We start from the raw sequence: 72,089 nt of genomic DNA, 5'->3' as shown, positions 1-72,089 counted from the left end.
GACTTAGTATTCGACACCTTAGAGAAAGTTCAGTTGATTAGAGAGGGACTCCGGGCTACTTAGAGCTGACAGAAGTCCTATACAGATGTTCATAGAAAGGATCTCAAGTTCGAGGTCAATGACTATGTCTATCTTAAGATCTCTCCTATGAAGGGAGTGAAGAGGTTCGGCAAGAAAGGGAAACTCAGTCCCCGGTATATCGTTCCCTTCAGGATTCTTTGTTGCTTCGGAAAGGTAGCTTATGAGCTTGAGTTTCCTTCAGATCTAGCCTCAGTCCATACAGTCTTCCATATCTCTTTGCTAAAGAAGTGCATAGGTGACCCACCAGTTGTTGTCATTATTCAAAGCATCGACATTCAGAACAACCTCTCCTATGAAGAGATTCCAGTCAAAATCTTAGATTATCAGACTCGTAGATTGAGGAACAAAGAATTCCCTCTAGTCAAGGTTCTTTGGCAAAATCAGTCTTATGAGGGAGCTACTTGGGAAGCAGAAACAGATATGTGTACCAAGTATCCTCACCTCTTCCCCGCCAATTCAGATCAAGCTCAAGGTAATAGTTCTCCTTAATCTTATTCAGTTTCACTTTCATGTTTTCAGTATAAACTTGGTACCTATTAACCATTTCATACTCAATTATGCATTCATGTGTCAGTTGTCCGTGCATCATATATGCACGAGTTAGCATGTCATTCATGAGATCAATTTTCAGTTCTTCATGTTCAATTTAGGTTCTATTGTCTTGTATCCCTTCTCAGTAAATTTTCATTCGAGGACGAATGTTCCCAAGGGGGAGATATTGTAATACCCCGCATGTTTCTAAGCTAGGAAGTGAATAAGTATTCCTACGTATGAAAACTCCTATCCTGTGTTTCATACTTGAGTACATGACTTACAATGAATATCCTAGTGATAGGATAGCTTATGATGCATTAAGCATGTTCATATGAGTCACTTAAGGTAATACAAGCTAAGAGGTTTTGAACCCATCAAGTTTTAGTGTTCCATTTTGCAAGGGTCATCTTTGAATGAGTATAACTCGATGTTAATGTCGTATTTTGGCTGATTTAGACCCACTAAATTGTAAAGAATCGAACTAGCTTTCCAACAATACCAATTTTGCCTTAATCCAATACCTGAGCGAAAAGTTATGCCTATTTTTATGAGAGACAATAAGGATAGGTGATTCGTTAGGCGCCGCCCAACCCAAGCATAGGCGATTAGTTAGGTGCCACCCAACCTAGCTTAGGCAATCACTTGGGCGCCGCCTAAGTCAGTTCCAGTGCTAAAAACACACTATTTTGAGTTGTTTTAAGGGTAATTAAGTCTTCTAACACTACTTACACGTCCCTAAACTTAACCCTACGAAATATATATCTTCTAAACATATTACAACCCTATTATCATCTCAAAGCTCATCATCCAAGAGCACTAAAAGAGAAAAACAAATAGGGTTGCGTAACTAAGCTTGAAGATCCGATTTTAAGGAAATTCCTCCGTCAATCATCAAGAATCTTCCTTCTAAGGTATGCATGAATTTATTTATGGATCCCTTTCATGCATAAATCTCAAAAACCTTCTTTTTTATTATAAAGTATGATTTCTATATTGTTGGGTGTTGATGATCATGTTGTTGATATTGGGTGATTCTGAAGATGGAATCTTCATATATTTTTTTGAATTTCATGATATCATATGAGTTGGAAACATATAAATTTGGTTGTTCATGATGTATAATTTGATGATTTCACCTATGCTTAAGATGTGCATGTAAGGTGTTTGATAAAATGACTAAGAAACTAAAAATCATGCAATATAGCTAAATTCTGACTAAGTGAAGGATTCATGATACGCCCTTACGTTCCAATGACTTCTATGTTGATAATGTGCCTTGTAAATGTTGTTGGAATACTCATGAACTATTCTTATGAGATTATGCTATGTTTACTTGCAAATCCTACTTATGAACAAGATGTATGATAACCATGCAATCCACATGAACTTCCATGCTATTGGTGTGTTGCCAATATGATTATGCAATGAACATGATATTAAGATTGTGCAAGTACTTCTATGTGATATGAAATCCTTTCCATGCAATACATTGTTGATAACCATGCTTAGTATGAGATCCCTACTTATGATTTTGTAAATTATGGACTCTACTCTTATGATAAAGTCTGTCATGTGTGTCAGTTTCCTTCATCGAGTCCTGGGGGTACTTGTACCCAAAAACTATAGCTGTGTTCCTAGATCTATGTTATATTTCACGATATCCGAACTCAAGCTATGATTCCATAGACGTCAGTCAGTCATGTGACTCAGGAAAACCTCATGATATTAGTCAGTTGTCAGATATTAGTTACATTCCGCCAGCCAACAGAATTTAGTAAGATTAAGTCATGCACAGTCAGTTATTCATGTCCAGTCCCTCCAGATGGCAGTAGAGGTTAGCACCGAGTGAACCCAAGGATGGGAACTCACCAGCCAGTTCAGGGTGTGATTCTTAGTAGTCATCCTTGTGTTCCAGAACTATGTAGCCAGCGTAGGTTAAGACATCTTAACCCATCAGATTAGGGTTGATGAGGAGGGTTAACCCATCAGTTTAGGGTTCCCCCCATTCCCATTGAGTACCTGACTGATAAGGGTCACTCACAGGTTGTCCGTACCCATGACACGGTATTGACACCCCTCCAGTCGGGGCAGAGATTGGACCCGAGTTTAGCCATAATGGTATACATGGGGCATGTCGGTTAAACACTACTTCCCACAGTTTAAGTGTCAGTCTCAGTAAAAGAACTCAGGGCGTTCTTCAGATTTCAGTATATACAGGACTGTTAGATACTGTCGTCCATGTTATCAGTTTTAGTATCAGTCATGAAAGTTATTAGTAAACCATGTATTATCTTATAGGTCATGCTATCACGTATTCATGGTCCTAGTGTCTATATATGTGTGTTTGCACTCCCACGTTCATATTAGTCAGTCAGTGTTGTTCATGCATGAACCTTTTATGTTTAGCCTACCTTCCTCGTATACTCAGTACTCGAGTTGTACTAATTCATTTGCACTATGGTGCTTTTTTTTATGATACACCATAGGTTCCGAGACACGAGCTCCAGTCCAGCAGTAGCGGTAGCATTCCAGTCGCAGAGACACAGTAAGTCCTGATTGATTGGAGGACAATATGATTTGATTCATTTATTTATTTCTTCAATTCAGTTTTATGGAGTTAATTGGAGACATGTTCCTTCAACTCCTTATTCATATAGTTTAGAGAATTTTTTATTTATGTTTAGATTTTTGTTCAAATTTACGTTCAGATTGAGTTGTTTTGGGTATTTTCACCCACATGATTGCATTCAGTTGAACCTTATGGCCTTATAGTTCTATGTATTCCATATTATTATATCATGATTTGCAGTATACAGGTACAGATATCAGTCATGGGTTAGCTTGTGGTCCCTCGGGGTCATGAGCACCGTGTAGCATTCCTATTCAGCGAATCGGGGTGTTACAAAAAGTCATGGATCGAAGATTTAGGATGAGCTCCTAATGTTTGGAGTTATTCCTTCTCTCCATATTATTGTTAGACTTATCTTTTTTTTTTTGGAATTTAACAGATGGCTTTGTGTATTTACTTTGTGTTCCATTTGGTACTCCGATTTTATTAGAAGTTCTTGTACAAACTTTACCAGGTTTAAGGGATGTACTTACTTCCTTATTTTCTTGGTTCTCTTTATTTAGTTTTGCTTTTGCTTTTCTCATTAGTATATTTCTAGTTGATTTTGACTATGGGTTGTCTTGCTACTGACGGGTTATGGTAGGTGCCATCATGACCTGAGAAATCAGGTCATGAAAGCTACCCCTTTCAAACTAACCCTCGCTTGAAGAAAAATTTAACTAATCTAAGATGGATTTATGCAGCTCGGTGTTGTTATCTGGGCTTATTTAGCCTTTTTTTTAGACTTTTTGTATGCTTGATCTGTTGTTAATGGTATAATTGATCATCTAAGTTTTAAAGTACTTGGTTACAATGATTAAGGTGTGTTTCAAACAAGTTTAGATTCAATTTGGTCACTTAGAGTTTAGATGAGAAAACTAGTGTGACTAGCTTTAGCTATGTGTTTTGCTAGTTGATCTCGATGTATTCTAGTGTGTGTAATGAGTTCATAAGGGTATTATTTTGTAATTATGAGTGTAATAACTTATTTAAAGTATTTAAGGTTCAAGTGAAACTAGCCAAGAGTCAAAACTAAGTTAAAGATCAAAAGGACAAAACTAGTATTCTTAGCTAAAGTTTCTAGTTCACCATCTTGAATTGTATGTCGTTTTGAGCTCTAATACATAGTATTTGATGAATTAGGATATTTTGGGAGTTTATAATGAGGATACATGGATGATATACAAGCTGGAAATTAATTGGAAACATCACCACAAGGCCTGGAATGGATGGACAAAAGCACGGGACAAGACTTGACAAAAAATGGATGTTTTGGGGTCATTGGCATACCACGGACCTTAGCCACCACGTTAGGGTCCATGCCACACAATTTAGGGAATCCTAATATTACAATTCCAGTGTTTAATAGTGATATTGTCATGCCATGGATCTTAGGCACCGCGTTAAGGTCTGAGATATGTTGGTGTGTCAAAATCGGCAACTTTGGCCCTCCTATCAATAAGACCCTTAAACATTTTGCTACACACCTTGGAAGACCATGAAACTTTGAGGGGGGGTGGATAACACATAAATTAGGGGTTTTATTAGATTAATTTGGTTTGTCTATGGATTTTAATACGTATTCAATCATTGCGATTATGGTTATGTCCATGAGCTGCTAAACGCCTTTTTTCGGGGTTAAGGCCAAGAACATGATTACTCTTTTCATAAATTGACTTGGTTTTGATTATTTATAATATTTAGTTATTTATTTATCATTTTTATCACTATTTTAAGGATTTGTGACCCTTAGATACAAACATTGTCCAAAATCAAGGAACAAGAGGATAGAACAAGGGGTAGATAGAATAGGATTATAATATTCAATAGAATGAAGTTATAATTTGCATTTAGGATAGAGATATACCTAATTTACCTATTTGGTTAACTTATGGGATCAAATATGAATGCATTTGAATTATTTCTCACATCGCCGCTCAACGATGTAGTTATGGGTCTAATTAGTTAAGTGATTAGAGGCTCAAAAACCATAATCACAATATCAATCCTGTGAATCAACAACCAAGATAAGTAACATGACTAATGAAGTTCAATAGCATAGTATGATTATTTTCAGAGCCTTAACACCTAGATTTCTCCCTATTTATTTTCCTAAGATCTTTCTTTTACCGCATTGTTAAGCTTACGTTAGTTTTAAACTTCCAACTCATATGGTTACCTTTGCACCAATTTAATCTCAATAGTTAAACCTGAATTAGATAATTGTTAACTTAAGTCCCTTTGGTATTGATACTTGTCTTGTAAATGGCCACTTTACTACTTGGTAGGACCATGTACACTTGCGTATGCACATGGGCGTAACAAATTTTTGGCGTCATTGCCGGAGACTTGTAAATAGGAAATTGTCTTATTTTTAGTTTAGCTATATTGAATTGTACATAGTTTAGTATTTTTTTTATTTTTAGTTTATTTTGCTTTTTTTTTCACACTTCTTGATATGTCGCCTTGGATATAAATGGTTTTCGAGTGATGATGATTCATGTTGTTTTTGTTGAGTACCCCATCGAGAGGCCTTTTGTCTAGATTTTGATAAAAATGATTGGTTGGGACCTTCACTAGATGAGGTGGATACTAGCTAGTCTGTGAAGCAAACACAAGAATTTTAGCCATCCAATGCTCATCTTTTTCTTGAGAATGACATTAAAAAGCTGAATAAGAGTGAGTGCGTTGTGGATAGTATAAATTTGAAAGTGGGATTGGTTGGGTCTCATTCAAAGAACTTTTATACATTATGTTTAGATGATGACATGTCTTTGGAGTCATCAAAAATAGTTGAAGAGTGTGAATATAAGGAACATGAATCCTATATTCTTAAATTTGCACCAGAAAAACAACACAAAAACATGCCTCACTTCAAGGTTGAGTGATTTACCATGCACCATCCATTACTCATCTCATTCATTTTTATACCACCAACCTATGAGTGAAGCAAAATGATGGTTGTGATGTGGAGGGTGAAATTTATATCCTTAAAGTGGAGGAAAAAGTTGATGTGGGTCGTGCCACGATGCAACCCAATTTAAGGTAGGTTTTATTTTTAGTATTTTAGTTTTTATTTTACGTAATTTTTATTTTTGTTGAGTCACAAGTTGATGGAAAGTCTGAGTACCGTAAATCTAAGCTAAAGAGCATGGTGAAGACTAAGTATGGGGTTCCCAGACCCTCGTGATGTATGGAGATGCTACTACCTAGTCCTAGAGGCCTTAAGGAGTATTTCTATATCTACTTTTAAGTATACTCTGAGGACAAATTAGATTTTTAATTGTGGGGTGGGGAAATTTCCATTGTTCCGGGTAAAATGATGTTGTAGGGTCTTGAGTCTTGGTTGATTTTCTAGATAAATTTGAAAAAAATTACAAAAATATTTTTTCTATTTAGCTTTGAGTTGTTTCGGTTAGTCTAGTGGGTGCACATTTCACCCACCCATCGTTTTTCTTTTTGGTTCTTTTCCATGAGGTTACCCCTTGAACTCAGTAGTATTTTTTCTTTTTAGGAGTAAATTTAATTTTTTGTGTAGGATAAGTGAGATGTTCTTGTTGGTGCTATGTGTGATTGCATGATGCAAGTTTTTTGAATGTAAAGAGCATGTTTTTTGTGAGAATTATTACTTTTGAGACTCCTAGGCTCATGATTATGACTCTTGTACTTGTTGGCTTAATGTTGAATTCATGCTATTGTTTGGTTAAGAGTCTATGATTATCCTATTTGAGTTGAGCAAGTGTCATATTTGTGTGAGGTTGTTGTGTATTCCTTGTTGCATGTAATGTCTAGAACTTGGGTGGTGTGTGTATGCTAAGAGAAATAAAGAGTTTGGGTTTAGGAGATAATATATGCACTTCTTTGATAGTCATGTTTCATACCCCTTTTGACCTACCATTGTGCATAATCCTAGTTAGCCCCATTGAGCCTTTAGCATGTTCTCTTTGATAGCATGTTCTCTTTGATTGACCTTATTTTTATCCAAATATCCTAAGCACTTTAGTATAAAATTAAGTTAGTTATGGTGTTGGAAATCGAGGAAGGAGAAATGTGAAATTAGAGCCCCAAAGTAATAGTTATTAGTGTGTACAATTGATGTATTGTGGTTGGGAGTGAAAAATACTTTTGCTAAAAGTTTAATCATGAATTAATAGACAATACTCCATTCCATATTGTATATGAGTGAGCCGAATGATATGGGGAAAACAAAGGGTATGGGCAGATAAAAATGGTGGAAATTGATTATTAGCGGTGAATCAAATAAAAAGTCTGATGTATTAAACTGCTTAGGGAATATAGTTACTATTCTTGGATAAAATAGTTCCTACCCGTTCCTTAGCCTAAATTACAATCCTTAAAGACCTATTTGAACCTAAGATTTATCATTTTCATATTAGTGGAGTATTACACTAAGGGAAAGCCTATGGTTCATCGTCTGTAACTTGTGAATTCTTTATGGGAGTGAGCGTAATTTGATTCTTATACTCATTTTGTGATAAATTACATCTATGTGAGTGAGTATGGGTAACTCTCTTGTGTAGAGGAAATATGTTTGATGATGTAATGCCCCGAATCTGGTACCCAAAATGCTACATGGTGCTCATGACCCTGAAGGACCACAAGCTAACCCATGACTGATATCTGTACCTATATAATGCATAACATACCGTATAATATGGAAACATGAACTGAAAGGCCATAAGGTTCACAACTGTAACATAAGATCTAATAAATCATAACATATGGATAGGGTATGGAATACCCAAAACAAAGCTAAAAAAAAGCTATCTGAACGTACTGTGGTCTGGAAAGCATTGAAACATGACTGTCTGAATAAGGAGTTGATGGTACATGTCCCTAACTAACTCCAACTAATAAATTAATTAATGAGATATTAAAATAATGATCGTGTCCTCAAAAGATTACGACTCACTTCTAACTCTGATTGTTGAGACTGGAATCTACTAATGCTCTGGAGCTCATGTGTAATACCCCGATCATTTCCTAAGCCTAAATTCATCTTTTGAGTGGATATATATGACTTCCAAAAGTAATTGATGTTTATAACATATTGTAGTTCTCATGTATAGAATTGAATAAACTTTCCATCGATACCATTATCATCAAAATCCGACATTGGATGTGTGAGTTATGGCTGTTTTACTAAATGCTATCGGATCGCCCAGGTTTGATGGTCGACCTGGTGGACCGTTAGGTCCTTGGTAGACTGTCAAGTGTCCCGTCAAGCCAAGGCATTAGCTCCTTTTTTGGGATATCATATGATGGTCAAAGTGGTGGACCGTCACAAAGTTGACAGACCGTCAAGGTATCCGTCAGACCGAGATAGAATGTCTCATTTCTGGCCCTCGAGTGACGGACAACTTGGTGGACCGTCACTTTTCTAATAGACCATCAGTTCAACCTTCACGTCGAGGCGGAATATTTCAGTTTTGGTGTTCGAGTGATGGAAGACTTGGTGGACCGTCAGTCTCTCTGACGGACCGTCAAGTCGACCGTCACAAGCCCCGATCAGCAAATTTCAACTTTTTTTCAAAGGGGCATCTTGGTCATTTCCGCTCCTTGTGGCCTTATATATATATATATATATATATATATATATATATATATATGTAGAGAAGATAAGATCATTTCTCTCAATTTCTCTCCAAATTTCTTTCAAAACTTCTCTAGAAACCTAGGGTTTCTTTCAAATCCAAAAATTAAATCATCTCCAAGAAAGTCAAGAAATCTCCCATAAATTTCTTCAAGTGGTTAAAGAACTAAGTTCCTCAAGTCAAAGGTAGCAAGGTCTTGGTCTAAAAGTGTGAGAAAAAAGTTTCAAGCAAGTTTCTATATCTTCAAAATCAAAATCTAAGGTACGTGGGGTTTGAACAAGAACACATCTTTCGTTCTTGTGCCTAAAGATTCACTTTCTACTATTGATTTACATGATTTTGCAAGTGGGTTTACATCCAAATTTCTTTATGTATGATTTATGATACTTGAGTTGAATAAGCTTGATATTTATGGTTATTTCACCATCATGCTTCTTAAATTGAGTATTTATTCCATGAGTTGTATATTGTCATTATATATATTGATGATTTCTAAGTGATTTATGATAAGTTTCAGGAATTGTGTTTTTCTATGAGAGATTCGACTATTCAATACATATCGATACTTGATATTGAAAGTTAAGAATGAGTCTGATGATGTTTCCTTGAAGCTTTGGTATTTGAAATAATTTGATAAGTAAGGATGCATTGTTTGATTTTGAGTCGAGTTAGGAATCCACAGTTGTATATGATTTACCGATAAGATATACAGTTGTTTTGGTCATCATGATAGACCCATGAGTTGATATTGATTGAGGTGGATTTCCTAACGCGTTCTGAGCTGAGTCTGGAAGGAGTATTTAGCACCGAGCGGCAAATTTGGTATTTATCCAGAACTACGTGCCATCGTAGGATTGATGTTGATAATTGTGGGCCTAAGTCCGAGTATGAGATTGTGATGATAATATTGAGGTTGTACTCGCTGGCAAGAGTATGACACCTCTACCAATGTGGGGTTCTCTCCTTAGGAGGGCAAAACATTGGACTATAGACGGCTCACACGGAGTAGTTATGTCGTTTATAAGAAACTCCAAAACCTATAATGATTTGAATACCTTGAGTTACCGAGTCACTCTAAGTCATGAGTAGAAGCTTTTGAGTTGATTTGAATGATTTATGAGATTTATGAAGTATGTGTTATTACTAATGATTTATGGAAATAGTGTTTTAGATAATACAAGGGAAGAGAGTTATTACTGTCAGTGTGCATGATTTTCTTATACACTTATGATATTATTTAAAATATTGCATCCACTCCCGCATACTCAGTACATTCCCAAGTTCTGACTCTCATACTCTTTTGTATTTTATATTTCCTCGCGATATAGATTCAGGTGCTCAGTCTCAGCCGTGACAGTGATCTATGAGTACCTTCATCTACATTCCTGCAGTTGGTGAGTCCTCATGGTTTGACGACCTATGTTCATGATTTTTGTCTTGCTAATTGATGGTTATTTATTTTTATGTTCAATATGAGTCAATTGGGGATCTGTCCCAATGGCTCTTTAGTCTTATGTAGTAGAGGCTTTGTCAGACTAGAGTACCAGTATATATAGAACATTAGTATTTTGATTGTGCAAGACAGTATTACTTTGTATCTCAGCATGTTCATGGCATAATTATTCTTCCTTATTACTACTCGATTATTGTCATGGTAATTGATGGTTGTTTATATTTACGTTCAGTATGAGTCAGTTGGGGATCTATCCCAATGGCTCTTTAGTCTTATGTAGTAGAGGCTTTATCAGACTCGAGTACCAGTATGTACAGAACGTTAGTATTTTGATTGTACGGGATAGTATTACTTTGTATCTCAGCATGTTCATGGCATGATTATTCTTCCTTATTACCGCTCGATTATTTTCATGGTAATTGATGGTAGTTTATTTTTACATTCAGTATGAGTCAATTGGGGATCTGTCCCAATGGCTCTTCAGTCTTATGTAGTAGAGGCTTTGTCAGACTAGAGTACCAGTATGTACAGAACGTTAGTATTTTGATTGTACGGGACAGTATTACTTTGTATCTCAGTATGTTCATGGCATAATTATTCTTTCTTATTACCGCTCAATTATTGTCATGGTGAATTATAGGAGTAAAGACAGGCTCAGAGGGTTAGCTTAAGGCTGTGTGTGGCCTTAAGCACCGTGTGATGTATCGGGATAGGTTCTTGGGGCGTTACATCATGTCTCTGAACTTATGGTATAAGACACCATAGCACAAATATGTCAATACTTTGAATATATTGGTATGCATGTGAGGTAGACTAAATTCATGGGGTTCATATACATGAACAATACTAACCAACTGACTAATATGAGCGTGAGAATACATGCATACATACATAGTAACTATAACTGAAATCATGATAATGTGAGTTTATTGATAACTAACATGACTAATGAATGAGTTCTGATAACTGATATAACTAATAACATGAGTGACTATATCTGACATTCCTGAATCTGATACTGAATCTGAGTTGACTGTATCTGATAGTCCTGAATTCTGTAGAACTAGCTGAGTTTTGTACTGAATCTGAGTTGACTGTATCTGATAGTCCTGAATTCTGTAGAACTATCTGAATTCTATTACTGAGACTGATTAACTACATCTGACAATCCTAGTTCTGTAACATGAAACTGTGGGGAGTAGTTATCTAACCAATATGCCCCAAATGATGCATTATAGCTGAATTGGGGTCCAATCTGTGCCCTGATTGGAAGGGTTTCAATACCGCGCCACTGGTAAGGACAACATGTGAGTGACCCTCAACTAGTAGGTTTCTCTAATGAGAACGGTGTGAACTAGTAGGTTAAGCCACCTCATCTACCCTTAACTAGCAGGTACGATGTCTCAACCTATGCTTGCCACGTAGTTGTGGAACGCAAGGATTGCTCCTACGAATCACACCCTCTACTGGCAGGTGAGTTCCCATCCTTCGGTTCACTCGGTGCTAAATTCTACTCCCATCTGAATAGACACTGAACATGGGTTACTAAACCAAACTGGACTGAGTTAACTAAGTTTCATTGACTGACATAATATTACTGAGAATACTGAGTTTTCCTGAATCATGAGACTGACTAAATTCTACTGAACATGGCTTGACTGATAGTATCTTGAAAACATGACATTGGCACTAGGCATATAGCTAAATTGTCAGGTAAAGTACCCCCAGGACTCGATGGAAGGAAACTAACAATGCCTTTCTTGAATACATGACCAACATCAACAATCCATAATATAATAAGTTGGGGATTTGGCAAAGTACATGGTTATCATACTATCTAACTTGGACAGGAATGCTTATAATTATATCATAATCTCATTTTCTAATATCATAGGCATTCCAACAACATACACATTTCACAATGATAGCATGGAGACCATATGAACATAAGAGGATGACAAGCATGTCACATTTAGTTTATGTTTTAGGCTATAAGGCATGATTTCTACTCTTCCAAGAATTTATCAAACACCTTGCATGCACAATTTAGGGCATAGGTGAAATCATCAGATTACACATTATAGAGGTGGGAAATTATCCCTTTTAACCCTGGATGCGTCTTTTAATTTCAGTGAAAATTTCCCGAATTGAACCCGTGGCGCGATGTGGCACGATGCAGCGCTATCGCGTCATGTCACTGGAATTTGACAATTAGGAAATTGAGGGATGGCGCTACGTGGAGCCATCGCGTTGCCACTTTCTTTGTGACCTAGAAGTTTGGGGTGACGCAGGGAAAATCGCGTTGAGACACTGGAAAAGGATAATTGCCATTTTAGCTTGTGGCGCGGCATGCCACTGACCAATATGGCGTTGTTTACAAAGGGAATTTGATATAGTTATAACTTCTTACCGGTTATCAGATTTTAGCAAATATTATATCGGTGGAAAGCTTGTTTAATTTCCTAGGTGACAAAAAGTGAAAATCTTAAAAATACCACATGTACAAAGGCAGATTCGTCTTTCAAAAAAAGCTTCTAACAATTTTTTGAGACGATTTCAAGCTAGGAAAGAGTACGGGGTATTACAATATCTCCCCCTTAAGAACATTCATCCTCAAATGAAAATGAGAGTAAGGGAAAGAACATAAACCGACGTACATACTAAACATGGATAACTGGAACATGACCTCATGGCTGACATGACTGATAACTGAACATATCATACTGGACATGCATATCTGATGCATGTGTAACTGATTCATGAATGCATGACTGAGTGTTCTGAAGAACTAAGTTTCTCACAATGAGAATGCATATCTGATGCATAATTATATAACTGAACTGATACATGAATGCATGACTGAATATGCAATGGTACTTGATACCAAGTTTGTGATGAATACCGAACATGAAATGGAGTAAGCTTAAGGAGAACTGTTACCTTGAGCTTGATCTGAGTTAGCGGAGAAGTGGTAAGGTTACTTGGTATGCATGTCTGCTTCTGTTTCCCAAGTATCTCCCTCGACGGACTGATTTTGCCAAAGAACTTTAACTAGAGGGACTTTTTTGTTCCTCAGTCTACGAGTTTGATAGTCTAGGATTTTGACTGGAATCTCCTTATAAGAGAGACTGTTCTGAACATCAATGCTCTGAAAAGGGAATACAACTGCTAGGTCACCTATACACTTCTTGAGCAAAGAGACATAGAAGACTAGATGAACTGAAGCTAGATCTGAAGGAAACTCAAGCTCATAAGCTACTTTTCTAAAGTGACTGAGAATTTTGAAGGGACCGACATATCGGGGACTAAGCTTTCCTTTCTTGCCGAACCTCTTCACTCCCTTCATAGTAGAGATCTTTAGGTAGACATAATCACCAATCTTGAACTCGAGATCATTTCTATACACGTCCACATAAGACTTCTACCAGCTCTAAGCATCCTAGAGTCTTTCTCTGATCAACTGGACTTTTTCTAAGTCATCGAATAATAAGTCAGGCCCTATAACTGAGGCCTCACTAACTTTGAACCAACCGATTGGAGATCTACACCTCCTACCATAGAGAACTTTGAATGAAGACATCTGAATACTGTAATGATAGCTATTATTGTATGCAAACTTAATTAAAGGCAAATGGTCATCCCAACTACCCTTGAAATCAATTGCAAACGCCCTTAGCATATCTTCTAGGGTCTGAATGGCCCTTTTTTCTTGACCATTTGTCTGAGGATGGAAGGTTGTACTGAGATAAACTTGGATACCAAGACCCTTTTGGAATGCTTTCTAGAATTGAGAGGTAAACTAGGTACCTCTATCTGAAACAATGGATAATGGAACACCGTGCAATCTAACCAACTCTTTGATGTAGAGTTTGGCAAAATCCTCGGCTAAATAAGAGGTATGGACTGGATGGAAATGAGCTGATTTGGTCATCCTATCTATAATGACCCAAACTGAATCATGTTGATGACGAGTTCTAGGCAAACCCGTAATGAAGTCCATGTTCACATCTTCCTACTTCTAAGTAGGAATACTAAACTCCTGCATAGGACCACTAGGATTCTGATGCTCTATTTTTACCATTTGAGATATAGAGCACTTAGCCACAAACTTTGCAATATCTCTCTTCATCCCACTCCCCCGATAGATCTCCCTCAAGTCCCAGTACATCATTATGGCCCCTAGATGAATAGAATAGCGCTCACCATATGCTTCTGTAAGAACTCACTGACTCAAGTCATATACAGCTGGAACACATAGATGACCCTGACAACAAAGGACACCATCTCCCCCTTGGGAGAAAACCTCTACTTTCTGATCCTTCATCTATCTTGCTTTTCTTACAATTTGGAAACTAGAGATGATTCTAAACTACCCTCAACCTATATATCGCCTTCTTCTATATCGACCAAGAGAACTCCTAGTCTGGAAAGATTATGGACTTCTTGGGCTAGCTTTTTCATACTGTCCTCAACATGAGCAATACTACCCATAGACAGTCTACTAAGAGCGTCGGTCACTACATTGGCCTTGCCCGGATGATAAAGGGGACTCATGTCATAATCTTTCAAGAGCTCTAACCACCTTCTCTGACGAAGATTTAGATCTTTCTAAGAAAAGACATACAAAAGGATCTTATGATCTATGAACACATCTACATGAACACCGTATAGATAATGCCTTCAAATCTTCAAGGCATTCAAATCTTCAAGGCATATACTACGGCTGCTTACTCAATATCATGATTAGGATAATTCTTATCATGAGGTTTAAGCTATCTGGAGGTATAGGCTATGACCTTACCATGTTGCATGAGGACACAAACCAAACCTACTCAGGATGCATGACAATACACTACGAATCCATCTGAACCATCTGGAAGATCCAAAACTGGAGCTGAGGAGAGTCGAGTCTTCAATTCTTGAACTTTATGGAAGGGTCTAACCACTGAAACTTGACTTTCTTCTGAGTCAATCTATACATACGGGATGAAATATAAGAAAATCCTTCAACAAACCATTTGTAATAGCCGGCCAAACCCAAGAAACTCTTGATGTCTTATGAAGAGACAGGTCTGGGCCAATTTCTTACCGCTTCAATCTTTTAAGGATTTACTCTAATGCCATCACCTGAAATGATATGACCAAGGAATGATACTGAACTTAGCCAAAATTCACACTTACTGAATTTGGTGAACAACTGATAATTTCTGAGAGTCTAAAGTACAATTCTGAGTTGGTCTACATGATCACACTCACTGCGAGAATAGACTAGAATATCATCTATGAAGACTATGATGAACATGTCTGAGTACTGCTTGAACATACGGTTCATCAAGTCCATGAAAGCTGTTGGGGCCTCTGTGAGACCAAAGGACATGACTAGGAATTCGAAATGACCATACCGGGTACGAAAGGCTATTTTTAGAATGTCTCATCCTCTGACTCTAAGCTAATAGTAGCCTGATCTAAGGTCTATCTTAGAGAAATAGCTGGCACCCTGAAGTTGGTCAAATAAGTCATCGATTCTGGGATGTGGATACATGTTCTTGACCATGACTTTATTGAGTTAACGATAATCTATGCACATTCTAAGAGAACCGTCTTTCTTGCACATAAATAAGACTGGTGCACCCCATGAAGAAACATTGGGTCTAATGAACCCCTTATCTAAGAGATCCTTCAACTACTCTTTCAATTCCCTAAGTTGTGCTAGTCCCATTCTGTATGGCAGAATAGATATAGGTTGAGTATCTGGAAGAAGATCAATACCGAAGTATATTTTCCTTTCGATAGGAATTACAGGAAGATCTTTGAGAAAAACATCTGAATACTCATTCACTACAGGGACTGATTCAAGACTGGGAGTTTCAGAACCTGTGTCCTTAACTTGAACAAGACAATATACACATCTCTTGGATATTATTTTTCGTGCCCGAAGGTAGGAAACAAGATGACCTCTAAAAATAGATACACTCCCTTCCACTCTAGGACGGGTTTATTTGGAAACTAAAATTGGACTATTCTATTTCTAAAGTTGACTATGGCATAGGAGGAATAAAGCCAATCCATGTTGAGAATGACATCAAAATCAGTCATCTCTAATTCAACTAAGTCTGTTGAAGTGACCTTCTGAAATATCATAACTAGGTAGCTCCTATATACCCATCGGGCTATGATGGTTTTACCCATTAGGGTAGAGACTGAAAAAGGCTCCACTAGAATTTTTGGACTGGTTTCGGAATCGCCTGCTATATAGGGAGTAACAAAAGACAAAGAAGCTCCTAGGTGTTGCAAAGTGTAAATATACACATAAAAGATCTGTAATGTACCCGTAACCACATCAGTAGAATTTTTCTAATATTACCGAGATTGGAGAGCATAGGGTCTATTTGGTCGTTGCCCATTAGTAGCACTGGAGGTGGCGCCCTGCTTATTCGAGCGACCAGACTGAGCTGAGGAACGGTTCTGTTAACCCCCCGAACCTGACTGCGGACAATCTATAACTTTGTGTCCTGGTTTGCCATACCTGAAAAATGTATCACTGCCAGCTCTGTAGGTACCCTGATTGTTCTTACCGTAAGTTCAACACAGAGGATAGGTGGACGCCCTGCTAACATTGCCCTTCCTGGCACTCTATCTTTGTTACCCTCTCTGAACTTAGGAACTGGAGCACTGGCTGAAGAAGAAGCTTGAACTGATAACTTAGAAGAAAACTTAGAATGGTTTTATCCTTCTGATTTGGGTTGAGAAAAGTTAAAACTACCTGTCCTTGCTCACTTATTTTGCCTCTCTCCCATCTTAATCTTTTGCTCCTCTATCTACTTAGCATGAGTCATGAGCCTGGATAAAGTTATGTCACTATTTACCATGGTGGATCTACACTCATTAACCATACTATCATTCACCCCTGAAATGAGCTTACTCATCTTGGCCCTGCTATCTGCAACCACATGAGGGGCATACCTGGTTGATTGAGTAAACCTAAGATAATACTATTTCACTGCCATATTGCCCTACCTGAGGTTGATGAATTATAGTATCTTAGATTATCTAAGCTCTAAAGGAAAGAATCTATCAAGAAAAGCAGAAGAAAACTCCTCCCACTCAACAGGCCGTGCATCATCTGGCTTTTCTGACATCTACTGTTTAAACCAAGTGTGAGCAACATCCTGGAACTAATATGTAGCTAGCTCAGCACTCTCAATAAGAGTAACCCCCATGATGTATGTAACCTTCTAAACTTGATCTAGGAATTCTTGAGGGTCCTCATCTGACTTAGACCCGAGAAAAGATGGTGAAGTCCTAAATTCTGGCTGTAGCTGAATTGGCAGCTGGGTTGGACTGACCGACATTTGGTCATTCATTCTGAGTAGTAACTTACTGAGAAAGAGTAGTGAATGCAACTCTGAACTCTTCATGAGAAATATGTTTGCCCAAAGATTCTTTAGGCTGAGGGGCTGACTGATTCCCATTTTTTCTTTTGGGAGGCATGTTCTGTAGAAGAAAGGGAGAAATGGATTATACTGAGAAATTGACTTGAGATTATGCTTATTGGTATGACATAAATATTAGAAAAAGGGAAACTGTTTCTAAACATCTTATAGCGTCCTACAATAAATGTGACATGCAACACACCCATGTACAAGACTCTACTAAATGCAGCTTTCAGACCTCCTAGGACTCTATTGAACCTTAGGCTCTGATACCAAGTTTGTAATGCCATAAATTTGGTACCCAAAATACTGCATGGTTCTCATGACACTGAAGGACCACAAGCTAACCCATGGCTGATATCTGTACCTATATACTGTATAACATATAGTATAATTCAGAAACATGAACTGAAAGGCCATAAGGTTCAAAATTGTAACATAAGATCTAATAAATCGTAACACATGGATGGGGTATGGAATACCCAAAACAAAGCTAAAATAAGCTATCTGAACATACTGTAGTCTGAAAAGCCTCTAAACATGACTGTTTGAATAAAGAGTTAATGGGATGTGTCCCCAACTAACTCCAACTAATAGATTAATTAATGAGATATTAAAATAATGATCGTGTCCTCGAAAGATAAGGAATCACTTCTAACTCTAACTGCTGAGACTAGAATCTACAGATGATCTGGAGCTCGTGTCTCTAAACCTATGGTATAAGATACCATGGTATAAATGCTTTAGTACTTTGAATATACTGGTATGCATGTCAGGTAGGCTAAATTCTTGGGGTTCATAAGCATGAACAATACTGACTAACCGACTAATATAAGCATGAGAATACATGCATACATACATAGTAACTATAACTAAAATCATGATAATGTGAGTTTACTGATAACTAACATGACTAATGAATGAGTTCTGATAACTGATATATAACTGATAACATGAGTGACTATATCTGACAGTCCTTAATCTGAAGGAACCAGTTGAGTTCCATACTAAATCTAAATTGACTGTATCTGACAGTTTTGAATTTTGTAAAACTATCTGAATTTTATTACTGAGACGAATTAGCTGTATGTGACAGTCCTGGTTTTATAACATGAAATTATGGGAAGTAGTTATCTAACCAACATGCCTTAAATAATGCATTTTAGTTGAATTAGGGTCCAATCTGTGACCTGATTGGAAGGTGTCAATACCACGCCACTGGTAAGGAAAACATGTGAGTGACCCTTAACTAGCAGATTACTCTAATGAGAATGGTGGGAACCCTCAACTAAAAGGTTAATCCACCTCATCTACCCTCAACTAGAAGGTATGATGTCATAACCAACGCTGGCTACATAGTTTTGGAACGCAAGGATTGCTCCTAAGAATCACACACTCTACTGGCAGGTGAGTTCCCATCCTTGGGTTCATTCAGTGCTAATTTCTACTCCCATCTGAATAGACACTAAACATGGGTTACTGAACCGAGCTGGACTGAGTTAACTAAGTTTTATTGACTGATAAAATATTACTGAGATTACTGAGTTTCCGGAGTCATGAGACTGACTGAATTCTACTGAACATAGCTTGACTGATACTCTCTTGAAAACATGACATTGGCTATAGGCATACAGCTAAATTGTCGGGTACAAGTACCCCCAAGACTTGATGGAAAGAAACTGACAAAACCTGACATTCTTGAATACATGACCAACATCAGCAATCCATAATGTAATAAGTTGGGGATTTCACGAAGTACATGGTTATCATAATATTTAACTTTGATGGAAACGCTTATAATCATATCATAATCTCATGTTCTAATATCATGGGCATTCCAATAGTATACACATTTCATAATGATAGCACGGAAACCATATAAACATAAGAGGATGACAAGCATGTCACATTTAGTTTACGTTTTGGGCTATAAGGCATGATTTCTAATATTCAAGCATTTTATCAAACACCTTGCATGCACAATTTAGGGCATAGGTGAAATCATCAGATTACACATCATAAGTGACTAAATTCATGGATTTTATCTTGAATGTTAACATAATATCATAATAAAAAACACACAAAGATTCCAACTTTGAAATAAATCAACGTCAACAACATGATTACAAATAACCTAGAACATAAATACCATAATTTATAGATAAAATAAGGTTTTTAAGCTTCAAAGAGAAAGGAATCCATGAATGAACACTGTGCATACCTTGGTTCGTAAATACATGAAGATTGATGAAGGAAATTCTTGATTTTGAATCTTCTATGAAAAGCCATAGGTTGTTCATGGGAGGTTTTTGAGAGAAGAGAGTATAATTTAGGTTCCCAATAGCTGAATCTCATGTTAAAAGGATTAAATAGGGGTGGGAAATTGACCCTTTTAACCCTGAACACGTCTTTTAATTTCAGTAAAAATTTTCTGAATTAGACCCCTAGCCCAAAGCGGTGCTATCACGCTGTGTCACTGGAATTTGACAACTGGGAAATTGAGGGATGGCACAACGCGGAGCCATCGCGTTGCCACTTTCTTTGTGACCTGGAAGTTTGGGACGACACGGGAAAAATCACGTTGAGCCACTAGAAAAGGACAATTTCCATTTTAGCTTGTGGCGCGGTGTGCCACTGACCAATATAGCATTGTTTTACGACAGGAATTGAATTAGTGATAACTTCTTACTGATTATCAGATTTAAGTGAATATTATATCGATGGAAAACTTGTTGAATTTCACACATGAAAAAAAGTGGAAATCTTAAAAATACCACATGTACAAAGGCAGATTCATCATTCAAAGAAAGCTTCTAACATATTTTTAGACGATTTCAAGCTAGGAAAGAGTACGGGGTATTACAGATGATAGTTGGATGATTTGTATGATGTATCTAATTTATAAATATGTGTTATTTTTCCAACTTGGTGAGTCAATTTTTAAGGCTAGGATGTTTTGGGTTAGTGTTCTTGAGTTTTCAATTGTGTGAATAACATGCTTAGTGTAAAAACTTGCATTCTGGGTAGTCATTATAGTACTAGATTGAGGGTCTACGTGTTATAGAAGTGTGGAGTCTTCTCTGATTATGATGATTATAGTAAAGAGCTATTCGAGGATGAATAAGGCCTTAAGTGATGATCTGAGGTGGATTTATGCACCTCAGCGTTGTTATCCGGGCTTATTTAGCGGTGTTTTGAGGACTTTTTGTGTGCTTAATGTGTTGTTAATGGTATAATTGACCATATAAGTGTTAAATTACTTTATTACAATGTGTAAGTGTTTATTTCAAACAATTTTGGATTCAATTTGGTCATCTAGAGTTTAGACGAGAAAACTAGTGTTACTAGCTTAAGATATGTGTCATTTTAGTTGATCTCGATGAATTCTAGTGTGTGTAAGGATTTTCCAAGGTTATTATTATTTAATTATGAATTTAATAACATTTTTATAGTGTTTAAGTTTCAATTGAAACAATCCAAGAGTCAAAACTATGTTAAAGATCAAAAGGACAAAACTAGTATTCTTAGCTTAAGTTTCTAGTTCAGCGTCTTGAGCTCTATTACATGGAGTTTGATGATATAGGATAATTTGTGAGTTGATAATGATGATATAAGAATTATACAAAAGATTTAAATCAATTGAAAAAATCACCACAAGGCTTAAAAAGGATAGACAAAAGCACCGGACAAGACTTGACAAAAAATGGACGTTTTGCGGTCATTAGCATGCCATGGACCTTATCCACCGTGTTAGGGTCCATTTCAATAACTTAGGGGAATTATATGAACCCAATTATAGTGTATCACCATGATATTTTTATACCAGTGACCTTAGGCACCACGTTAAGGTCTATGACACGTTGGTGTGTCAAAATCGACAGCTTTGGCCATACTATAAATAGGACCTTTAAACATTATTACACACATTGGACGATCTTGAAACTTTGAGGGAGGCTGGAGAAAACTTAAAATTGTGTTTTTCTTAAATTAATTTTATTTTTTACAGATTTTAACATGTATTCAATCATTGCAATTACGGTGATGTCCATGAGCGGCTAAATACCTTTTTTCGAGGTTAAGGCCAAGAATATGATTACTCTTGTTATGAATTGACTTTATATTGATTATTTATCATGTTTGGTTTTTTTTATCCTTGTTATAACTATTTTAAGGATTCACGACCTTTAGAATACATCCATTGTCATCTTGTGAGCCTGAAAGGAGAAACAAGAGGATAGAACATGGGGTAAATAGAATAGGATTCTAATCTTCTACAGAATGAAGTTATAATTTGCATTTAGGATAGAAATATACCTACATACCCTATTTGATTCACTTACAGAATGAAATATGAATGCATTTAACTTGGTTCTCCCATCTCTTCTTAACAATGAGGTAGTGGGTCTAAGTTAGATAGGTTATTAGAGGCTCGAAAGACCATAATCACAATATCAACTCCATGAATCAATAACCAAGTAACAAAACTAATGAAGTTTAATAGCATAGTATGATTCTTCGCAGGGCCTTAACTATGGATTTCTCCCCATTGATTATCCAAGACCTTTAATTTATTAGATTGTTAAGTCTACTTTAGTTTTAAACTTCCAACTCTTTTGGTTACCTTTGCACCAATTTAATCTCAATAGTTAAACTTGAATTAGATAGTGTAACCCCGAATTTGGTACCCGAAATGCTACATGGTGCTTATGACCCCAAAGGACCACAAGCTAAACCATGACTGATATTTGTAACTAGGTACTGCATAATATACTGTATAAATGCAGAAAAAGGCTGAAAGGCCATAAGGTTCAAATATCTAATAAAACATAACAACTTGAAATACGGTATATCAATACCAAACAAAACTAAAATAACTCTCTTAACATACTATAGTCCGAAAGCCTCTAAACTGTCTGAATGAGGAGTTGTTGGGACATGTCTCCAACTAACTCCAACTGCTAAAATAAAATAAGTACTGAAAGAATGAAATAATCAAATAATAACATCCTTGAATAAAGATGACTCACTGCTAGTATGTCTGCTGAACGTCTGATATACTAAGGGTGCTCTGGATCTCATGCTTCTAAACCTATGGTATAAAACACCATAGCGTAAATACGCCAGTACGATTGAATGTACTTGTATGCAAGTGAGGTAGGATGAATGCAAGGGGTTTATATGCATGAACATACTAACTGATGAATAACATGAACGTGAGAATACATGCATGAATACGTGAACTGTAACTGAGATCATGACATCACTGAATATGAATACTGATAACATAAGTTTCATATAACGGATATACTATTATCTGAATGACTGTGTCTGACAGTCCCATTTTTAATGAAACTAGCTAAGTTTCGTACTGAACTGGGTGACTATATCTAACAGTCCTGAATTCTGTAGAACTATCTGAGTTCTATTACTGAGACTGAGACTGAGACTGTAACTGTGGGAAGTAGTCATCTAACTGACATTCCCCAAATGAGATATTATAATTGAGTTGGGGCCCAATCTGTAACCCTAATTGAAAGGGTGTCAATACCGCACCACTAGTAAGGACAAGTATTGAGTAATCCCTCATTTAATAGGTACTCTAAGGAGAATGGTGGGACCCTCATCTAACAGGTTAAGTCACCTCATTAGCCTTCATCTAATAGGTTAGATATCTCAATCTACTATGGCTACATAGTACTAGAGCGTAAGGATTGCTTCTAAGAATCACACCCTCTACTCGTAGGTGAGTTCCCATCCTTGGGCTTACTCGGTGTTGAATCATACTCCCATCTTATTAGACACTGAATTAATTATACTAAAATGATTGAACTGAGTTCACTGAGTTCCATTGACTGATGGAATATTACTGAGATCTGATAATTGACTGAGATTACTGAGATTACTGAGTTTTTCTATGTCATGAGACTGACTGAATTCTACTGAACATGGCTTGATTGAGATTATCTTGCAAACTAACACTGGTTCTAGGCACATAGCTAAATTATCGGGTACAAGTACCCTCAGGACTCAATTGCATGAAACTGACAAGAAATGACACTTCCTGGACTCACAACCATAATTAATAATCCATAATACAATCATTGTGGAATTTCATGAGGCACTTGATTATCATGGTTTGGTACATAAATAGGAATACGTATAAACACGTCATAATTTCATAAGGCTAATCTCCTGAACGATCCATCAAACAATTTCAATGTATAACAATAACATAGAAGTCATTTTGAACATAAGGGTAGAGCATGGGTTCATCAATTTGTTCATAATTGAGCCCAAAGCATGATTCTTATTCTCTTGGGCATTTTATCAAACACATTGTATGCACAACCTTAGGCTTAGGCGTATACACTAGGTCATACATCATGGTTACTTTAATCAACTCAATTTAAAAGTTTCCAAACCAACATACTAGCATAATTTCATGAAAATTATATAAAGAATCCAACTTGGGATTCATACAATCGCATCAACATAAATAAAATCAACTAACCATATGGGAATCACAATTCATGAGTTTAAAATAGGATTCTTTAGCTTCATGGGTAAAAGAAACCCATGAATCAACACTTTACATACCTGGGTAGATGACTTCTTAAAGATTGGTGGAGGAAAGCATGAATTCTTGACTTGGGATTAAACACTTAGGGTTTCTTATTCTTGGGGATTGATGTTTGAGAGAAACCTTAATTTAGTATTGTGGATGAATAATGAAGTTATGAGCTCTGGTATAGTATAATTAGGGGTTAAAACAGGTGGAAAAAGACCCAAATACCCTTTTAAAAATGGATTAAAATCTTTGATTGGAAGTGGCAACGGTTTAGGCGACCGTCCATCACTGGCTCGACGGTTCGTCGGTCCATCCTGTCGTACTTGGCCAAAATCTGAACTTCCTGCCTCGTCTGCGATGATTTGGGCGATGTTCCATCACTAGCTTGATAGTCTGTCGGTCCTAATAGTCGCACTTGACCAGAAGATGGGTTCACTACTTTAGTCGTGACAGATTCGGTGATAGTCCATCGCAAGCTCGACGGTCCGTAGGCCTGACTGTCGCTTCTGGGTAGTTTCGACAGTTCTCTGTAAAACATCCATAACTTTTTACTCCGATATCGGATTTGAATAAAATTGGCATTGTTGGAAAGATAATTAAATTTCCCAAATGATAAAAGGTTGAAATTGGGGAAATTCTATTTGATTTAAACATTAATCATTTAGGAAGTCATCACAAACTCTTCTGAAGACTAGATTTGACTTAAAAAAAGTTTGAGTTATTACAATATCTCCCCCTTGGGAACATTCATCCTCAAATGGGATTGACTAGATCGGAAAAACTGATAGACTGATCTTACTTAAGGGACGTGAACATTTGAACATATCTATATGACTGGAACTTTTGATAAACTAAAATCTCATACTGAAAATGCATGTCTAGTGCATTGATATGTGAATTATAGTCTTCATGAATGCATGAGTGAAATTACTGAGAAGCTGAGTTTCTAATGATGAGAATGCAAATCTAATGCATGAAAATGTGACTGACATGATATATGAACATATGACTGGATGTGCAAGGGTATTCGATACCAAGTTTATAACTAAAATATGAACATGAAATTGAATAAGCTGAAGGAAAACTATTACCTTAGGCTGAGTCTGAGTTTGCGGAGAAGAGGTGAGGACACTTGGCTCACATGCCTTCTTCTGCTTCCCAAGTAGCTCCCTCAATGGACTGATTTTGCCAAAGAACTTTGACTAGAGGGACCTCTTTGTTCCTTTTCTGCGAGTCTGGTAGTCAAGAATTTTGACTGGGATCTCTTCGAAAGAAAGGTTGTTCTGAATGTCTAAGCCCTCTACCGGGAATACAAATGATAGTTCACCTATGCACTTCTTTAGCATAAAGATATGGAACACTGGATGAACTGAGGCTAGATCTGAAGGCAATTCAAGCTCATAAGCAACTTTGCCAAAATGATTAAGAATTTTGAAGTCATCGAGATATCGGGGACTGAGCTTTCCCTTCTTGTTGAACCACTTAACTCCCTTCATGGGAGAGATTTTAAAGTACACATAATCATCAATCTCGAACTCAAGATCCTTTATGCACACATCTGCATAAGACTTCTATCGGCTCTGAGCAGCTCAAAGTCTTTCTCTGATCAACTGGACTTTTTCTAAGGCATCGAATACTAAGTCAGGCCCTATAACTGAGGCCTCACTAACTTTTAACCAACCAATTAGAGATTTGCATCTCCTACCATAGAGAGCTTTGAATGGAGCCATCCGAATACTAGAATGATAGTTGTTGTGTATGAAAACTCAATCAAAGGCAAGTGGTCATCCCAACTGCCCTTGAAATCAATTGCACACGCTCACAATATAACTTCTTAAGTCTAAATAGTCCTTTCTACTTGATCATCTATCTGAGGATGAAAGGTTGTACTAAGATGAACTTGGGTACCAAGACTCCTTTGGAATGCTTTCTAGAACTGAGAGGTGAACTAGGTACCGCTGTCTGAAAAATAGACAACGAAACACTGTGAAATCTGACCAACTCCCTGATATAGAGTCTGGCATAATCCTCAGCTGAATAAGAGGTATGGACTAGAAGAAAATGAGTTAATTTGGTAATCCTGTCTATAATGACCCAAACAAAATCATGCTTGTGACGATTATGAGGCAAACCCATCACAAAGCTCATGTTTACTTTTTCCCACATCGAAGTGCGAATACTGAACTCCTGCATGGACCCACTAGGATTCTGATGCTTTATCCTAACCTACTAATATATAGAGCATTTATCCATGAACTCTGCAATATCTCTCTTTATCCCACTCCACCAATAGATCTCCCACAAATCACGTTACATCTTGGTGGCCGCTGGATGAATTGAGTAGCGTGCACCATGCACTTCTACAAGAATTTGTTACCTTAAGGCATCTACACCTAGAACACACAGACGAACCTGACAACACAAAATACCATCTCCCTCTTGGGATAAAACCTCTACTTTCTGATCTCTGACCGACTCTTTCAACTTAACAAGACTGGGATCTCTATCTTGCTTTTCTTTCACCTTGGATACTAGAGATGATTCTGAAATATTCTGAACCCATATACTACCTTTTGTTAAATCAACTAAGTGGACACCTAGTCAGGAAAGATGATGGACTTCCTGAGCTAATTTCTTCTTATTGTCCTCAATATTAGCAACACTACCCATAGACAGACTACTGAAAGCATCAACCACAACATTGGTCTTGCCTGGATGATAAAGGACACTCATGTCATAATCTTTCAAGAGCTCTAACCACCTTCTCTGGAAAAGATTAAGGTCTTTCTGAGAAAAGACATATTGAAGGCTCTTATGATCTGCAAACAGATCTACATAAACACCGTACAAGTAATGCCTCCAAATCTTTAAGGCAAAAACTACGGCAGCTAACTTAAGATCATGAGTAGGATAGTTCTTCTCATGAGGTTTATGCTGTTTGGAGGCGTAGGCTATGACATTAACATGCTATATAAGGACACAACCCAAACCTACTCTAGATGCATCACAATACACTACGAACCCATCTAAACCATTTGGAAGAGCCAAAACTGGAGATGAGGTAAGTCGAGTCTTCAACTCTTGAAAACTCTTCTCGCAAGGATCTGACTACTGAAACTTGATTTTTTTCTGAGTCAATATGGACATAAGGGATACAATAAAATAAAATCCCCAACAAACCATCTATAATAGCCAGCCAAACCAAAGAAACTCCTGATATTTAATGGAGATAAAAGGCAAAGCTAATTTCTTCCTGCTTCGGTCTTTTAAGGATCAACTCTAATGCCATCACCGAAAATGATATGACCAAGGAATGCTACTGACCTTAGCCAAAATTTTCACTTAATAAATTTGGTGAACAACTAATTATTTCTAAGAGTCTGCAATACTATTTTAAGATGGTCTGCATGATCACTCTCACTACGAGAGTAAACAAGGATGTCATCTATGAAAACTATGACGAACATGTCCAAGTACTGCTTAAACAAATGGTTCATCAAGTCCATGAAAGATATTGGGGCATTGGTAAGACCGAAGGACATAACTAAGAATTTAAAGTGACCATACCAAGTACAAAAGGCTATTTTTGAAATGTCACATTCTCTGACTCTGAGCTAATGATAACCTGATCTAAGGTCTATCTTAGAAAAATAGCTAGCACCTGGAAGTTGATCAAACAAGTCATCGATTCTGGGAAGTGGATACTTTTTCTTGACCATGACTTTGTTGAGCTGACGGTAGTCTATACATATCCTAAGAGAACCGTCTTTCTTTTGCATGAATAAGACTGGTGCGCCTCACAGGGATATATTGGTCTGATGAATCCCTTATCTAGGATGTCCTTCAACTTTTCTTTTAATTCTTTGAGTTCTGCTGGGGCTATTTTGTATGGCAGAATAGATATAGGCCGAGTATCTGGAAGAAGATCTATGCCAAAGTCTATTTCCGAGGAATTCTGGGAAGATCTTTGGGAAAGATATCAAAATATTCATTCACTACTAGGACTGATTCAAGACTGGGAGTTTCAGAACTAGAGTCCTTAACTCAATAAGATGATAGACACATTGCTTAGATATCATTTTCCATGCCTGGAGGTAGGAAATAAGCTGACCTCTAAAAACTGAAGTACTACCCTTCTACTCTAGGATGGATTCATTCGTGAACTAAAACTACACAACTTTGTTTTTGCATTCGACTGTGGCATAGAAGGATTGAATCTAATCCATGCCAAGAATGATATTAAAATCAGTCATCTCTAATTTGATAAAGTCTACTGAAGTGACTTTCTAAGATACCATAACCAGACAGTTCCTGTATACCCATTGGGCTATGATAGATTTACCCACTGGGGTAGAGACTAAGAAGGGCTCTATTAAAATTTCAGGACTGACTTCAAAATCAACTACTATATAAGAAGTAACAAAAAACAAAGAAACTGCTGGATCTAGCAAAGCGTAAATATGCAAGTGAAAGATCTTTAACATACCAGTAACCACATTCAGAGAATTTTCCTGATCTTGTCAGGTCTGAAGAGCATAGAGTCTATTTGGGTGTTGCCCACTAGTAGCACTGGAAGAGGCACCCTACTGATTCAGGCGATTGGACTGAGTTAGAGAGCAATTACGCTGACCCTAAGGACCTGTCTTGGGATAATCTCTGACTCTATGGCCTGGCTTGCCATATCTAAAGAAAACATCACTGCCAGCTCTTCAAGTACCCTGATGGTGCTTGCCATATGTCTGATAAAGAGGACAGGTTTGGGCACTACTAACAATACCCTGAGACTTAGAGCCTAGCGCGTTATCTCTGTTGTCGTCTTTAAATTTTAGCACTAAAGTACTAGATGAGGAAGGAGATGGAATGAATGAATTTGGGTGGAACTAAGAACGACTTCCACCCTCTATCTTAGGTTGAGCAACGTTGAAACTATCTATCCTTGCTCTCTTATTCTGCTTTTCTCTCATCTTAATCTTCTGCTTTTCTATCTGTTGAGCATGGATCATAAGCCTGGCTATGTCATCTCATTAATCAATATTACAGACCTGTACTCATTGACCATACTATCATTCACCCCAAAAACAAACTTACTCATATTAGCCCTGTTGTCTGCCACTACATGAGGAGCATACCTAGAAAATTGAGTAAACTTAAGAGAATACTCTTTTACTATCATATTGCCCTGCCTTAGGTTAATAAACTCTAACACCTTAGCATATCTCAACTCTAGGGGAAAGAATCTATCTAGAAATATAGTGGCAAACTCCTTCCACTCAATAGGCCCTGCATCTGCGGCCCTCTCTGCCTTTCATTACTTGAACAATGTGTGAGCCACATCCTGCAACTGATATCAACTAGCTGAGCACTCTCACAAGCAGTAACCCCCATAATATCTGTAACCTTCTGTGCCTGATCAAGAAATTCCTGAGGGTCCTCGTCTGACATAGACCTAAAAAAGGATAGAGGAATCATTCGGGTGAAGTCCCGAATCCTGGCTATAGCTGAATTGTCCAGTGGGTTGGATGAAATGACAGCTGGTCATTCATTCTGGGTAGCAACTGAATTAGTAAGAGTAGTAAATATAGCCCTAAACTCTGCACTAGAAATATATTTGTCCAAAGGATCTACTTGGACTGGCTGATTTCATCTTTTGGGACGCATGTTCTGTAAATGAAAGAAAGAAACTGATTAGACCAAAGGTTAAATTTGAGCTCATGCTCACAGGCACGACATGAATACTAAAAGAAGGGAAACTTTGCCTAAAACATCTTATAGCCTCTTGTACATTAATGTAGTGCGCAACACACCCATGCACAAGACTCTACTAGATGTGAATTTCAGATATCCTAGGACACTATTGAACCTTAGGCTCTGATACCAAGTTTGTAACGCCCCAAATCTGGTACCCGGAATGCTACATGGTGCTCATGACCCCTAAGTACCACAAGCTAACCTATGACAGATACCTGTAACTGGGAACTGCATAATATACTGTATAAATGCAAAAAAAGGCTAAAAGACCATAAGGTTCAAACATCTAATAAAACACAATATCTATAAATACAGTATATCAATACCAAACAAAATTGAAATAACTTTCTGAATATGCTATAGTTTGAAAGCCTCTAAACTGTCTAAATAAGGAGTTGATGGGACATGTCCCAACTAACTATAACTGCTGAAATAAACTAAGTACTAAAAGAATAAAATAATCAAATAATAACATCCTCAAATGATGAGGACTCACTGCTAGTCTGTCTGCTGAACGTCTGATCTACTAAGGATGCTCTGGATCTCGTTCTTCTGAACCTATGGTATAAAACACCATAGCAAAAATGTATAGGTATTATTCAATGTACTGGTATGCAAGTAAGGTAGGCTAAATGCAAGGAGTTTATATGCATGAACAATACTAACTGACTGAATAACATGAATGTGAGAATACACACATGAATATGTGAACTATAACTGAGATCATGATATCACTAAATCTGAATACTGATAACATAAGTTTCATATAACTGATATACTATTATCTGAATGAATCTGTCTTATAGTCCTATTTTTGATGAAATTAGCTAAGTTTCGTACTAAACCAGGTACTGTATCTGACAGTCCTAAATTCTGTTGAACTATCTGAGTTCTATTACTGAGACTAAGACTGAAACTGTAACTGTGGGAAGTAGTTATCTAACTAACTTTCCCCAAATGAGATAATATAATTGAGTTGGGGTCCAATCTATAACCCCAATTGGAAGGGTTTCAATACCGCACCACTGGTAAGAATAAGTATTGATAATCCCTCATCTAACAGGTACTCTAATGAGAATGGTGGGACCCTCATCTAACAGGTTAAGTCACCTTATCAACCCTCATCTAATAGGTTAGATATCTCAACCTACACTGGCTACGTAGTTTTAGAAGGCAAGGATTACTTCTAAGAATCACACCCTCTACTCACTAGTGAGTTTCCATCCTTGGGCTCACTTGATGATGAATCCTACTCCCATCTGATTAGACACTGAATTAATTATACTTAACTAACTGGAATGAGTTCACCGAGTTCCATTGACTAACAAAATATTATTGAGATCTGATAACTGACTGACATTACTGAGATTACTGAGTTTTCCTGAGTCGTGAGACTCACTGAATTCTATTAAACATGGCTTGACAGAGAGTATCTTGAAAACTGACACTAGATATAGGCACACAGTTAAATTGGTTGTACAAGTACCCCCAGGACTTGATAGCATGAAACTGACAAGACATGACACTTCCTGGACTCACGACCATAATCAATAATCCATAATACAATCATTGGGGAATTTCATTAGGCACTAGATTATCATGGTTTGGTGCATGAATAGGAATACCTATAAATATGTCATAATTTCATAGGGATAAGCTCCTGAACAATCCATCAAACAATTTCAATGCATAACAATAACATGGAAATCATTTTAAACATAAGGGTAAAGCATAGGTTCATCAATTTGGTCATAATTGAGTCCTAAAGCATGATTTATATTCTCTTGGGCATTTTATCAAATACATTGCATGCACAACATTAGGCTTAGTCATATACACTAGTTCATACATCATGGTTACTTTAATCAACTCAATTTAAAAGTTTTCAAACCCACATACTTGCATAATTTCATTAAAAGTACATAAAGACTCCAACTTGGGATTCATACACCCATATCAACATAATTAAAATCAACTCACCACATGGGAATTAGAATTCATGAGTTTATAATGGGATTCTTAAGCTTCATGGGTAAAAGAAATCCATGAATCAACACTTAACATACCTGGGTGGATGATTTCTTGAAGATTGGTAGAGGAAAACTTAAATTCTTGACTTGAGATTAAACACCTAGGGTTTCTTATTCTTGGGGATTGATATTTGAGAGAAACCCTAATTTGGTGTTGTGGATGAATAATAAAGTTATGAGCTCTGGTCTGGTATAATTAGGGGTTAAAATGGGTGGAAAAGACTCAAATACCCTTTTAAAATAGCTTAAAATTACTTATCAGAAGTAGTGATGGTTTGGGCGATGGTCCATCGCTGGCTCGATGGTCCGCCGGTCCATCTCGTCGTACTTGGCCAGAACCTGAACTTCCTGCCTCGTCTGCAATTGTTTGGGCGACGGTCTGTCGCTAGCTCGATGATCCTTCGGTCCTGACCATCGCCCTTGGCCAGAAGATGGGTTCACTGTCTTTGTCGCGATGGCTTGGGCGATGGTCTGTCGCTAGCTCTACGGTCCGTCGGCCTGATCGTCACTTCTAGGCTGTTCCGACAATTCTCTATAAAACGTCCATAACTTCTTACTCCAATACTAGATTTGGACAAAATTGGTGGAAAGCAAACTAAATTTTCCACATGATAAAAAGTTAAAATTGGGTAAATTCTATCTAATTTAAATATTAATTATTTAGGAAGTCATCACTAACTCTTCTGGAGACTGGATTTGACTTAAAGAAAGTTTGGAGTATTATAGATAGTTCCTGCAGTATCGATATTTTTCTCGTAAAAGGACACTTTACTACTTGGTAAAACAATGTACACTTGCGTGTGAGGTTGGGCGTAACAAGAACAAACTGGGAAAGTGTTTTACACCTAAATTAATGCTTCTAAGAAAGCAAATAAGTGATTAGAATTCAAAATTCAAACCAATTACATTCACAGGAGTTGACAAAAGTAGAAATTTGTTTCAGCTTCTAGAACAGATAATTGAATGGACATTGACTTTATTACCATCCTATTTTGTACTTCAATACTTTTTAACTTTAAAATCAGAGATAAGGTAGTTGCTGAAATATTTTGTTGAGTTTGTTATTCTCCAAAATTTGATGGAATCATTTTATAGACGTGTGTTTAGGGCTGGGCATATTTTGATTTAAACTGAAAAACCAAACCAAAATTTAATTTTGGTTTGATTGTTTATTTTTTTGGATTGGTTTTGGTTTTAGATTTTAGAAATTTAGTTAAACGGTTTGGTTTTTGAATTAAAAAAAATGGATAAACCAAAAAATCAAAATTATATAAATAATATATTATCATTATATATATATATGTAAATATACTAAAAATATAATATAATCTAATATACCATATAAATGTATAAATTATGATCATTTAATAACCCTAAATCCTACTATACTGCTTTGCTTTAGACCCCAACATTAACGTGAAGGTTGTAATGGCGCTTAGTCGTCCTCAGTTCGTCAGTTCATTTGAAATTTCAATATCACCAAAAGCAGCCAGCAGTCGTTTGCTCATTTCGCCACTGTGGGCCACTGCCGTCACGCCAAAGGCACTGACTCAGCGAGGTCTATATTTATTGTTATTCCATGCATGTTGAATTAATTATATTTGAAAATAAAAAATAGGTTTGAAAAAGATTATTTTTCTAGAAAAATTATCAATTTTAAATGCTCACTACTTTAATCTTTAAAACCAAAATAAAAATTTGAAATAATCGAATTTATAAAAACCAAACCAAACCAAAATAATTTTGGTTTGGTTATGGCTGTCATTTTTATCAATTCAAAAATCAAAAAATCGAACCGATATTCAACAATCAAACAGAACAAACTGAATGCCATCCCCTACGTGTGTTTATGTTTGAGTCCAACCAAAAGAAAAAGAGTAGGTAGATGCATACCTGACTCTTTTTTGTTCTCTGTTTTTTTCCTTTTAGTGTGCATCATTTTTGGATAATAAAGACAATATTAATAGACATTCTTTCAGAAAATAATTACTTCTACTATGTGAGTGTGCATTTTACGGAACAAGGATTGAGATAGATATTAAATTATTCTTGAACATCTATCTTACAATGCTTTTTTCATAAATATGCTTTTCTAGCCAATCATCGAGGAAGGTGTCATGTGTTAAGTGCTCACTTTATCTTTGTCATCTCAACATCTAAATTTTGTAAACTATTTTCTGCTTAGTTCTTTGGTTCTTTTAGGGTCAGGCCTAAGTTCAGCTCATGCGAATTTAATTATTTTTTTATTCTATTGATTGATTTTTAGATTTGAAATTAAAGAAATAATAGAGAAAGACTTAGAGAGAGAGAAAATACTGCAATTGTATTGTCAAAAGGGAATTGTTTTATTAATAATTCAAAACATATATTTATAGCAAAATTTCTAACTAGAATTCAATTCAAATTCAAATAACAAATGGATAATTAATTCCTAAGTCCGACACATTAGAACTCTAACAAATTAAAACTACTAATAATTATCTTCTTCTACTTTATTTCTGAGACACATTTTCAACACTCCTCTTTGGATTAGAAATTGTAGATTGCAGTCTCGGCTTCGGATGAATTTTGACTTCTTGAATAAATTTGTCAATTCATCTTTGTTCTTGCATGGCTTATGTGTATCTTCTTTGGATTAAATTAGAAACTTTTACCTCTTATATCAACTTGTAAAATCTAACGTATATTCTTTAGTCAAATAATCCCAAATTTCTTTTATTAATTTAAGGGTCATAATTCTCATGAAAATTGTTGGAAAAACACTTGCAAACAAAGTTGCTTTTGGCTTTGATTTTTTGATTTTCTTTTTCTTTTGGCTTTTGATTTGGGCTATCGTGAAATTATCGGGCAGCAGAAGAACATCATAATCCTCCTCCATGACCTCTCAAAGATCTAACACCTCAAGAAAAATCCCCACTCTTACTGCCCAAAGTTGATAATTCTTACCATCAAAGATAAGAGGAGCTATTTGGGAAAACTTGTTCTCATAATTTATCTCACTCATAAATCGCTCAAGAAAATTCGTTTTGACAAATACAATTACAGTATCTTTTTCTCTCCAAGTTTTTCTCTGTTATTTATTAAATTTCAAAATTAAAAGTTCTATGTGGCTTAGACTTAGAAATTAGTTATATACTTCCACTTTATTTCTGACACATATTTTCAATACTGTTGGATATATAAATAGTGTTGGGGGTTGTTCCATCATCTGTTCCATTTTCAAAAATTGTCACTCTCTCAGAACTTGTTTCTCCTATATATTTAGAACATGATCATATTCAGAAGTATCAATCTTAAGGTTTGTTCCACTGATTGTTCGTTCTGAACGAACTTGAATACTTATCGACTTGGTTGAGACTAATCTAAAACTCATCAGGTCATTCTACATATTTTGCACAAGAAAAAAATTAGATTTCTCAAAATTAGTATAAGCAATTTTTAACACATTATTTCCAATCAAGTTCACTACATCTAGAGAGTGGATCATAACTTACCTATCTTATATTTACTTTGAGATGCCGCGCTTCCTTCTTTGTAGGCTGTTAGTGATAGGATTTTTCATATTACAATTTATTGGTGAAATTACAATAAAATCACAACTGAAAATTACAAGTTAAGAAAATAAAAAAATTATCTTCTTCTTCGGCTGATGCGCTGATATCTCGCTCTCTTTAAGGAGATTCGAGCCCACTGCAGTAAATGTTTCACTGATTCTGCAGTAATCTTCTTGACTTGTCCCCTCTAGAAAACAACAGTCTTTCTTACAAATAATAACTCAACAACTCTGGACAAGAGTTGAGTTCAAAGCTCCATAAAATAGAACCCCTTCCTTCAACTAATAAACTAACTTTTTTGAACTCTCTATATTATCTTATGTGTATATACCAAAACCATGAAAGACTAACTTTATTTATAGGTGATAAATCTTTCATGCAATGAATAGGAAGAAGTAATGATGGTAGATGAATGGCATAGAAGTTACAAGAGTTGCAAAGGTTACAAAACATAAAAAGTAAGATAATGGAGGATGTTATAAGAGTTACATGAGTTATAAAATATAGTGATGGAATTAAGAATAAGTGGTTAAATGAATCTCCAGAAAAAATGGTGATCAAATTCATGTATAACTAACATTGAAATATCACTCCTTAATGATAACTTACATGCAGTGACCCACGTCCACTATGTGTCTACCATTAACTCCAACTTTAATAGGCATAAAAGTGATGCCTTAGTTAATATAAAAATTATCTTACAGTAGAAGGTTGCACAAACGGATGGAACAAGGGTTACATTAATCAATTAGGTAATCAAAGAATGAAGCAAATTAATATTAATAAAGAAAATATTAAAATGTTATCCCATTAATCCCTCCACTCATTTTAATATTAATAAGAGAGTCTACTAATTGAAGGAAGACTATCATGAAAAATGAAGGTATGCTTTGCATTGAACCTTCACTAAGTAATACAGTATATTTTACTCCAGAGTCATAGTGGTCTCAGACTTGAACTATGACTGCTTAAGGGAAAAAAAAGTTACTGCTTACACATAATAGTCAAGGTATTGACATGAGCTTTATAGCCAGCACATTACAGCCTTGTCCTATCCTAGTTTTAATGAGTGTCTTTTGAGAATGAGCCTAATTCTCATAGGAAGCGGCCTACCTCCACACTCACATAGGTAAAATCCGTCGAGAGTGCTCCTGTAATTTTAGCATCCCACTTATACGACTACAGATTTTCATTAAGAGTTTTATAACCTCAACCTCACCATCATTACAGGTTAATGCACTCACACCATAAGGAGGGATAAAAAATAGTGCATTTTTCACAACAAGTCATCATGTGGTTCATTTTTTCTATTGAACCTGGTTATAGGATCTCTAGGCCCCAGGTTGGGTTTCCTCACATATGACTCAAGATTCAGTAAGCATTAATCCCATCCCACTCAATGTGCTCCAGACCTTTTCTCTTGTTAATGCCTTAGTTAACAGATCTGCAAGATTATTAAAAGATTTGACATGATCAATATTAATTGTACCATTTGTCAAATATGATCTCACATTACTGTGTTTTCTTCGTATAGGTCTGGATTTACCATTGTAATAACAGTTTTGAACTTCACTAATTGCAGTGGTGCTATCATAATGAATTAATATAGGAGGAATTAGATTTGCAAAATATGGTATTTGAAATAACAAATCTCTCAACCAATTCGCTTCCTCACTAGCTGAAGCTAAAGCAATTAGTTCAGCCTCTATAGTAGAGTTAGCAATAATTGTTTATTTTTTAGAATTCCAACAAATAGAACCACCACCCAAAGTAAAAACATAACCAATAGTGGATAAAGAATCACCTAATAAAGTTTTCCAATTCACATCACAAAAGCCTTCGAGTACAGCAGGATATTTTTAATACAACAAACCATAATTTTTTGTTCCAATTAAATATCTCATTACTCTCGTTATAGCATGCCAATGTTCATTACCTTGCTTACTAGTAAACCTGCTAAGTACAATCAGTCACATATCTCAAACTTCCAACTATGCTAGCATATTCTTTTTGATTTATAACATCACCTTCACTTTCAACAGGAAACAAGTGAACAATAGAATCAAATGGAGTTACAACATTCTTGCAATCAAGGAAATTATATTTTTTCAATATTTTCTCAACATAATGTGACTGTTCAAGGAAAATTCCATCACATGTTCAAGTTATTTTTATTCCTACAAAAAAATTTTCCTCACCAAGATCTTTCATATCAAAATGGCTTCTAAGAATATTTTTAGTTTCATCGACAACATTCATGTTAGAGCCAAAGATCAATAAATCATCAACATATAGGCAAATAATAACATGCGAATTATTCCAAGACTTATGATATATGCACTTATTACACTCATTTGTTTTAAACCCATTGTCAATTACGCAGGAATCAAACTTGTCATGCCATTGCTTTGGTACCTATTTCAAGCCATAGAGGGATTTATTAAGTTTACAGACTTTGATTTCTTTGCCAGCCTCAACAAAACACTTGGGTTGTTCCATGTAAATCTCCTCATTTAAGTCTTCATTTACAAAAGTAGTTCTTACATCCATTTGATGAATTTGTAAATCAAAAATTACCGCAATAGCAATTAAAAGTCTAATAGATGTAATTCTAGTTGCTGGTGAAAAAGTATCAAAAAATTATAGGCCTTCTATTTGTTTAAAATCGTTCGCCACTAGCCTTGCTTTGTATTTATCAATAGATCCATCCAATTTTAATTTTTTACGTAAAACTCATTTACATCCAATTGTTTTACAACCCGATGGTAAATCAACTAGCTTCCAAGTTTTATTAAATATTAGTGATTCTGTTTCATCATTTACAGTTTCTTTCCAGAAAATAGAATCATGTGAAGACAAAGCTTCTTTTAAAGTGATCTCCAACGCTAAAAACATAATAATCAGGACCAAAATCTTTTTCTACTCTAGGTCATTTACTTCTTCATATCTCAAAATCATCATTTTCGTTATTTTTCTAAGTAGAAGTAGAAGAACTAGGTAGTGACAGTACTTTTTTCTGTCCTATGACCCCCACTATTTTTAGAATCAAAAGGGAATTTATTTTCATGAAAAATAGCATCACCTGATTCTATTATCACATTATCTTCAAGATTAAAAAATATATAGGCTGTACTATTTGAAGCATAACCAAGAAAAGCACTAGTAACTTTTTTACCCAACTTAGAGATTTTAAGATCTATTAACCTTACATAGGCTAAGCAATCCCAAACTCTTAGATAACACAAAATTGGCTTATGACCTTTCCAAAACTCAGAAGGTGTAGTTTAGTATTTTTATGAGGCACACAATTCAACACATAAGAAGTAGTCAAAAGAACTTCACCCCAAAAACTTAAAGGTGGACTAGACTCAATTAACATGACATTAGTTAACTCAATCAAAGTTCTATTTTTTCATTTCGCTACACCGTTATATGCGGGCGAATAAGGAGGAGTAGTTTCATGAATTATACCCAATGACCTAACAAAAGAATTGAACTCATGTGACTCACAATCACGGCCTCTATCACTTTTAATTCTTTTTATTTTTTTACCAAACTGATTTTCTACTTTATGGAGAAAAGTTTTAGAATTCTCAAATGTATCACTTTTCTTTTTCATCAAGTAAACATATATAAACTTAGAAAAATTGTCAATGAAAATAATAAAATATCTATTTCCTCCACGAGTTAAAATTCTACCAAGTTCACAAATATTAGTATGAACTAATTCTAATAATTCAATTTTTCTTTCAACTGGAAAATAAGGCCTTTTATGATTTTCGCTTTACTACAAGCCTCACTATAATGCCTCGAGTCTGGTACCCCAGATGCCACGGTGCTAACAATCTCGAAAGACCACTAGCAACCCATTACTGGTATCTGTAACTGAGCAATTGATAATAGTAATATTGTAATAAAAATATAACTGAAATAAATGCGGAAATATGGAGGAAAACTTGCCATAAGGTTCAAATACTAAACAATACTGAATAAAATAATATCTAGACTAGGTATGATAAAACCAAGACTAAAATAACTGTCTAAACATGCCATAGTCCAAAAGTCTCTAAATAAGAATTTGATGGGACATGTCCCCAACTAACTCTATCTACTGAAAACAACTAAGTTCTGAAGTACTGAAAGAATGAAATAATTATGTCCTCAAAATATGAGGACTCACCACATACTCTGACTGCTGATATCTGAGCTGCTAAGCGCTATTGGGAACCTGAGTATCCGAACCTATGGTATAAAACACCATAGCGCAAAGAAAAGTATGCGTTAGTACGTGTGAATATACGGGTACGCATAGTGATGTAAGACTAAATGCAAGGGTTCATATGCATGAACTAAACTGACTGGATAACATGAACATAACTACATGAGGATACATGCATAAATGCATAATTGTAATTGAAATCATAAGGATTATGAATACTGAGTTTACTAATAACATGGATTACTGATAACTGATATAACTGATAACTGAGTGACTGTGTCTAACAGTCCTAATTCTAATAAAACTAGCTGAGTTTTGTACTAAGATGAGTGGCTGTATCTGACAATCCTAAAATTTGTAGACCTATCTGAGTTCTTTACTAAAGACTGAGACTAAGACTGTAGGTGGTAGTCATCTAATCGACATGCCCCCAACAAGATGTTATAACTGAGTTGGGGTCCAATCTTTAACCCCAATTGGAAGGGTGCCAATACCGCACACTGGTAAGGACAAGTTGTGAGTGACCCTTATCTATCAGGTACTCTAATGAGAATGGTGGTACCCTCATCTGAAAGGTTAAGCCATCTCATCAACCCTTATCTGACAGGTTTTAATGTCTCAACGTATGTTGGCTACCTAGTTCTGGAATGCAAGGACTGCTTCTAAGAATCACACCCTTTGCTAGTTGGTGAGTTCCCATCCTTGGGTTCACTCGGTGCTGAATCCTACTCCCAACTAAATAGACACTGAACTGGGATGATTTCACTGAATTCCGTTGACTGACAAAATAACACTGAATTCTGTTAACTGACTAAGTTACTGAGGACGTAACTGAATACTGCAGAGTTTCCTTGAGTTCTGAGACTGACTGAATTCTACTGATCGTGGCTTGATTGAGCTAATCTTGAAAACTGATATTGGCTCTGGGCACACAACTAAATTTTTAGGCATTAAATACCCTCAGGACTCGATAGCATGAAAATAAATGAGACATGACACTACTTGAACAAATGACCATAGTCAACAATTCATAATACTATCATTGAGGGATTGCATGAAACATTCGCAAGTCATAAGCTTACACATGAATGGGAATACATGCTAACATAATATAATTTCACAAATCCATACTTATGAGCATTCCACCAAATCATTAAAAGACATAGCTTTAGCATGGGAGTCATTTTAAATATATGGGTACATCATGAATTCATCATTGAGATCACAAATAGGTCATAATACATGATTCTTATTCACTTAGGCATTTTTACAAACACATGGAAGGCATAACCTTTTATAGGGCATGAATCAACAACTAATACATCATGGCTATATCAAGCACTTTAAATTTAAGGATTTCAATCCACATGCTAACATAAAGTCATGACAATTCAATAAAGATTCAATTTTGGAAATCATATCACAACATAAACATATGGAATTCAAAATTCATATTTTGAAAAGGGTTTCTTGAACTCCAAGGGTGAAAGCTTCCCAAGTAACTCCCTCAACGGACTGATTTTGCCAAAGAACTTTCACTAGAGGCACTTCTTTATTCCTCGGTCTGCGAATCTAATAGTCAAGGATTTTGACTGGAATTTCCTTATAAGAGAGACTGTTCTAAATATCTACACCCTCAATAGGGACTAAAACTACTGGATCATTGATGCACTTCCTTAGCAAGGAGACATGAAACACTGGATTGACTGAAGTTAGATCTAAAGACAACTCGAGTTGATAAGCTACTTTGCCGAAGCGAGTAAGAATTTTGAAAGGACCAATATATTGGGGACTAAGCTTTCCCTTCTTGTTAAACCTCTTCACTCCCATCATAAGACAGATTTTTAGGTACATATAATCACCAATCTTAAACTCGAGATCCTTTTTACACACATCTGCATACAATTTATGGCAGCTCTGAGCTATCTTGATCCTCTCTCTGATTAACTAAACTTTCTCTAAGGTTTCAAAGACCAAGTCAGGCCTTACCAATATGGCCTCACCAACTTTGAACCAACCGATTAGAGATCTTCATCTCCTACTATAGAGAGTTTCGAATGGAGCTATTTGAATGCTGGAATGATAATTATTGCTGAATGCAAACTCAATCAAAGGAAAGTGGTCATCCCAATTACCCTTAAAGTCAATTGCACACGCTCGCAGCATATCTTCTAAAGTCTGGATGGTCCTTTCTGCTTGACCATCAGTTTGAGGATAAAAGGTTGTACTGAGGTAAACTCGGGTACCAAAACCCTTTTGGAATGCTTTTTAGAAATAAGAGGTGAACTGGGTACCTCTATCTGAGACAATAGACAATAGAACATTGTGTAATCTAATCAACTCTCTGATGTAGAGTTTGACGTAATCCTCCACTGAATAAGAGGTATAGACTGTAAGAAAATAAGCTGATTTGGTCATTCTATCTACAATAACCCAGACTGAATCATGTTGATAACGAGTATGAGGCAAACCCATCACAAAGTCTGTGTTCACTTCTTCCCACTTCCAAGTAGGAATATTAAACTCCTACATAGATCCACTTGGCTTCTAATACTCAATCTAGACTTTCTGACATATTGATCACTTAGCCATAAACTCTATAATATCTCTCTTCATCCCACTTCACTAATAAATCTCCCGCAAGTCACAATACATCTTGGTGGCCCCAGATGAATTGAGTAGCATGCACCATGAGCTTCTGCAAGAATTTGCTACCTTAATTCATCAATACCTGGCACATACAAATGACCCTGGTAATCAAAACACCATCTCCCCCTTAGAAAAAAACTCTACCTTATGATCTTTGATTGACTCTTTCATCTTGACTAGACTAGAATCTCTATCCTATTTTTCCTTAACTTTGGAAAATAGAGATGATTCTGAACTATTCTAAACCCATACACTACCTTCTGTCGAATCAACTAAGCGAAGACCTTATCGGGATGACTGATGAACTTCCTAGGCTAACCTCTTCTTACTGTCCTCAACATGAGCAACACTACCCATAGATAGCCTACTAAGAGCATCAGCCACTATATTGGCCTTGCTCGGATGATAAAGGACACTTATGTCATAATCTTCAAGAGCTCTAACCACTATCTCTAACAGAGATTAAGATCTTTCTGAGTGAATATATACTGGAGGCTTTTGTGATCTGTGAACACCTCTACATACACCCCATACATGTAGTGCCTCCAAATTTTTAAGGCAAATACTATAGCTACTAACTCAGGATCATGAGTCAGATAATTCTTCTTATGGGGATTTAGTTGTCTGGAGACGTAGGCTATGACCTTACCATGTTGCATGGGACACAACCCAAACCTACCCTGGATATATCGCAGTACACGATATACCTATCTAGACCATCTGAAAGAGTCAAAACTGAAGCTGAGGTGAGTTGAGTCTTCAACTCTTGAAAACTCTTCTCGCATGAATTTGACCACTGAAATTTGACTTTCTTTTGAGTCAATCTGGATGTAGGGGATTCAATAGATGAAAATCCCTTAACAAACCATCTGTAATAGCCAGCCAAACCTAAGAAACTCCGATATCTAATGGAGTGATGGGTCTAGTCCAGTTTCTCACTGCTTTGGTCTTTTGAGGATCAATCTAATGCCATCATTGAAAACGATATGACCAAGGAATTCTACTTACCTTAGCCAAAATTTGTACTTACTGAATTTGGTGAATAATTGATGATTTCTGAGAGTCTGTAATACTGTTCTGAGATGGTCTGCATTATTATGCTCACTGGAAAAATAGATAAGAATGTCATCTATGAAGACTATGACAAACATGTACAAGTACTACTTGAACACATGTTTTATCATGTCCATGAAAGCTACTAGGATATTGGTGAGATCAAATGACATGACTAAGAATTTGAAGTGACCATATCGAGTACGAAAGGCTGTTTTTGGAATATCACATTCTCTGACTTTGAGCTGATGATAGCCTGATCTGAGGTCTATCTTAGAGAAGTAATTGGCACCTTGGAGTTGGTCAAATAAGTCATCAATTCTAGGAAGCAGATACTTATTCTTGATTGTGACCTTATTGAGCTGACAGTAGTTTATGCACATTCTGAGAGAACCGTTTTTCTTTTGCACAAATAGAACTGGTGCACCCCATGGGGACACACTGGATCTGATAAACCCCTTGTCTAAGAGATCCTTCAACTATTCTTTTAGTTCTCTGAGTTCTGCTGGTGCCATTCTATATGTCGGAATAGATATGGGCTGAGTATCTGGGAGAAGTTCTATGCCGAAGTATATTTCCCTTTTTGGTGGAATTCTAGGAAGATCTTATGGGAACACATCTAAATATTCATTCAATACTGGGACTGATTCAAGACTGGTATTTTCAAAACTATAGTCCTTAACTCAAACAACATAATAGAAACATCCCTTGGATATCATTTTTCTTGCCCTTACATAAGAAATAAGCTGACCCCTGAAGGCTGAAGTATTACCCCTCCACTCTAGGATGGGTTTATTCGAAAATTAAAACTGGATAATTCTATTTCTGCAGTTGAATGTGGCATAGAAGGAATGAAGCTAATCCATGTCGAGAATAATATCAAAATTAGTCATATCTAATTCGACTAAGTTCGCTGAAGTGACTTTTTGGAATACCATAACCGAACAGTTCTTGTATACCCGCTGGGCTATGATAGTATTACCTACTGTGGTAGAGACTCAGAAGGGCTCTGCAAGAATTTTGGGACTGACTCTGAAATCAACTGCTATATAATGAGTAACAAAGGACAAGGAAATTCCTGGATCTAGCAAAGCATAAATATGTATATGAAAGATTTGTAATATACCAGTGACCATATAAGGAGAATTCTCCTGGTCCTGTTGGGACTAAAGAGCATAAATTCTATTTTGGCATTGCCCCTTAGTGGTGCAGAAAGTGGCACACTGCTGGCTCGGCTGACCGGTCTGAGTTGAGGAACGGTTAGGCTGACCCTGAAAACCTGACTGGGGACAATCTCTGACTATGTGGCCTGGCTTGCCACATCTGAAAAAAAACATCACTGTCAGCTCTGCAAATACCCTGATGGTGCTGCAAATACCCTGATGGTGTTTTCCACAAGTCTGGTAAAAAGGATGAGTTCGAGCACTCCTAACACTGCTCTGAGACCTAATCCTGGCGCCCTATCTTTGTTACCATTCCTGAACTTAGGAATCGGAGCACTAGATGAGGAAGGAAATGGAACTAAAAACTTTGGGTGGAACTAAGAACAATTCCCACCTTCTGACTTAGGCTGACTAAAATGGAATCTACCTGTTCTATCTCTCTTATTTTTCTTCTCTCTCTCCTTATTCTTCTGCTCCTCTATCTGCTGAGCATAGATCGTGAGCCTAGCCAAGTCCATCTCACTAATTAATATCATGGTCATACACTCCTTGACCACACTATCATTCACTCCTGAAACAAACTTACTTATCGGGATCTGCTATCTGCCACCACATAGGAGCATATCTAACTAGTTGAGTAAACTTGAGAGAATCCCCTTTCACTGTCATGTTTCCCTGCCTGATATTGATAAACTCTAACACCTTGGCTTTTATCAGCTCTAGGGGAATAAATCTATCTAGAAAAGTGGTGGCAAACTCTTCCTAAATAATGGTCCCTACATCTACAACCCTCTCTACTTTCCACTTATGGAACCAAGTGTGAGCCATATCCTGCAACTGATATACAGCTATCTTAGCACTCGGGATAGCAGTTACTCCCATAATATCAGTAATCTTCTACATCTGATCAAGATACTTCTGAGGATCCTCATCTGACTTAGACCCGATAAAAGAAGGAGGATTCATTTTGGTGAAGTCCTGAATTCTAGCTGCAATAGAATTGGCCACTAGGTTAGTCAAAACGATAGCTGGACATTCATTCTGGGAAGCAACTAAATGAGCAAGAGTAGTGAATGCATCTCTGAATTATGCATGGGAGATATGTTCGCCTAAAGAATTAGGCTGATCGGGCTGAGGGGATGGCTGATCTTCTATTTCTCTTCCCTGAGTCCTCTTTGGAGGCATTTTTCTGTAGATGGAAGAGAAAGAAGGATTAGACTGAGAGTTTAACTAGAGCTCATACTCACTCTCACGACATGAATACTGAAAGAAGGTAAATAGTTCCTAAAAAATCTCATAGCCTTCTGTACATAAATGTGGCATGCTACACACCCATGCACAAGACTCTACTAGATGCAGCTTTCAAACTTTCTATGACTCTATTGAACCTTAGACTCAGATACCAAGTTTGTAACACCCCGAGTTCGGTACCCTAGATGTTACACAATGCTAACAATCCTAAAGGACCACTAGCTAACCCATGGTTGATATCTATAACTAAGTATTAGATAATAGTAATATTATTATAACAATATAACTGAAATAAATGTGTCAATATGGTGGAAAACTTTCCATAAGGTCTAAATACTAAACAATACTGAATAAAACAATGTTTGGACAAGGTATGATAATACCAAGACTGAAATAACTGTCTGAACATGCCATAGTCTGAAAGCTTCTAAACTATCTGAATAAGGAGTTAATGGTATATGTCCCCAAATAACTTTATCTACTAAAAATAACTAAGTTCTAAAGTACTGAAAGAATGAAATAATCATGTCCTCGAAATATGAGGACTCACCACTAACTCTGAATGCTGATATCTGAGTTGCTAAGCGCGATTGAGAATCTGACCGTCCAAACCTATGGTATAAAACACCATAGCGCAAAAGAAAAGTATATGTCAGTACGTGTGAATGTACTGGTAGTCATAGTGAGGTAAGGCTAAATGCAAGGGTTCATATACATGAACTAAACTGACTAGATAACATGAACATGACTACGTAAGGATACATGCATGAATACATAACTGTAACTGAAATCATAAGGACTCTGAATACTAAGTTTACTGATAACATGGATTAATGATAAATGATATAACTGATAACTGAGTAATTGTGTATGACAGTCCTGATTCTAAGGGAACTAGCTAAGTTCCGTACTAAACTAAGTTACTGTATCTGACAGTCCTAAAATCTATAGAACTATCTGAGTTCCTTACTGAAGACTGAGACTGAGACTGTGGGAGGTAGTCATCTAACCAATATGCCCCAATAAAATGTTATAACTGATTTGGGGTCCAATCTGTAACCCCAATTGGAAGGGTGTCAATACCGTGCCACTAGTAAGGACAAGCTGTGAGTGACCCTCATCTGTTAGGTACTCTAAAGAGAATTGTGGGACCCTCATCTGACAGGTTAAGCCATCTCATTAACCCTCATCTAATAGGTTTTGATATCTCAACCTATGCTGGTTACGTAGTTCTGGAATGTAAGGACTACTTCTAAGAATCACACCCTCTGCTGGTAGGTGAGTTCCCATCCTTGGGTTCACTCGGTGCTAAATCCCACTCCCAACTGAATAGACACTAAACTGAGTATAATGGACTGAACTAGGCTGAGTTCACTGAATTCCGTTGACTGATGGAATATTACTAAATTCTATTAACTGACTGAGTTATAGAGGACTGAACTGAATACTACTAAGTTTTCCTGAGTTCTAAGACTTACTGAATTCTAATGATCATGGCTTGACTGAGTTTATCTTCAAAACTAACATTGGCTCTAGGCACACAGCTAAATTATCGGGTATTAAATACCCCTAGGACTCGATGAAATAAAAATAAATGAGACATGACAATACTTGAATACATGACCATAGTCAACAATTCATAATACTATCATTGAGAGACTTCATGAAGCATTCGCAAGTCATAATCCTACACATGAATGGGAATACATGCTAACGTAATATAATTTCACAAATACATACTTATGAGCATTTCATCAAATCATTACAAGACATAGCTTTAGCATGGGAGTCATTTTGAACATGTGGGTACATCATGAATTCATAATTGAGATCACAAATAGGTCATAATACACGATTCTTATTCACTTAGGCATTTTTACAAACACATGGAAGGCATAACCTTTTCTAAGGCATGAATCAACAACTAATATATCATGGCTATATCAAGAACTTTAAATTTAAGGATTTCAATCCACATGCTAAAATAAAGTCATGAAAATTCAATAAAGATTCAATCTTGGAAATCATATCACAACATAAACACGTGTACAATCAAACCCACAACATGGAATTCAAAATTTATATTTTGAAAAGGGTTTCTTGAACTCCAAGGGTGAAATGGACCCTTGGATGAACACTTTACATACCTTGGTTGACAATTTCTTTAAGATTGGTGGAAGAAAGCTTGAGTTCTTAAATTGAAATTAATCGCCTAGGGTTTTTTATTAAATAATGAATGTATTTAGCCAAAAGAGGGCTAAATTTTGTGCTATAAGGGATGAAGGTCGGGGCCAAATGACCTAATTACTCTTAAGGATGCGATCATTTAATGAATGAAACTGGGAACTAATGTGTTTGGTGACGCGATACTCGACGCGTCGCGCCATGATCGCGCCATGTCTCAGGACTTTCGACTGGAAATTTGGTAACAATATTAACCAACGTGATAGGCAATGTGGTATGCTAAGATCGCGTTGGTCTACTATTTTGGACTTCCAAACATGGTTTAAACGAGGTCTGAGAAATTCAAAACTTGTCCAGGAACACCTATTGACCTTTTTTATCATGAATTAATAAAAATATAGACCATTAAAGGACATTAAGGTCGTGAAATGAGATTTCCAACTTTTGAAGGCTAAAAATAAACTAAGTCTTGGAACTTAGCTAGAATAAGTCTGGAACCCCTTGACAAGCTTAAAAGGCTAAATTAAGCTTAGAAATTTTGAGGGGTCTGACACTCACATTTTTTAAAGTTCTTTATGATTACTGGAATTAATTCTAAACTACTCATGATTCTCACTTAATGTTCATTTATATGACACAAACGAGCATGCCAAAAATTAGTAAAAGAAAACATGTAAACAGAAGTAGATGTTTTATTTATTTCAATATTCAACTTGAACATACCATCATATGCATACCTCTTTCCCACAAAAACATTATTTTTAACAATTACATACTAATCAGATTCAATAATCTATTTGGAGCCTGCTTTATTAAGAAGAAAACTAAACATCAAATTTTTTCTCATGGAAGGAATATAAAGTAAATCTTTTAATAGTAATACTCTTCCAGAAGTGAAACTCAACTCAACATCTCCCATTCCAAGCACTTGAGTGGTATGTGAATCTTCAAGCATGAGGGTTTTGGGCTCCTCAAAATTTATATTTTTTTTTAAATTAGTCTTTGTCATAACAGACATGATGGTTTGCACTAGAGTCAGTCCACCATCCATCAACATTCTCCACCATCTTAATATTTTTTATGACTTCCATAAATGGTTCTTCAATAACGTTTGACTGAGGTTTAGACTCACGTTTTCGAAATATGCAAAATCAAGCAGTAAGTCCACTCTTGCCATAGATAAAGCACAGTCCTTTTTCTTGTGCATGTTGATTTTCTGCTTAGTTGTTTCCACCATTATTATTCTTGGGATGTGTACCATCATTTTTCTTAAATTTTTTCCTCTTAAACTTCAAGGTAGTATTTTTGTTAGTTTCAGGGGTAGCATTATTTGAAGAAGTTAGATTTACCTTCGGTATGATGTTGTTCTTTTTTGTTTGCAAAAGTGCATCTTGGTCCCTTGCTTCTTCTTCCATGTGGATTCTCATTATCAAAGTCTTAAGAGAAGTTTCCTTTTACTTGTGGCGCATAGTTTTTTAAAATTCTTTCCACGAAGGTTGAAATTTATCAATTGTGCCACAATTAATAAGGTTATCTCTAATTTTGACTTCTTCAGACCTGAGCTCGTCAACAATCATTTTGAAGTCTTAAGTTTTACCACTGATTTGTTGTCCATCATCTGGAAACTAAAAAATCTGCTAGCCGCATATTTTTTCACTCCCGCCTCCTTAGTGTCATACTTACTCTGCAATGCTTTCCAAATTTTCTTTGCACTAGAGTAAGTTCTATCATAATAATCATAAAAATTATCTGATAGACAATTAAGAAGAAAATATCGATACTTGTAGGAGTCACCATCATATTTTTTAACTTTCTCTTAAAAAGAGATAAGTTCATTGTCGGTCATGGAAGAGTTATATACTTTGTTTGAATTCCCTTTAGTTAACACATAAGAGATAATGAGAAGACTTAAGTAGAAAAGTACTTTACCTTTCCACCTCTTGAAGTGTGTACCGTTGAACCGGAATGGGTTGTTGAGATCTCCCGTCTTGATATCCACGGATTTTTTAGTTGTTGCCATTGAATCTCCGTAAAATTGTTAGTGAAATTACAATAAACTTACAACTAAAAAATACAAGTGAAGAAAATAAAAAATAATATCTTCTTCTTCGACTGAGGCGTGGTTATCTCCCTCTCTTTAAGGAGATTCAATCCCCAGTACTCTTTTTTACTTGTTCCCTCCAGGATACAACAACCTTTCTCACAAAGAATAACTCAACAACTTTGGACAAAAGTTGAGTTCAAGACCCACTAGGTGGGAATACACTAGGTATGTTGTTGTTTTTGTTGATGATGATAACTTACACGCAGTGACCACGTCCACTATGTGCCTACCATTAACTCCAACTTTAATAGGCATAAAAGTGATGCCTCAGTTAATATAAAAATTAACTTACAGTGGAAAGTTACACAAACGGATGGAACAAGGATTACAGTAATCAATTAGGTAATCAAAGAGTGAAGCATATTAATATTATTAAAGAAAATATTAAAATGCTATCCCATCACAACTCATGTTCATCGACCAACCACTTTAAAAATTTAATTATAATCATTGGTTTCTTCCTCTCGCCTTAGCCTGCAAAACTACATTAAGTATTAGACTTAGAATTCAAAGTTGTTTGGGTCCCCTTCGAGAAACATTATAAAGCATATCTTTTCCAACACATTTAACAATGCTTCCAATTTTCTCCCAAACTGTTATTCTGGCTAAACATTCATACTTGTAGGGTCCAGTGTTTCAACAGTGACTACATAATCGGTATTCGGGCAAGTCAACATATTTTCTTTGGACATCCTATCTAGCCTGCATGCTTTTGTAGCCAAGACCACTACAACCTATGTTGGGTTAGGGTTTTTCGTCCTATTTTTTATCAAATTTAAATTTTATTTTTCTTATAAAGAAAATAAAAGTAATATCATAACTATTTTTATTTTTCCTAGAAGGGAAATATAATTTTTTTCCTTATTTGGCTAATCTCTGAAGTAATGATTTTGGACCTCTATAGATTGAAAATTCCTCTTCTAAAACTATAACACAATAGTATCCACAATTTACTCTTTAAAAGTCTTGTTTATGGGGAGATTTCTATCTAATATTTTTTTTTTATGTTTTCTTTATATTAGTTTCATATGTAGGTCAATGGCCAAATCATATACTCCCTCCGTCCCATTTTATTAATCGTCATTTGACTGGGCACAGAGTTTAATAATTAGTGATGACTTTGTAAAGTTTACAAAATCGCCCTCTTAAAATTTACTTGTTAGTTGTCTTTTCTTATTAAGTAGAATCCAGTAAGGATAAAATAGGGATATTATCATTATATAGTTACCAAAAAAAAGGAAAGATGACATTATTTTTAGCACAGACTAAAAAGAAAATGGCGACATATAAAATGGGACGGAATGAGTAATAATAGTTTATTTTTAGTATTTTATATTGTGTCATCTGAATTATCACAACTTTGATTTGAAACTTTAACCTTCCGCATGACGTCCTCTCAATTTTGAACCCAACAAGTGATATCATAGCCTATGATTTAAAGATTCAGTGATTTGGTGAAATGGGGTTAAAGACAAGGCTAAGGCGTTTCAAAGCAATTTGCAATCAATTTGATGATAATGAGGACTTTTTTATCCAACTACATGTGGAGAAGAAGTTTCAATCATATTTTCAACATTCCTGCTACTGCACCTTTAAAAATAAAAATTAAATATTAATTTTTAATCTATTTTTAATTATGATATTTTAAATCTTATTTATAACCATGACAAGTAGCAGTGATGAAATTTTATGAAGAACGAAGTTCATGCATGTGAAGAGGGCAGATAAGTAAAAAAAATCAAGTCAAAAGGGGAGATTTGTTATGGTTTTTGCCCTAATTTTCTTACAAAATTTAGTTTTACTTTTCTTAGAACGAAAATAAAAGTAATACCATAATAACTTTTACTTTTTCTAAAAAAAAATATAATTCTTTTTCATATTTGGCAAACTTTTTTATTGAAGGAATGATTTTGGAGCTCTATTAATAGAAAACTCCTCTTCTCATACCATGAAATAATAGTATCCATAATGTAGTCTTTAAAAGTCTTATTTTTAAAGAGAGAAATTCTCTCTAATAGTATTTTATGTTTTTTTTCTATTAGTTTGGTAAAATAGCTTGATGGATCCTTGTACTATATCCGTTTTATATTGTGGATACTCCTACTTACATGTTTGTCATATGGACCCTTGAACTTAATAAAAATAAATATTTTGAACCCTTTTTCAATGTGTGCAACACATTTGCTTCCATATCAGCTTGCACGTAGATTTCACATCATTTTTCAATTAAAGATAAAAAAAATTTAAATTTTTTTTTCTAAAACAAACCTCCCCCTCCCGTCCTTGCCCTTTCTCTCTTCCGTCATTAATCTCTTCTCTCTCTTTTCAAATCCCTCCATCGCTAAAAAAATTCACCAAGTGCTAACATGGTGATACGAAAAAGTCTCAAAATTTCACCAACTACAATTTTTTCTCTATAATCCCTTTTTGGGTTTCAATTTTGAATTATAGAGAAAAAAATTGTAGTTTAGTGGAATTTTTTTGGTGGAATTAAGGTTGTTCATGTTGAGATATGATCGGATATACTGAATTTTTTATGTTTTTTAGTTTATTTGTGTGAAAATTGGTATTTTATGATGAGAGGTTTTTTGAGTTTATGTAGTTGAAAAAAATTAAATTTTGGATGAAAATTGGAGTTGGGTTTTGATCAGATTTGATGAATTTTGTTTCTTTTTCAGCGAATGTTGGTGTTTTATGGGAGGTTTGGAGCTGATATAATTGGAAAAATTGAATTTGGATAAAAATTAGATTGTCGTCATCATCGACGGCTGCAGTGGCGGTGGTGAGGTTTCTTGAATGTCGTCCAAGATTGAACCCTGCTGAAATGTTTCCCGACAAAGATGATAAACATGCCATCGTTAATGAAGTTGACTTCTTCTCTGAGAGAAAACCTATTGTATGTTACATAAATTTGTGGACTTTGAATTTCCATTGATGAAACTTTATTGCTTAAACTTTTTATGTTACATAAATGTATTTTAATTTGAGAATTGAATTATAGTCTCTAATTTTTGTTGTCTTAATTTATATGTATAGCAGTAGGCACAATTGCAAGTTGAGCTTCAAAGGATGAGCTTCAAATTGCAGTTGTCATCATGGGAATTATAGAGTTGAGTTGTAATTGTGTCGTGCAGAGGAATGGGTTAGGGGTGGGAGTGGGGTTGGGGGTGGAGTGGGGGTTGTACTACTGGTGCAAAGAAGAAAGGTTATGGGTGGTTGGGGTTTGGGGTGAGGATAGGGGTGGCGGGGTTGTAGTGGTGCGAAGAAGAAAGGTTTAGGGGAGGAGAAAGGTTTTTTCTTTCCTTTTTTTTTTATATTTTTTTTAAATTATTTTAATTAAAAAATGATGTCCACTTGCACCTCCACGCGTGACTACACGCGCTATGTCCAACTCAGATACTTTAATGTCACCTAAATTTGGTCAATGGTTAAGGGGTTTAAAATATTGTGTTCTGGTGGGTTGAAGGGTTCAGATGACAAATGAATAAATAGAAGTATCTACTTTACAAAACGAACATAGTATAAGGATCCATCGAGCTATTTGACTTATTTGTTTCATATGTAGGCCAATAGCCAAACAATATAATAATACTTTGCCACTTTGGTTTGCAATTTTAAGCTTTTGTGTGACGCCATCTCGATTTCAAACCCTACATGTTGTGATGTTCATTTAGCCAATTTAAAGATTCAGTGGATTTGTTCCACTTTTTTGTCATTTCTAGGTCGGAATTAATAATTCTCAAAGTATCTTGGAGCTCTGATTTATTTTCTGAATTCTTTATTCAGATGCATTTTTAGTGCATTAACTTCAGAATAAAGAGACTTGATTATTGCTAACTTTTGCTTTGCTCACAGTTTGAATCTTTTTTAGATTAAGAATGCTTTCAGGTGAAGATATTGTCTCCTCCACTTTGTTGTTTTCATTAGTGAGTGTTCCATTAATTGTTTCCAGTTCATTTTTATATTTCTTAAAAGTTTGCAAGTAGATTTTAAACTCAGGAGAGTTTTAGATAATTCATTCTCTTTCATAGTCTCACAATGAAATTCATCCATTATAGAAAGTAAAGGATTAACAACCTTATTTTTTGGATAAGTTGTGAACTTGAGTTTTAAGTTCATTTATATTTCCTCAGAGGATTCATCATTGGACTTGGACTAACTCTAAGATCTGAGAGCTATCATTCCAGTGCCATCACTTAAATCATTTGATTCTTCATCAGTGGTTTCTCCCCAAGTTTCCTTCGTGGCCTTTTTGAATTCTTTTGAAATAATCTGTTGTTACTTCTTGGTGTTCGTGTGTCCCTCTTCTAGTCCTCCTTCAACAAGGGACAACCTCTAATCAGATGGTCAAGTTTTTCACACTTAAACCACCTATTGGACTGAGCCTTCTTTCTATTTGTTTCTATTCTCTCTCTATTCAAAATTTTCTTTCTTGATGTATTTTTTGAACTTTCGAGACCTGACACTCACTACTACAAAACTGTCAATTACTTGGGAATTTTATCTAAGAAAAAATATCCTAAGAAATACATAAAATTTTATCTGTAAAAATTTAAAATTTTTCAACATTAGAATATGTTACCTGCGAATTATATATTCCCAATAAATTTTGCAGGTAAATTTGGCGTCATATTGCGCAAATTTTGTATTTGCGACATTACCTAGGGAAATGTATCGACGGGTATTTTATCTCTAGGTAAATCCTCAGGTACATGGACAAATATATATATATATTTTAAATCCATAGGAAAATCCTCAGGTAATTTATCTTATGGATTTACGTAGAGATATTTGGTGGAAATTTATGTGGCGGATTTTATTAAAGGGGAGATTATTTGGGAATTATTTGCTGCGAATTTTGCTTAAAATTTATTCTTGGGGATTTACCTACGAAATTATTACTTGAGAAATTATTGGGGGATTGTGTTGCTACAAATTTAGCTGAAATTATTTCTTGGGGATTTACCTACGAAATTATTACTTAGAAAATTATTGGGAGATTATGTTGCTATAAATTTAGCTGAAATTATATCTTGGGGATTTAAGTAGGATTTTTGTGACTTGAAAAATTTTAATACGAAAAGTATAAACTTGAAGAATAAAAAACATAAAATAAAAAGAAATTAGACATTAAATCGGTGGACACATCTAATCAAGCAAAAAATGCTCAAGAAATTAAAATTAGTTTGTTGACATAGATGATATCACAGATGTATTCGAGTTGAATAAACCTTAGCTTGACTCATTATTTTATCACTAAAAAATTAAAAAGATGAAAATTCGTTGGCTTAAGATAGTGCGAAGAATGGCTCACGGCTCAAATAAAGCGTGTTTTTCTATTGGTTTATTTAAATATAATTGTAAGGCATCATACTACGCATGAAAATATAATATATCAATATAATATACATTTAGGAGTCGTTTGGTGTGAGATATAAGGTGTAATAATCACGAAACAAAATAAAAAATTATTTTATTTTACATTTAGTTGAAAGTATTAGGTAACTTCAGAATTATATATATGATGAGATTAGGGGTGGACATTCTGTTTGTTCGATTTGCTTGTTTATATCGGTTTGATTTTTTGATTTTCGGATGGACGAAAATGACGATCGTAATCAAACCAAAATAAATTTGATTTGGTTCGATCTCTATAAATTCGATTCGGTTATTTCAAATTTTTATTTCGATTTTGAAGATTAAAGTAGTGAGTCTTTCTTTGTCATAACCGGGCATTTAAAATTGCTGATTTTTTTTAGAAAAAAATAATTTTTTTCAAACCTATTTTTCATTTCCAAATATAAATAACTCAACATGGATGAAATGAAATAAAACAACAGAAAAATATTATTTATACTGATATATAAATTAATATATATATATATATATATATAATTTAGACATATAATAAAATATATATTATTTATATAATTTTGGTTTTTTGGTTTAACTATTTTTTTGAATATAAAAAATCAAACCGTTTTTAACTAAATTTCTAAAATTTAAAATCAAAACCGATCCAAAAAATCAAAACATCAAAATCAAAATTAAATTTTCTCTAAGAAGACAAGGAGAAGACCCGAAAATCAAAGTTTCAATTGTTTGAGAGATATTCGAAATCAGAGGTTAGTTTCTTTAGCTTCTACTGTAAACTTGATACTTTTTTCATTTGAAAAGTTTCCCAAACGATTATTTTGAAGTCAAAGGTTCTGATTTTGTGTGTGTTGACACCCAATTTTGACCGCCTGATACTCCTTTTAGGCCGTTGTTTTGTCAAAATCATTAATTTTAACTATTAATAATTTTTCACACATTATTCTTGTATCAAACAAATATTAATATGTCACATTCATGATTTAAAAATATAAAAATTATTTTATTACTTTTATTATTATTTTTTGCAATTTATCAATTTAAATGTAATATTTTTACGTAATTTGTTAATATTTTATTTAGTATTCACACTCGTAAATTACTAATACATTGTCTATTATTATTATTATTATTATTATTATTATTATTATTATTATTATTATTATTATTATTATTATTATCTATTATTTTAAAGTTTGTATTCATAATTTATAGGTGTCTATTTCAAATTATTGTTATAATTGATTTTAAAGTAATATATTATGTGTCATATTTTTATTTACACAATTTATTCATAAGTAATCTAAGATCAATTATATTATTTATTTTACTATTATTATTGTATTAATCTGCAACCTTAGTCAATTTAATTTCTTCTAATTTATTTATTTTCTAGCCCGATTTTGCTAATTTATAATAATTTTAGCCTAATTTTATCCAATTTATTACTATCCTAGCCCAATTATGTCCAATTGAACTTAATTTCAAATTTCATTCAATGTTTTAAACCAAATTCTTAATCTTTCGATCTCAGCCGTTGATTAATATTTATTTATTATTATTATTATATTTAAATAGCAATCTAGGTCAATTCAATTATCTTCTCAATTTTATTTAAATTATAGCCAACCTTATATATAATTGATGTCAATTTTAATCGATTTTTGAATTCAATTTGGTTCATTTTTAAACCAAATTTATATCGAGTCTTATTATTTTCCTCGTTATTATTATTATGTTTTTATTACAGTTATATCGAGCCTTAATATCCGTCATTTTTTTCGTGCATGATTGTGTCAATTAATTAACAAATAATTTATATTTTTTTTAATAAATGCGACGGATAGTGTCATTATTTATTTAAAAATAATAATAATTAAATTTTCAAAAACGATGTTGTCTGTCGATTTTAAATTTAATTTTTATTTTATTTATTTTTAATAAAATCGACGGATAACGTCGCCATAATTTTTTATTTTTAAAATATTAATTCTAGAAGCACGATGCTATCCATCGCAATTTTAATTTTTTTTGTATTTTTTACAAAAAACGATGGACAGTGTCACTATAATTTTTTATTTTTAAAATATTAATTCTAGCGACGCTATCCATCGCAATTTTTAATTATTTTTATATTTTTTTACAAAAAGTGATGGACAGTGTCGCTTTTGCTAAAAATAAATAAAAATTAACGTTATGAAACTGACACTATCGATCGATATTTGATATTTTGAATTTACTAATAAATACATAACTTTTATAAAATTAAATTAAAGATATACATTTTTGAAGAGCGACATACAACATCAATTTTGTACGATTAATACATTGTATTAACCCAATCGAAATTTAAAATTCAATCTTTTCTAACCCAATTTGACTCATCTTCTCAATTTTAATCTCAGTCGTTCATTTATTTGATCAACGGCCAATATTAAATCAACTTTCACTATTTTTTTTCTTGAAATTGGACTACTTCAGATTATTTTTCTTGAACCAAGGGTCTATTGGAAACAACCTATCTACCTTAGCGGTAAGGTCTGCGAACACTGTATCCTTCACCGACCTCAATTTGTGGGACTAAATCAGGTTAGTTTATTTTTATATTATTATTTTTTACATTATATAATATTTTACATAATTTTGCTAATATTTATTAAATTATTTTTGCAATTATACATTCCCATAATTTACAAACATTGTCTATTATTATTATTATTATTGTTGTTGTTGTTGTTGTTGTTGTTGTTGTTACGTCTTTCCTATATTTATTAAATAGCGGCCTACTCAATTATTAAAAATAGTAATTTTATTTATTTTTTAATATTAATTTTATATAGTTACTATAGTTTAAATATCAACCTAATTCAATTCATTTTTCCTAATTTATTTAAATTCTAGCCATTTATACTCAATTTGTGTCAATTGAGTTTAACTTGACTCAATCGAAATCCCCAATTCATATTTTTTAACCCAATATCTAATCCCAAGTTGACTGATCTCCTCAATTTTAATCGCAACCGTTCATCATATTTGATCAACGGTCAATATTAAATCAATTTTCACTAATATATTTTCTTGAAATTGGACAACTTTAGACTATTTTTCTTGAATCGAGGGTCTATTTGAAACAACTTATTTACCTCAGCAGTAAGGTCTGCATACACTGTACCCTCCACAGACCCCAATTTGTGGGACTAAATCGGGTTAGCTGTTGTATTCATTTTCTATAAATCTCATAGAGAAAATAATCAAAAGATGTCACCTTGATTTTGTTTTTTATTATTATTATTATATTTATGCTCAATTTCTTTCAAATTTATTATCGGTAATTTTTATATAATATTTTCTATGTGACATATATAATTTATTTGTAAGAATAAAATTTTTTATAATATTTTTTAAAATTATTATTACTATGAATTTATTATTATATTTAACTAGCAACCTAAGTTAATTCAATTATCTTCTCAAATTCTATTTAAATTTAAGCCAACCTTACAACTAATTGATATTAATTTTAACCTATTTTTGAATTCAATTTGGTTCATTTTTAAATCAATTTTCAATTTCCTTTTCAATTTTAATCACAACCGTCGATCTCATGAGATTGACAACTGAGATTAAACCTTGTTTTTTCATATAAATAACACCCAAATACCAATACCCTAATCTAACTCTAAAAAACTTCAGCCGTATCTCTTCTCTCTGGCTCTCTCCGGTTGCCCTCATCATCGTCGCCATCACTGTCGATACGCTGGCCGAGCTATCCACACCACCGCCACGTGAAACAATCGCCGACAACTACCCTCATCGTCGCCATTATCGGTGACAAGCTGGCCAAGCTGGCCGCACCACAGCCGCTGACAACCACTAAACATCAAATGAAATCTCTAACACTAAGTATATCATTTCTTTCTCCATTTTTATAATTGTTTTGATTTTCATTTTTTCTGAGGTACTAATAACAGATGCTTGTAAACAACCTTTATTATCTGTATCAATGATTATTCTATTCTTCGATAGTGTAATACCCCGTATGTTTCTAAGCTAGGAGACGAACCATTTTTCCTACGTATGACACCTCCTATCCTGTGAGTAGCATTTTAGTGCATGACTTAAAATGAGTATCCTAGCGATAAGATAGCTTATGATATATTAAGCATATTCATATGAGTCACTTAAGGTAATACAAGCTAAGAGTTTTTGAATCCATCAAGTTTTAGTGTTCGATGTTGCAAGGGTCATCTTTGAATGAGTATAACTCGATGTTAATATGGTATTTTGGCTTATTTAGACCCACCAAATTGTACAGAATCAATTTAGCTTTCCAACGATACCAATTTCTCCTTAATCCAATACCCGAACGAAAAGTTATGCCCTTTTTCGTGAGAGACAGTAAGGATAGATGATTGGTTAGGCACCGCCCAACCCAAGCATAGGGGATTGGTTAGGTGCCGCACAAAATAGCTTAGGCAATCACTTAGGTGCCACCTAAGTCAGTTTCAGGTGTCAAAAAAACACTCCGTTTTGAGTTATTTTAAGGGTAATTAAGTCTTTTAACACTCCTTACACATCCTTATACTTAACCCTACGAAATATATAGCTTCTAAACACATTACAACCCTATTAACATCTCAAAGCTCATCATCCAAGAGAACCATAGGAAAAAACAACTAGGGTTGCACAATCAAGCTTGAAAATCAAATTTCAAGGAAATTCCTCCATCAATTATCAAGAACCTCCCTTCCAAGGTATGCATAGTGTTCATCCATAGACTCCTTTCATCCATGGAGTTCAAGAATAAATCTTTAGAATACAAAAGCTTAGTTGATTATGGTGATATTATCATACCCATGTTGATGCTTGTTTTTTTTGCTAAATAATAGTATCGTGACTGTATATCTCATAAAAGTTATGTTGTTAGTTTAAAAATATAATCGTTAGATAGATTGATAGAATGCAAGTATGAAATCTACCTATGACTTAAAGAATGCATTCAAGGTGTTCGATAAAATGCCTAGTATGTTAGAACTTCATATTTACATGATTTCATGATATCTATATAACAAGTTCATGTTAGTCATACACTTCAATATGAATTTCCATGCAAATTATGTGTTGTTATTGTTGTGGTATAAAGTATGTATGATAATGGAGATATAAATTATGTACTCAAAATATATCCATGCTTTCCCTACCATTTTTGAGATGTTGAATAAATACATGAAGTATAATATCCCCAAATCATTACAATATGAACTAAAAGTTACATGTTGCTGTTCCCTTACACTTGAATGGTTTCCATGTGATTGCTATGAATAGTATATGTTGTCGGAATGCCCATGATATTAGAATATGAGATTTATGACTTGATTATAAGCATTCCTATTCATGATAGATATTATGATGACCACATACTTCATGAAATCCACCACTCACATATTATGGATTTTTATTGATGGTCGTGTACTCAATAAATTCAAGTTGTGTCAGTTTCCTTCCATCGAGTCCTGGGGGTACTTGTACCCAAAAAATATAGTTGTGTGCCTAGATCCATGTCATGTTTTCACGATACTCTCAGTCAAGTCATGATCTATAGAATTCAGTCAGTCATGTGACTCAGGAAAACTCAAAAATCTCAGTAATCTCAGTAATCTCAGTTCTCAGTAACCTCACAACCTCAGTATTCACAGTCAATCTCAGTAACTTCAGTACTCTTAACCAGTCCTCAGAACTCAGTACATTCCGTCAGTCATTGGAATCCAGTAAACTTAGTTTAGCTCTGCTAAACATTACCACTAGAATCAGTATTAGTTCAGTTCAGTTATTTAGTTTAGCTTAGTTATTCAGTTCAGTGTCCTTCAGATAGGAGTAGAAGTTAGCACCGAGTGAACCAAAGTATGGGAACTCACTCGCCAGTTCAGGGTATGATTCTTAGTAGTCATTCTTGTGTTCCAGAACTACGTAGCCAGCGTAGGTTGAGACATCTTAACCTATCAGATTAGGGTTGATGAGGTGGCTTAACCTGTCAATTTAGGGTTCCCATCATTCTCATTGAGTACCTGCCAGTATAGGGTTCTCACAGCTGTCCTTACCAGTGGCGCGGTATTGACACCCCTTCAGTTGGGGCAGAGATTGGACCCCAGCTTAGCTATTATAGCATATTTTGGGCTTGTCGGTTAGATAACTACTTCCCACAATTTCAGGACTGTCAGCTATAGCTACCCAATCTTAGTAAAGAACTCAGATAGTTCTTCAGATTTTAGTATATCAGGACTGTCAGATACAGTCAACTCAGAAATATAATTGAACTCAGATAGTTTCCTTTAGGTTTATGGACTGTTAGATACAATCACTTATGCTATCAATCACAAAAGTTATTAGAACTCATGCTATCAGTACTCAGCTTTAGGACTGTCAGATATAGTCAATCAGACCAGTTCTTCATAATTCAAACTGTCAGAAACAATCATTCCTTTATCAGTAATATAGTATAAGTCTCCCAGTATTCAGTAATACAGTATCAGATCCATCACTTATTAGTGATTTACATATCAATATCAGTAAACTCAGTCTTTCAGAATCTCATTATCAGTACACTCATGTTGTCAGTATTCAGACTCAATAGTCCGTATCTCCACGAGTTCAGTTACAGTTACGTATGCATGTATGTACTCTCACGTTCATGTTAGTATTTTTCATGCATATAACCCTTTGCATTTAGGCTACCTCACTCGTATACTCAGTACATTCAGACATACTGACGCATTTGCACTATGGTGCTTTCTCTTATGTTACACCATAGGTTCAGAGGCATGAGCTCCAAATTAGCAGTAGATTCCAGGATCAGCAATCAGAGTTAGACGTGAGTCCTCATCCTTCGAGGACATGATGATTTTATTTATATTTTAGTTTTCAGTTTATTTCAGTAGTTGGAGTTAGTTGGGGATATATCCCATCAACTCCTTATTTAGTTCAGTTAGAGGCTTTCAGACTAGATGTCAGATTAGATGTTCAGACTTCAGTATTTATGTTCGTTTTTGGTATTATTATACCATGTTTTTCAAATATGTATCAGTATTGAAACTTATGGCCCTACAATTTATGTTTTCGCATATTTTATGAGATATTATGCAGTTTATAGGTACAGATATCAGTCACGGGTTAGCTTGTGGTCCTTCGGGATCATGAGCACCGTGTAGCATTTCAGTTCAGAAAATCGGAGCATTACAAACTTGGTATCAAAGCCTAAGGTTCAATAGTGTCCTAGGAAGTCTGAAAGCTGCATTAAGTAGAGTCTTCTACATAGGCGTGTTGTGCACCACACTTATAGGCAGGAGGCTATGAGATGTTTTAGGAATAGTTTCCCTTCTTTCATGTCTCAAGATCGTGCTATAGCAAGTTTCTTTAAGGAAACCATGTAGATTCAGATCATACACCCCTCATGTTCACTTTACCTTACTTTTAAGGTAATAGAAATAGTGAAATTCAAACTCCTAAAGACAGGGCTTTCTCAGACAGTCCCTACGGTCAGTTATGAGATTAACAACAGACTCAAATAGTATCCCATCAGTTCATTATTTTTCCAAGGTCGTACAGATTTTATTCATGATCATGAGAACTCATTTTTGAACCCAGAAGTTTAGCAATAGTAGAGTTGGGATAGTATTATTCTATTTGATCAGATTATGTATTCATGGGGATTAGATCAGTAGGCTTGAACATTATGAGCTAAAAAACTTAAGTTTATTGACTCAAAATTAAGCATGAAGGTGTGAAGTGATATTAGCAGTATATGAGGAAACAGAATCAAATAATGTATTTAGTAAGATAGACAGGTGTTGAACATAATATAGGTATATGATGGTAGATCAAGTACCTAAGTTAGGCTCTCAGATTTCAGTAGTAGAGCCAGTATGTATAGAAAGCAGTAAGGGAAGACAATTCCAGACCTATTCTCATCTCAGTGCAGAGTTTTTCACTTCAGCTATCACGAAACCAACTCAGGCATTGCATACCAACTCTATGGTCTAGAACTATAATTATGTATGAATTCAATTTCCAGTATAAGGAGTCCCTTTTTACTCCAAAGTACGAGTCATGTTCCATGAGAATAATCTACTTTCACACACTTTTCATGGGATTATGTGTGCCTTCAGTTCCCAATATAAGGGGTTTAGTTCCAGCTCCCTCAGTATTACTAATTATGTCCCACGAGAACAGAAACTCTAGAATCAGGTCATGAAGCTCATGACACATGTACGCATATCATGCTTTCCAGTATACTTAGCTTCCATGAATCATGCTATGACCCTATAGATCAGATACATTTAGACTACGTTACATGCTTACTTTGGACGAGGGTGTAGTTGTGAAGATAGGCTTGAATGTCATGATAAATGTGCAAGTAAACATCTAGCAAGGGGTTGTATTTAGAAGTTGGGAAAGTACAAAGTGTAAGTGTACATTTAGATCCTTGACTTATGTCAGTCCCTAGCATGTAACCATCAAAAACTCAGTTGCCAACTCAATTATAGTTTCAGTATCCAGTACTCAGTGATCAGTGTTCAGTCCTTGAATTCAGTACTTCTGTACTAGCTATAGGCTTAGTTATAATGTCATTTTCAATTTAGTAACCAGATTTGAAACTCAGTTCAATTCCAGACATGCTTTACCATAGCATTTAGGTTGTCAGTACTCAGTTATCAGTGTTTCAGTACCCCAGTTTATAGAATACCTCAGAGCCATGTCGTACGCTTGGTCTTGTATTCCTAAATAATACAGACTTCATGAATCCATGCTTAGATACCTCATTCTACTCAGTTAGTCCTTATCTCCTATGCATAAAACTTAAAAATCTTAGCCCAGTTATTCAGACTAAGTACAGTTTAGCTTTGTAGATCTAGTATTCAGCTATTAGTTATTCAGTTAATTAGATAAGTTAGTATATTTATGCACTCGTGTTCAGCTCAGTTCATGTATCATGTCTCAGTTTCAGATCCTAGTTATTTAGTCATGAGTCAGTTCCTAGGTGTTTTGAACATTGCCTCAATTTCCCTCAGTAGCTCATCCAAGTCAGTATTCTTTGAGGGACATAGTGTCCCAAGGGGGAGATACATCATACCCCTAAACTTTCATGACAAAAACATGCTGCTCTCTTTTCTTTTGATGAATCCAGTTTAGAGAAGGGGTACTCATAAGATAACCCTCAAGCTCCAACTTTAGTCGTATGCTATGTTTTCAAGATTTAGTTTAGATCATGATATTCATTATATCTACTACGTCCCAGACTCAGTTATGTTCTCATGTTTTCGATCATGCAGATGGAGTAATTAATCTCAAACTTATTGGTATTTTCAGTTCAAGGTAACAGTCTTCCTTAAACTTACTCGTTCTCATTTTCATATTTTAGTACCAAACTTGATATTCAGTTCTATGCTCAGTTTTTAGTTCAAACTTGATACCTTTACCATTGTATGTTCATAAGTAAGTTTAGTTATGAATTCACGCATCAGATATGCGTGATCAGCTCATCAGTACTTTTAGTCATGCATTCATGTATCATGTCAGTTATATAATCATGCATCAGATATGCATGGATTCAGTCTTTCAGTTGTGCATCAGATATGCATTCTCATTTTGAGAAAACTTACTTTATTAGAATCCTCAGTCTTATATTCATGAATCAACTTCCCATGCATCAGATATGCATATTCAGTATGTTGTGCTCAACTTTCAGTCATGCCAGTCATGAACCAATGTTTTAGTAGTGTATGTCTTGTACATACTTCATCTTATCATCTCTCCTGATTCAGTTAATTTTCATTCAAGGACGAATGTTCCCAAGGGGGAGATATTGTAATACCCCATATGTTTCTAAGCTAGGAGATGAACCATTTTTCTTACGTATAAAACCTCCTATCCTTTGAGTAGCATTTTAGAGAATTACTTACAATGAGTATCCTAACGATAAGATAGCTTATGATACATTAATCATGTTTATAAGAGTCACTTAAGGTAATACAAGCTAAGAGTTTTTGAATCCATCAAGATTTAGTGTTCGATTTTGCAAGGGTCATGTTTGAATGAGTATAACTCGATGTTAATGTGTTATTTTTGCTGATTTAGACCCATAAATTATAGATAATCGAATTATCCTTGCAACGATACCAATTTTGCCTTAATCCAATACCCGAGAAAAAAGTTATGCCCTTTTTGGCGAGAGACAGTAAGGATAGGCAATTGGTTAGGCGCCGCCCAACCCAAGCATAGGTGATTGGTTAGGCGCCGCCCAACCTAGCTTAGGAAATCACTTCGGCGCCGCCTAAGTTAGTTCCAGGTGCAAAAAAATACTCCGTTTTGAGTTATTTTAAGGGTAATTAAGTCTTTTAATACTCCTTACAAGTCCTTAAACTTAAGCCTACGAAATATATAGCTTCTAAACACATTACAACCCTATGAACATCTCAAAGCTCATCATCCAAGAGCACCATAGGATAGAAACAACTAGGGTTGCACAATCAAGCTTGAAGATCAAATTTCAAGGAAATTCCTCCATCAATTATCAAGAACCTCCCTTCCAAGGTATGTGTAGTGTTCATCCACAAATTTCTTTCGTCCATGGAGTTCAAGAATCAATCTTTAAAATACAAAAGCTTGGTTAATTGTGGTGATATGATCATACCCATGTTGATGCTTGTTTTTTTTGCTATATAATAGTATCGTGACTGTATATCTCATGAAAGTTATGTTGTTAGTTGAAAAACATGATCTTTAGATGGATTGATAGAATGCAAGTATGAAATCCACCTATGCCTTAAAGAATGCATGCAAGGTGTTCGATAAAATGCCTAATATGTTAGAACTTCATATTTACATGATTTCATGATATCTAAATAACAATTTCATGTTAGTCATACACTCCAATATGAATTTCCATGCAAATTATGTGTTGTTATTGTTATGGTATAAAGCATGTATGATAATGGAGATATAAACTATGTACACAAAATATATCCATGCTTTCCCTACCATGTTTGAGATGTTGAATAAATACGTGAAGTATAATATCCCCAAATCATTACAATATGAACTGAACGTTACATGTTGTTGTTCCCTTACACTTGAATGGTTTTCATGCGATTGCTATAAATTGTTTATGTTGTCAGAATGCCCATGATATTAGAATATGAGATTTATGACTTGATTATAAGCATTCCTATTCATGATAGATATTATGATGACCACGTACTTCATGAAATCCCCCACTCACGTATTATGGATCTTTATTGATGGTCGTGTACTCAAGAAATTCAAGTTGTGTCAGTTTTCTTCCATCGAGTCCTGGGGGTACTTGTATCTAAAAAATATAGCTATGTGCCTAGATCCATGTCATGTTTTCATGATACTCTCAGCCAAGCTATGATCTATAGAATTCAGTCAGTCATGTGACTCAAGAAAACTCAGAAATCTCAGTAATCTCAGTAGTCTAGTAATCTCAGTAATCTCAGTGCTCAGTAACCTTAGCAATCTCAGTATTCACAGTCAATCTTAGTAACTTTAGTACTCTCAACCAGTCCTCAGAACTCAGTACATTCCATCAGTCATTGGAATCCAGTAAACTTAGTTTAGCTCTGCTAAACAATACTACTAGAATCAGTCCAGTTAATCAGTATCAGTTCAGCTAATCAGTTCAGTTCAGTTATTCAGTTCAGCTTAGTTATTCAGTTCAGTGTCCTTCAAATAGGAGTAGAAGTTAGCACCGAGTGAACCCAAGAATGGGAACTCACCCGCCAGTTCAGGGTGTGATTCTTAGTAGTCATCCTTGTGTTCCAGAACTACGTAGCCAGCATAGGTTTAACCCATTAAATTAGGGTTGATGAGGTGGCTTAACCCGTCAGTTTAGGGTTCCCACCATTCTCATTGAGTACCTGCCAGTATAGGGTTCTCACAGCTGTCCTTACCAGTGGTGTGGTATTGATACCCCTCCAGTCAGGGCAGAGATTGGATCCCAGCTTAGCTATTATAGAATATTTGGGGTAGGTCGGTTAGATAAATACTTCCCACAGTTTCAGATATATATTTTAGGACTGTCAGCTATAGCTACCCAATCTTAGTAAAGAACTCAGATAGTTCTTCAGATTTCAGTATATTAGGACTGCCATATAAAGTCAACTCAAAAATAGAATTGAACTCAGATAGTTTTCTTCAGATTTATGGACTGTTAGATACAGTCCCTTATGCTATCAATTACAAAATTTATCAGAACTCATACTATCAGTACTCAGCTTTAGGATTGTCAGATACAGTCAATCAGACCAGTTCTTCATAATTTGAACTGTCAGAAACAATAATTCATGTATCAGTAATATAGTATCAGTCTTTGAGTATTTAGTAATACAGTATCAGATCCATCACTTAGTAGTGATTTATATATCAATATTAGTAAACTCAGTCTTTCAGAATCTCATTATCAGTACACTCATGTTGTCAGTATTCATACTTAGTAGTCCGTATCTCCACGAGTTCAGTTACAGTTATGTATGCATGTATGTACTCTCACGTTCATATCAGTTAGTATTTTTCATGCATATAACACTTTGCATTTAGGCTACCTCACTCGTATACTCAGTACATTCAGACGTACTGACGCATTTGCACTATGGTGCTTTCTCTTATGTTACACCATAGGTTCAGAGGCATGAGCTCCAAATTAGCAGTAGATTCCAGGATCAGCAATCAGAGTTAGACGTGAGTCCTCATCCTTCGAGGACATGATGATTTTATTTATATTTTAGTTTTCAGTTTATTTCAGTAGTTGGAGTTAGTTGGGGATATGTCCCATCAACTCCTTATTTAGTTCAGTTAGAGGCTTTCAGACTAGATGTCAGATTAGATGTTCCGACTTCAGTATTTATGTTTCTTTTTGGTATTATTATACCATGTTTTTCAAATATGTATTAGTATTGAAACTTATGGCCCTACAATTTATGTTTTCGCATATTTTATGAGATATTATGCAGTTTATAGGTACAGATATCAGTCATGGGTTAGCTTGTGGTCCTTCGGGGTCATGAGCACCGTGTAGCATTTTGGTTAAGAAAATCAGGCGTTATAGATAGCTACTCTTGAATTGAAATTACCTTCTTCGTGCCATTGATAACAAAATATCCTCCAGGATCAAGGGGACATTCTCCAAGTTTTGCTAGTTGTTCTTTATATTTTCCATACAATATGCAAGAACAACTTCTTAGCATAATAGGCATTCGTCTAATGATAACGTCCTTCTTCGTTGATTCTGGTTTTTGCTCTTTTATTGTTGTTGTATAGTCAACTGTGACATAAATAGTAGCCACAAAGGTAAGGCTAGATAGCCGATATTTCTGTGGACTTAGTTTCTCAGTTACACCATCATAATCATTGATGGTTCACCAATACGGACATCCTTGTACCTAAGATAAATACTAGGGTTCCTTGATGATTTGTTATACTCCTTCCATTTTATATGTATTATTTTAGAAAATCAAGATAATTTTAAATTTTTTCTCATACTACCCTTGGTATTAAGTTCACAAAGTAGCAGTTTATTCGTATAAAACTCTGCAGTGAACTCTAAACACCGAACAACAACTATAAGTTATTATCTACTGCTTAGTATTTTGGTATTGCGTTATCATAGTTTTTGTTCTTCTCCATGGTCTAGTGTAAGATACAGTTATTTAGATAATACCACTAAAGTTACGGTGGAGTTGTCTTATTATGGTGACAAAAATTGGTGTAATTAAATGTTGACAAAAATAGATGAGAGAGTTGTCTCATTATGGTGACAAAAATTGGTTTGGTGTTGCCACTTGAAATATGAATTCATGACTTGAAAATGGTTAAGTTTAGTCACTTGAATTGTGAATTAGAGAGTTGAAATGTGTATTAGTGACTTCAAAATGATCAAGTGTAGTCACTTGAAAAGTGGATTAGCGACTTGAAACTGCTTTAGTGTAGTTACTTGAAAGATGAACCTGTGTTTTGAAATTAGTGAAGTGTAATCACTTGAAAATGTGAATTCATGACTTGAAATTGGTTTAGTGTTGTCACTTGAAATGTGAATTCATGACTTGGAAATGGTTAAGTTTAATCACTTAGAATGTGAATTAGAGAGTTGAAAATGGTCAAGTGTAGTATTTTAAAATATGTACTAGGGACTTCAAAATGATCAAGTGTAGTCACTTGAGAAGTGGATTAGCGACTAGAAAATGATTTAGTGTAGTTACTTGAAAGGTGAACTTGCATTTTGAAATTAGTAAAGTGTAATCACTTGAAAATGTGAATTCATGACTTGAAATTGGTTTAATGTTGGCACTTGAAATGTGAATTCATGACTTGAAAATGGTTAGGCTTAGTCACTTGAAATGTGAGTTAGAGAGTTGAAAATGGTTCAGTGTAGTGTTTTGAAAATTGTTAAGTATAATGACTTGAAATGTCGATTAGCTATTTGAAAATGGTTTGAATGCAGTGACTTGAAATGTAAGTTATTTGAAAATTATTAAGTGTAGTGACATGAAAATGATTAATTGTAGTTACTTGAAATTGCAAACTTGTGACGTAAAACATTACTAGAAATTTGCTATTTTCCGACTGAAATTTTGACTGAAAAAATTAGTCGGAAATTTCTGACTACTGTAGTCAGAAATCTTATTTTTTGATTTTTATTTTTTATAAAATATTTTTTCAATACTATTTGTGACAAAGAAGTCAGAATATTTGGAGACAAATTTCGAGAAATATATATTCTGACTACAATGGTCGAAAATATAAATATTAAATAAATTAATTATTTAAATATATGTTTTCTACTACTGTAGTCGAAAATACTAATAACTAAATAAAATAAATCATTAATTTAATATATATCTGACCACTGTAGTCGAAAATATAAATAATTAAATAAATATAATACTAAATATATAATCAGTACATTATACGGAAATTAAATAATTATTTAAATAAATTATTAAATATATATTTCAAATTACTGTAGTCGAAAATACTAACAACTAAATAAAATTAATAATTAATTAAATATATATCCGACCACTTTAGTTGGAAGCATAGATAATTAAATAAATATATTACTAAATATTTAATAAATCCTTTATATGGAAATTATATAATTATTTAAATAAATTATGAAATACATGTTTTCGATTACTGTAGTCGAAAATACTAATAACTAAGTTGGAAATGAAATAATTAAATAAATATATTACTAAATATATAATCAGTCCTTATATGGAATTTACAAAAAAAGTAAATAAATTATTCAATATATATTTTCGACTACTGTAGTCGAAAATACCAATAACTAAATAAATCTATGACTTAATATATAATCATAACCTTATACAAAAAATTAATAATTAATTAAATATATTATTAATTACATTTCTGACTACTTTAGTCAGAACATTTAATAATAAAATAAATATATTACTAAATACATTACAAAAATGCTTCTCTATAAATATATTAAATGTATCCGACTACTGTAGCTGGACATATTGAATAATTAAATATATTCAACTTTTACCCGACTGTAGTGGTTAGAAGATTATATTTAAATATTTAAAGTATTAAACTGTAGTGGTTTCCTTTCTCTTTCACTTCAGTGCCTCGCTTTTCCTCTCTAAACTAAATTAGGGAAAAGAGTCTGTCTCTCTCTCCCCATCTCCACTACTCTCCCTCTCTCCCTGTCCATCGAAACCATTGAAGCAGCAGTGGTTTCCTTCCTCCATCGAAACACCGGTGGTAGTATGATCTCTTTCTTTCTTTCTTTCTCTCTCTCTTTCTCTCAGACACACTTCCATTTCTTCCATTGAAACACCATATTTCTTCCATGGTTCGCCACCATATTTCTTTGTAGTTATGTTAGGGATTTGTTTAATCATATGTTTAACCTATATATAACCCATTTGGGAACCATCGAGTATATGATTGGTTTGGAGGTGAGTTTGTTTTGGGTTATGACATTCTCAAGGAATTTTTTCCCCAATGGACTGAGATTTGTGATAAATTTTGTGAGAGAATGATTATTTTGGGCAATCAGAGTCGAGTGGTTCAGCTCAGGTTTAAGACTTTAGCAAAGGGGTTTTTTGATGTGATTCAAAGCCATAGTGGTACATTTATACACATAGATGATAAACTGATGCTTTGTTTGATTCAAACCTGTTGGTGTTACTTATCTGCTGTTTCTATAGTTTCTTGTTATATCACTATGCAAGATATTGTACAGATCAATGTAGATTAATCACTAAATACGACTTTAATTTTGGTATATAAAATTTGGCCTCTACTATTAGATATGAAACTATGAGAATTGGTACTTTCTTTAGTTTAAAAAAGGGGTTTTCCACTGAGGGAAAGATTTTAAATTTCTGTGGTGTTGTGTCCAGTATTTTGAAACTCAAGACATC

General features: G+C 34.9%; 1 long non-coding RNA gene across 1 annotated transcript; it reads left to right on the top strand.

The window, feature by feature from the left end:
• Nucleotides 1-52,458: 52,458 nt before the first annotated feature.
• Nucleotides 52,459-53,201, top strand: LOC124887929. Its single transcript, XR_007045568.1, has 2 exons — nt 52,459-52,742; nt 52,926-53,201. It is a non-coding gene; the product is annotated as an uncharacterized LOC124887929 (long non-coding RNA).
• The last annotated feature ends 18,888 nt before the right edge of the window (nt 53,202-72,089 follow it).

The sequence above is a fragment of the Capsicum annuum genome, chromosome 10 (assembly GCF_002878395.1).
Source record: "Capsicum annuum cultivar UCD-10X-F1 chromosome 10, UCD10Xv1.1, whole genome shotgun sequence".
In the NCBI taxonomy this organism is placed as follows: domain Eukaryota; kingdom Viridiplantae; phylum Streptophyta; class Magnoliopsida; order Solanales; family Solanaceae; genus Capsicum; species Capsicum annuum.
Note: the sequence above shows the minus strand (reverse complement) of the source record. Positions and strands in the feature narration are given on the sequence as shown.